Source organism: Heteronotia binoei, chromosome 6, assembly GCF_032191835.1.
Source record: "Heteronotia binoei isolate CCM8104 ecotype False Entrance Well chromosome 6, APGP_CSIRO_Hbin_v1, whole genome shotgun sequence".
NCBI classification, from domain to species: Eukaryota; Metazoa; Chordata; class Lepidosauria; order Squamata; family Gekkonidae; genus Heteronotia; species Heteronotia binoei.
This window is the reverse complement of record NC_083228.1, coordinates 137449028-137509975: the sequence shown is the minus strand read 5'-3', so window position 1 is coordinate 137509975 and position 60948 is coordinate 137449028. Positions and strand designations below refer to the sequence as shown.

Below are 60948 nucleotides of genomic sequence, written 5' to 3'. Positions count from 1 at the left end.
TTCACGGCAGACTTTTTACAGGGTGGTTTGCCATTGCCTTCCCCAGTCATTTACACTTTCCCCCCAGCAAGCTGGATACTCATTTTACCAACCTCGGAAGGATGGAAGGCTGAGTCAACCTCGAGCTTCCGCCATGGATCGAACCCAGGTCATGAGCAGAGTTTAGGACTGCAGTACTGCAGCTTTAACACTGTGCCACGGGGCTCTTGGTATCAATCATGAGCATATGGTAAATTCTTTTTTGCAGATAGACTGTGGCATAAATTGGCCTTTTGCTAGCCTGGGTTTGGATTATACTGTGGGTTTATGTTAAACTCTCTTTCACACCATTTTTTTAATACCATTGTAATAGACAGAAGGCTGTCCAGCCCCTATTGTAATAGATAGAAGGCTGTCCAGCCCCTGGAGGGGAAAACAGCTGCTCAGAAGAGCCAATGGGAGTGCTGCTCCAGCACCTTTCAGAGTGTGGGGGGATGGAATTTTGGAGGGAAGCAAAGCAAAAGGAAATATAGAAAAGTCCCGTATGAAGACCGACGCTGTCCTTGTGCTATGGGAGAGGTGGAGTCGATGACCCATATGTTTTTTCGATGCCCTTTCCACCAAGTACAGAGGGATAGGTTTGTTTCCCCGTTTGTAGTTAAACCAATGGCAGACGCGGATGAGGCATGTTTGGAGAAACTTTTGGTGGATGCAAGTCCAACTATCTCTAGACAGATAGCCAAATTTTGCCATTATCTTGTGAAGTTCCATAGATCATAGAAGATCATAGAATAGATCATAGATCATAGATCATAGAATCCTAGAGTTGGAAGGGACCTCCAGGGTCATCTAGTCCAACCCCCTGCACAATGCAGGAAACTCACAAGCACCTCCCCCTAAAGTCACAGGATCTTCATTGCTGTCAGATGGCCATCTAGCCTCTGTTTATTAACCAAGAAAGGAGAGCCCAATTTCATAGAATCCTAGAGTTGGAAGGGACCACCAGGGTCATCTAGTCCAACCCCCTGCACAATGCAGGAAACTCACAAACACCTCCCCCTAAATTCACAGGATCGTGATACTAAGAAACAAGAAACTGCATGTCTTGTATGACCTCTTGGAATTTTAGTTTATAAATGTTTTTATATACTCTGATTTAAAGGATTTATATAAATTGGAACTGACTTGAATTTTAAAATTGGTTAAATTATATTTTAGTTATCTTGGATTGTATAGGTGGGGAAATGTTCAAGTATTTTATGTTTTTTTAGGAGGGTATTTTATACTATCTTAGGTATTTTAGGAGGGTTTTATATGATGTGTTGTAGTTTTTATATTGGTCTATGACTGTAATAAAGTTCATTCCTTCCTTCCTCCTTCCAAAAGGAAGTTAAGTTCTGCCTCAGGGTGAGCTCTGGTCTGGCTCTGCAAAACTGCAGGCAGTCCGAAGGCTAGCTCTGCCCGGTACTGTTACAGACAACAAAAGACCACAGTGGATCTGGAATCCAAGGGTCTACAAAAACCACCGTGAATAAAATGCGAACAAATTCTACCAACTCTTCAATAACACATCAATAATATCCATAAAATGTAAAGTATGCTATAATCAATAGATTTATACAAAAAGGTATACATTTGGTGTGGAGAGCCAGTTTGGTGTAGCAGTTTGTGAAGACTCTTATCTGGGAGAACCGGGTTTGATTCCCCATTCCTCCACTTGCACCTGCTCGAATGGCCTTGGGTCAGCCAGAGCTCTGGCAGAGGTTGTCCTTGAAAGGGCAGCTGCTGTGAGAGCCCTCTCAGCCCCACCCACCTCACAGGGTTTGATTCCCCACTCCTCCACTCGCACCTGCTGGAATGGCCTTGGGTCAGCCAGAGCTCTGGCAGAGGTTGTCCTTGAAAGGGCAGCTGCTGTGAGAGCCCTCTCAGCCCCACCCACCTCACAGGGTTTGATTCCCCACTCCTCCACTTGCACCTGCTGGAATGGCCTTGGGTCAGTCGTAGCTCTGGCAGAGGTTGTCCTTGAAAGGGCAGCTGCTGTGAGAGCCCTCTCCAGCCCCACCCACCTCACAGGGTGTCTGTTGTAGGGGAGGAAGGGAAAGGAGATTGTGAGCCGCTCTGAGATTCGGAGTCAAGGGCAGGCTATAAATCCAATATCTTCTTCTTCTTCTAAATGATTCAGGCACTATATCATAATCTCGCACACAAGTCAAGAGTGACAAAAGTGGGAAAGCTCTCTCGAAAATAATGACTATCCACCTATGTCACTAATAGCGTTAATGTCCAAGATATTGTATCAATATAGTGCTCCTAAGGGACTTGCCGTCATGATGGTATCAGCTGACTGGCAACCGATATCGGAGCTAGTTTCAGAGTCTTTTTCAACAGCTGATTACAAAGCAAAGCAGTGCCCTCATAACATGAATTCCAAAAATTAGGAGAAATGAATTTATGATGGAACACCCACATTTCTAGTATTCACAGCATCACCTTTTGTCAATTTCACCAGGGTGCAGTGCTGTATATCAGGGGTGGCTAACGGTAGCTCTCCAGATGTTTTTTGCCTACCACTCCTATCAGCCCCAGCCAGCATGGCTGATGGCTGGGGCTGATGGGAGTTGTAAGCAAAAAACATCTGGAGAGCTACCGTTGGCCACCCCTGCTCTATATCGTATGGATATTACTGATGTATTAGTGAAGAGTTGGTAGAATTAGTTCACAATTTATTCACAATTTTTGTAGACGGCCTGGTAGTGTAGCAGAGAGGTCTTCTCTTCCTCTGTAAGAGCACAGAGTGCCCAGTTGTTAGACCTGTCTCTGGTCATGAGCAGAACTGGTACCATTTGATCATACTTTTGGGAAAGGGTAGGCTGGTGTTGGTGGAATCCTGTGTATGTGAGAGGATTCAACTTCTTTTATGTTCTTATGTGACACAGAGTGTTGGACTGGATGGGCCATTGGCCTGATCCAACATGGCTTCTCTTATGTTCTTATGTGACATAGAGTGTTGGACTGGAGGGGCCATTGGCCTGATCCAACATGGCTTCTCTTATGTTCTTATGTGACATAGAGTGTTGGACTGGAGGGGCCATTGGCCTGATCCAACATGGCTTCTCTTATGTTCTTATGTGACACAGAGTGTTGGACTGGGTGGGCCACTGGCCTGATCCAACATGGCTTCTCTTATGTTCTTATGTGACACAGAGTGTTGGACTGGATGGGCCATTGGTCTGATCCAACATGGTTTCTCTTATGTTCTTATGGAAGTAATGTCATCAATGTCCGGGATGTTGAACATAAGAACATAAGAGAAGCCAGATGATTGGCAGTGGGGAGGTGGATCCTGGCAGTGGAGAACCCCTACTTCCATCGGGAGGGGGGGGGCGTGTCTGGCAACCCTATGTGGCTGTTCTTTAAAAGCTGTGTTTGTGCCTAAAAGATTGAAAGAAAAATTCAAACTGCTCTCTGAAGCCATAACTAGCTCAAGTTGATGTGCCTCCGTCAGGTTTCTGCTTTGTCTACCTGGAGACCCATGCTGCTGAAGTGTTCTTGGAAATCGAGCTGCAAATACATACATCTTCTCTATTGTTTTTATACAAATCCCACCTCAGTGATCTCCATATTGTATTTGTGCACCAAAAAACTCACCTGGTGGTAGCGAACCCCTTCCTATACACTTGCTATTTTCAGAACACCTGAGGGGAAGGCTTATAGTTTAAAACAAACTTGGTCCCCCCCCCCCCCCCCACAAATCATAGCAAGCTGTGCTGGTCTCCTCAGCTGGTAGAAAAGGCCTGTCACAACTGCGTATTAGAATGAATGTGTCAATAGCTACATGTGACACCACAATCCATGCCAAGACAATGTTGTGATGGCGTAAGGAGGTTCTACATCACTGTTAATAACTAGGATGTATAAAAGGGTGTTAGCAGGGAGTGGAAAAAAACAAGAGAAGCTGCAACATCCCTGATGAAAGCAAAGAACTACTAGAGAAAAGGCTTCCGATAATACCAGAAAGCTTCAAAAACAGAGCGGAAAAAAGACAGGATAATGTGGATATCGGGAACTTTGATAGCGGTGCTCACGAGTGCTGTGATCCTGCACTTTCTGAAACAACTCTGGTCACACAAGAACTATCCTCCAGGGCCTCTTCGGCTTCCTATCATTGGAAGCGTTTGGCGGATATTGATAAACTTTTCTCTGGATACTTTCATTAAGGTATGTCTTAAAATTCTTGCCGAGTAAGAGGATCGATGGAGGACGTTTTGAATTCTGTTCCTCCTGTGGCAGAAAGGTATTTGAAACAGATGTCTTTCCAGCAGGGCAGACACACATTTGAGTTCTGAATTGCAACAGGTGGACCTCAGGAAAGTTTGAGGGATTCCAGAAAGAAAGAGGCACTATGGTCCCTCCTTTCAAGAGGAGGCCTGGTCACATGCCAAAAGGATGGAAAGCATCGTCCTTCAGCTTCTTCACTGTGTAGATAGATCCAAGCAGCCATGTTGGTCTGAAGCGGTTTGAACAAAGCAGGAGTCAAGTCGCACCTTTAAGACCAACCAAGTTTTATTCAGAACGTAAGCTTTCGTGTGCTAAAAGCACACTTCTTCGGATTGATTGATGTCAAGAAGTAAATTAGGAACTACAACTAGGAAATACATGTCCTTTTGTGACTTACCTACATTTGCAGAAACACCAATTGGCAGGAAACTTTTATTACCTTTTATGGTTATCCAGGCCAAATAGCCTTCTAAATTGCCACAGTTCCACCATGTGATCCCAGCCAATTTGCCCTCTTAATCAAAAAACTGCATGCATTTCAGCCCACTATACCTGATCCCCCTCGTCTGAAGAAGTGTGTTTTTAGCACACGAAAGCTTAAGTTCTGAATAAAACTTGGTTGGTCTTAAAGGTGCAACTTGACTCCTGCTTTCTTCACTGTGTGTTATATATTATATAAGCTTCCAACTTATGGTGACCCTATGAATTAATAGCCTCCAGGGCCTTGCTCTAGTTTTGCAAACTGAAGGTCATAGTTTCCTTTATTGACCCTGTGGAGAAACGCCATCTGAGAGTGTTGGTGCTTCATCCAAAAAGGCAGGGATCAGTAAATCCATTCAGCAGGCTTTGTAGCCTTCCCCTCACTCCCCCCCCCTTCCAGAGCCAAACCAACAACGCTAGGGGGAAGATCCCCTAGAGAGGCAGGAAGTGCTGTTGTTCCTTGCATGTGTTAGGCAGGAAGAGCAGCGAGATTTGAACTGGGGCTCGAGCGAGCATGTGGTGAGCAATGGAGGCTCCTGCCTGTGGGGGAGGCCTGCTCAGGAAAATGAGGCCTCCAGGCAGGCAGACTAAGTAAGTACTTCACAAGACAGGGCAAGTTTAGATCAGGGCCAGCCGGATGCGTTTATAATCAACTTTTCTTTGTTATGCTGTTTGCTGTGCTGTGCTGGGCTGTGCTAATTTTGTAGATGCAACTGTTTTTGTTTTGTTTTTCTTTCCATATCCTTTTCCCTTTTAAATAAATGTTTTTTCTGTTTAAAATGCTGGCAGTCAAACTCTGTACCACATAGATCCCCAGACCGCTTTAGACCACGCTGTTTTTGAGAAGGGGGCCCCGGGAAGGGGGAAGGCATGCAGTTGGATAAGGTGCCAATCCTCCAGGGGTGCCCCAAAGAAGCGCTGAGGTCTCTGTGAAACCCAAGTGCAGGGTGGCAGAGGACCTTGAGGCCTGGCCTCACAGCTGGAGAGGGGGATTGGGAGTCCTGTTCCTCTCAATCTGAACCCCGGGACTGAGCAGGTGGTGGCAGCGCGCCCAAGGGGCAGGAGGAGAAATAGCTCCCTCCAGGAGTTGGCGACTCCATAGGGAGCCGACGGGACCGGGTCTGAAGGCAGAATCGGGCCGGTTCTGCCACACTTGGCGGCAGCGGTGGGATGAGAACAAACAGAGAACTTGATTGGCCAGGCATTTTTGCTTTTTGATACGTGCAAGCACCCAGAGGAAGCAACAGCGGTTTTGTTTTCTTTTCGGGTCAACTGGAGTAGGGAAAGTTTAGCTAGTTAGGATGGAGCGTGCTAAGAAACTGGAAATCCTGAAGATGACAAAGCCACAGCTCCAGGAAGAGTGCGCAAAGCAAGAACTGGAGTGTGACAACCTGACTGTAGTAGATATGCAAGTCCTCCTGTTGGAGCATCTTGAGCATGCAGGGGCCCCTGCAAAAGTGGCCCCCACCCAGTCAGAAGTAATCTTGCAGCTACAGATGGAACTGGAGAGAATGCGTATCAAGGCGGACCAAGTCCGCAGACAGGAGGAACGAGAGAGAGAGGAACGACAAGCAGAGAGGGATGCAGTCCGCAGACAGGAGGAACGAGAGAGAGAGGAACGACAAGCAGAGAGGGATGCAGTCCGCAGACAGGAGGAACGAGAGAGAGAGGAAAGACAAGCAGAGAGGGAGCTGAGACAAGCTGAGCTCCACCGACGGGAGCAGGAAGAGCAACGTCGCCATGAGCTTGAGGTGCTACGTCTGGAAGCTGAACTAAGCAAAGAGATCCAAGTCACCCCCAAGGACTTTGCAGTGTACCAAGAGGGAGAAGACCCCTCCACATACCTCTCCAACTTTGAGAGGGCAGCCAAACAGTGGGGGATTGCAGAGGAAGACTATATGTCTTACCTCTGTAGCATCCTGACTGGAGAACTCTCAGCCATCTATCACAGCATGCCTATGGAAGATGGGGGGATAACTTTTGCGGCCTATAAAGCCACTGTATTTAAAAGGTTTAAACTGGGGCCAGACCACTCCCGAAAGCAGTTCAGGGGTTTGGCTCCACAAGAAGGTAAATCCTATTCTGAATGTGGGGTAATGAAGGAACAAACAGTTCCAGTGTTATTGGGCCGGGATTTGGTGGTTGGCCAGTACTCTATCAAGGCTGTACCCCGCAGCCAAACCCTCAGAGGAAAGTGGGTTGAGGAAGGCAACTTTAAGGAAGCCACCTCACCACCAACCAGGGAGGGGGAAATAACCCAGGTTACTGAGGACGAAGAGAGGGCAGTCACCCAGGAGGGGGAGGACCAGCCTATCTCAAGCCCTGGAGTAGGGTGTTCCCAAGGGGAAGAGGGGTGTAGCTTTCCCCAAGTGCAGCAAGAGGCTGTGGATGTTCCTAGCGAGGAAGGGAACCTGTCTAGCGTAAAGGATGTGCATCCTGAAGAGACCGAGGTGGAGAGTGGAGATTTCACAGGAGGTTCTGAGAGCAGCAAGGCTAATGTGGGCTCAGAGGAGCACATAGCTGAAGGCTTGGGGGGACGGGAGCGGTTCCAGAAGGGGGTCCGGAGCGGCCTTAGGTTGGAACCGGTTCACCAAGTAGCTGTGGATCAGGAAGTGGGATCGTCCGAGACGCTCTCAAAACAGGTCGTCTTGAAGCAGGGCAGACAGGAATCCTGGGAAGCTGTGGGACCTTCCAGGCAGGAAGGGGGCCAGTTTGGTGTAGTGGTTAAGTGTGCTGACTCTTATCTGGGAGAACCGGGTTTGATTCCCCACTCCTCCACTTGCACCTGCTGGCATGGCCTTGGGTCAGCCATAGCTCTGGCAGAGGTTGTCCTTGAAAGGGCAGCTGCTGTGAGAGCTCTCTCCAGCCCCACCCACCTCACAGGGTGTCTGTTGTGGGGGAGGAAGGTAAAGGCGATTGTGAGCCGCTCTGAGACTCTTCGGAGTGGAGGGCGGGATATAAATCCAATATCATCATCATCATCATCATCATCAGTTGGGTAGTGCTGAAAAACCGACCGAGGGGACTGAGAACCCAAGCCAAACCCTCAGGGGAAGGTGGGGGGAGGAAGGCAACGTTAGGGAAGCCACCTCACCACCAACCAGGGAGGGGGAGGACCAGCCTGTCTCAAACCCTGCAGGAGGGTGTGCCCAATGGGAAGAGGGGTGCCAATTTCCACAAGGGCAGCAGGATGCTGTGGAGCGTTCCAGGCAGGAAGGAGCTCAGTTGGCTGACACTGAAAAACCAACTGAGGGGGCGGAGAACCCAGATCAAACGTTGGCTGGGTGTTCTGGAAACAGTGGGACTAGGGGTGGCTTGAAGGAACAGATGATAGGAAGTCTGGGGGAGCCAGAAATGTTCCTGTCTGAGGTTCAAAGTGACCCTAGGCTGGAACCACTGTGTGAGGTGGCAAGGGACCAGAAAGTGGAGTTCTCAGAAGCTGAGACAGGGGATAGGGTGATGGATTTCCTGCCCCTTCATACTGGTGAATGGAAAGTGGAATGGGAGGGACCCCATGTGATTGTGGATGACCTGGGCGATGCTACTTATGTGGTAGCTATGGAGAAAATGGGAAAGGCAGTTCAAGTGGTGCAGGTGGATGCACCACAGCCAGTCTCTGCAAGGTCCATGGTGTTGCATAGAGGTAGGAAGGAAGGAGACACAAAGAAGCTGGGACAGCAATTGTTTGGAGCCCCAGAGGTGGGTTTCTGGGAGGTCAGAGTGGACAGAGGGAACATTCCACCAATGAGGGATAAAGAAGCAACTGTGTGGGAACTGGGCAGTTTCCAACCCCATATGTGGGGCCAGGAATTTCCTCCTTTGATGGACCACTCACCCCAGCAACAGCAGCAACGGAGGGAGAGCACCAAACTCCAGAGGTGGTCCTGGGAGATGGAGGAGTACATCTTAAAGACTGGACATTCCTTCTGCATGCAGCAATGCAACGTTTTGTCCAGAAAGGACATGGGCACCTAGGGTGCTGGACTTTGTGTATTATTGGAGAAATACCTGAATGTTTGTGTAATATTTTGGGTTAATGGGTTTCTCCTTGTTTGTTTGGATTCTGCTACGGGGTCACCTCTGTAGGAGGCAACCCCTCCGGCTCAGAATTTAAGGAGGGGGACGTGTGGAGAAACGCCATCTGAGAGTGTTGGTGCTTCATCCAAAAAGGCAGGGATCAGTAAATCCATTCAGCAGGCTTTGTAGCCTTCCCCTCACTCCCCCCCCCCCTTCCAGAGCCAAACCAACAACGCTAGGGGGAAGATCCCCTAGAGAGGCAGGAAGTGCTGTTGTTCCTTGCATGTGTTAGGCAGGAAGAGCAGCGAGATTTGAACTGGGGCTCGAGCGAGCATGTGGTGAGCAATGGAGGCTCCTGCCTGTGGGGGAGGCCTGCTCAGGAAAATGAGGCCTCCAGGCAGGCAGACTAAGTAAGTACTTCACAAGACAGGGCAAGTTTAGATCAGGGCCAGCCGGATGCGTTTATAATCAACTTTTCTTTGTTATGCTGTTTGCTGTGCTGTGCTGTGCTGTGCTAATTTTGTAGATGCAACTGTTTTTGTTTTGTTTTTCTTTCCATATCCTTTTCCCTTTTAAATAAATGTTTTTTCTGTTTAAAATGCTGGCAGTCAAACTCTGTACCACATAGATCCCCAGACCGCTTTAGACCACGCTGTTTTTGAGTAGGGGGCCCCGGGGAAGGGGGAAGGCATGCAGTTGGATAAGGTGCCAATCCTCCAGGGGTGCCCCAAAGAAGCGCTGAGGTCTCTGTGAAACCCAAGTGCAGGGTGGCAGAGGACCTTGAGGCCTGGCCTCACAGCTGGAGAGGGGGATTGGGAGTCCTGTTCCTCTCAATCTGAACCCCGGGACTGAGCAGGTGGTGGCAGCGCGCCCAAGGGGCAGGAGGAGAAATAGCTCCCTCCAGGAGTTGGCGACTCCATAGGGAGCCGACGGGACCGGGTCTGAAGGCAGAATCGGGCCGGTTCCGCCGCAGACCCAATCCATCTCTTGTTTGGTCTTCCTCTTTTCCTACTCTCTTCAACTTTTCCTAGCATTATTTTCTTTTTTAGTGAGTCTTGTCTTCTCAGTTTCTTCATTACCTAGAGAACCAGTTTGGTGTAGTGATTAAGTGCGCGGACTCTTATCTGGGAGAACCAGGTTTGGTTCACTGCTCCTCCTCTGTGTATACCTGCTGGTGTGACCTTGGGTCAGCCATGACTTTCTCAGAGCTGTTCTGCTCAACACCTCCCTCACACCATGGGGGAAGGGAAAAGAGATTGTAAGCAGCTCTGAGATTCCTTTGGATACTGAAGGACGGGGTATAAATCCCATCTTTTCCTCTTCCTCCTCTAGGCTTGCCAATTCCCAGGTCCAAGCGGGGGTTCTTCCGCTTTCCCAGGCTCCTTCCCACCCCCGGACCGCTGGCTGGTGGGGGGGAAGCCACAGCCCCAGAGGACCATGTGACTTTCCCCCTCCAGAGGCTTCAGTCTCAGATTGGAAATGCTTCCTCTTGGGATGGGGTGTCTGTGTTAATTTGAAGAAGCTGGCAGCAACTTGTGAGTAGAGATGCCAGTCCCTCACTTCAGAGTCACCAGAAATGGGAGTGGGGGGAGGGAAACCTCCACTGAGCACTTCATTATTCCCTATGTGGAGATCAAGTCTCATAGGGTATAATGGGGAATTGATCTGGAGGTTTCAGGGGCTCTGGGGGAGCTGTTGTTTGGGGTAGAGGCACCAAATTTTCAGTATAGTATCTAGTGCCTCTCCCCAAGGTACCCCCAAGTTTCAAAACGATTGGACCAGGGGGTCCCCATTCTATGTGCCCCAAAAGAAGGTGGCCCTATCCTTCATTATTTCCTATGGAAGGAAGACATTTAAAAAGGTGTGCTGTCCCTTTAAATGTGATGGCCAGAACTCCCTTGGAGTTCAATTATGCTTGTCACACCCTTGTTCCTGGCTCTGCCCCTGATGTCTCCTGGCTCCACTCCCAAAGTCTCCTGGCTCCACCCCCAAAGTCCCCAGATATTTCTTGAATTGGACTTGGCAACCCTTTCCTCCTCCTTCTCCTCCTCTTCTTCTTCTCTAGCTTTGTATCAATGCTCAAGTCAAAGAAATCACACTAGAAAAGGTGGGTAGGTGGTGCACAAACAACGTGTAAAATAGTTGTTGCAGGTTTTCCTCCCTTGTAATCTTGGCCATCCATCATGGTGTTTCTGTGAGTGACAGTCCTAATGATACACGCAAATTGCCTTAGGAAACAGAAAGCTGAAGAACTGATGTTCCAAATGCAGCATTAACATTAGCATGTTCATCAGTCACAAAGTACATCGTAAGGACACGTTATATGCCAATCAAGTCGTTGATCTGCATAGGTTTGCAACAGAAATATCCTGAGATGAGGCAGCCATTGGGGCTGTGCACAGTGATGTTATCATTCAGATTTATTTTCCGTTCACTTTTTGTTAGCAATTCTGAACATGTGCTTTAAAATTGTCACGATATGTTTGGATTTATTGTTATTCTGAGGGAGGGAAAGATCACTATTTCTGTGATGAACATTGAATGGTTATTGCTGTAACTGAGTCTGAGAACCCTGAATGATGGGGGATGCAGATGGAATTCTTCAGTCGAGAGTGTCAGTTAGGAGTGACACTTAAGAACTGACAGTTGACTGGAAAGCAAGGCTAACAAACTGAGGGTGTTTTTACACTGACGGTTTGTGACTCTCTATCACCGCATTGGAAACTCACCTTTTACATTACCTAATGCTCTCACAACTGTTTTGCATCATTGCTGCCCGAAGCATCTATATTTGAACATATATGAACATATGAAGCTGCCTTCTACTGAATCAGACCCTCGGTCCATCAAAGTCAGTATTGTCTACTCAGACTAGCAGCGGCTCTCCAGGGTCTCAAGCTGAGGTTTTTCACGACTACTTGCCTGGACCCTTTTGAGTTGGAGATGCCGGGGATTGAACCTGGGACCTCCTGCTCACCAAGCAGATGCTCTACCACTGAGCCACTGTCCCTCCCCATATATAGGAACATATGAAGCTGCCTTATACTGAATCAGACCCTCGGTCCATCAAAGTCAGTATTGTCTACTCAGACTGGCAGCGGCTCTCCAGGGTCTCAAGCTGAGGTTTTTCACACCTATTTGCCTGGACCCTTTTTTGGAGATGCCGGGGATTGAACCTGGGACCTTCTGCTTCCCAAGCAGATGCTCTACCACTGAGCCACCATCCCCCCCCCAATTTGTTTCGGTGAGATGAGTTCCAGTGCTGCTGCTGCAACGTTTTTCTCAAAACTAGTTTTGATCCCGTCATTTGTCTACAGGCTTTTCAAACTTGTATTGTAGAAGTTTTCATGCATTTTAAAAGACTCCTTCAAAAGCCACAAGGTGCAGTAATTTGGATGAGAACTGACAGCACTTGACATTTTTACATATCATTGCTTGCCTCCTCTTGTAATTTAAATGTGTATTGTTTTTGCAGTGTTGACACAATTTCCAAGCAATCGTATACATTTAACTAAGCACTGGTATTCCATCTGCCCTCTGATCAGAGACCCCCCCCCCCCAAATTGAAACGCTTTCAGCAGGAAATATAAAAGTTTGACTACGCAAAATGAGCAGAGCAAATCCACAAGTCAAAGGAAAATAATTAAAGTGGAACGGTGGCAGGCGATTTGAAGACTCTAAAACTCTGGATCAAACTGAATGTAAAAACACCCTGAGAGAGGATCAAGAAGGATCCTGAGTTAGGGAAGTGTGAGGCTTAACTCATCCCTAACAAGTCTGAGGGAAAGAGTTGCTAAAAGATGGGAGTGATCCCTACCTAGCCTGTGGATAAGGAAGGAAATTGGAACTTGTTTGAATGTTCCTGCCTTCACCAACATAGGTGTCTGAGATGCAAAGAAGCTTATGTTTGTGAAGTTAAGCAGGGACTGCCAAGAAGTCTTTCTCCTAAAGTTGTAAAGACCTGTCTGAATAATAGAGACAGTTACTTGTTTGTGACAAATTATCTGGAATTTATTTCTATACAAAGTTAGCTCATTCCTGTTGCCTGTTCATCTCATAAGACCTACACCTGATTCCAACCTGACTCCCCCCCATAAAGGGAAATAAAACTTTGCTATTTTTGAATTACCAACAGTCTCTCGTGTGCCATTATCAAACCAGAACAAAAAGAAGGATTTTACTCTCTCCCTTCAGTTATCTAGACTGGATCATCATCTAACAATATATATCCAAACAACTGGGTGGGGCAATCAGAGAAAAACATACAAGAAAAAGGGAAAAGGGGGCTGCTCAGTCAAAAAGAAGAGAAAGGGAAATCCTGCAAGGGAGGGTGAAATATCAGTAGCCATTTGGAATCATCTCCTTTGCTTGAGGGTAACACATCTCTCTTTTGGTCCCAATGACAGCTAGCAAAGCAATATGGAAACGTTTACACCATATGGGCAGGGAGCTTGCCTGTGGTGGTAATGTCTGGATTCGAAGCAGTAAAAGAAGCTACAATCAACCATTCAGCAGATTTTGATGAGCGACCAGTGTCGCCCTTCTTTGAAGCCTTCGGAAAACAAAAAGGTAATTTCTTGAGAAGAGGTAAAAGTTTTCATTGTTTTCTTCCCAGAGAAATCCCAGAAGAGTGCCATACAAAACAAAAAATAAAACCCAACCTGTAAACAGAAAAGTAAATGTTTGGCAAGCTTGAGATATCCTTTCAGTGACCACTGGAAGTAACACTAGCTCTGAAGAATGTTATGTCATTAGGCACTGAGCCATTTCAATTGTGGGGAGCTCCCTGCTGCTCAACTGTTTCTTGTGAAGAGCCACGAGGCACCATGAATTGCACCAAAATTCGTGGTGGTTCTTCAGTTCATGAACTTCAGTTTGCGAACCGTGAACCAGCTGAAATTTGTAACAAACTGTAGTTCATCAGCCGGTTTGTGCCCATCCCTTATTGGTACTTCTGGAATGCCCAGGAACGCAAAGACATTTCATCTGGACTTTATCGGCTAATAACCTAAAGCTAGGGCTGCTGAGAACCACCATGACCATGATCCAAACCAAATTTCATAACAAAACAAAGCTTTAGGGTTTGTAGAATCCTTCGGGCTCAAGTGCCGTGTTCTACTGGAGAAAATTTTCCTTCCAGACGTTTCGTTCTCAGCTGTGGAGAACATCCTCAGTGGCGTTGCAGCCGGAGCAGGCGCTCTGACTTTCTTGGCTGCTGTGCGTTGAGCAGCCAAGAAGGTCAGAGCACCTGCTCCGGCTGCAACGCCACTGAGGATGTTCTCCGCAGCTGAGAACGAAACGTCTGGAAGGAAAACTTTCTCCAGTAGAACACGACACTTGAGCCCGAAAGATTCTACAAACCCCAATGATGTTACCAGCCGTGAAAACCTGAAATCTTTGAAAACAAAGCTTGCTTGCAGTTGGATAAATCCAGCCTGATACTGGCTCCAGGAGCCCTCCGGTTGAATTGGGCCCCTTGAATTTTGTTCAGTGGCCCTGCCTGAAATGTTTGACATGAATTGTTGTTATAATTGTTCACTGATATCTTCAGGTATTATATTGTCAAATGGCCACACCTGGAGACAACAAAGGAAGTTTGGGCTAGTTACCCTGCGGAAGCTGGGGCTGGGGAAGAAAGGCATAGAGCACCAAATAGAAGAGGAGGCCCATCAGCTTGCTCAGACCTTTGCAGATGCAAAAGGTATGTATTACTTGGACATTACTCCATAATTTGTTCCTATCTGTCTAAGGTGGTGAGGACCTTAGGGGGCAGTGGTCATGCCCTGCTAGGATTCATTTTGCTGTCAGGGACCGGGAAAGTATGTAGCCACACACATATGTTAGATTTCCGTAGGGCAAACTTCAATAGGGCAGACTTCAATAAACTCAGAGGCATGATGAGAATGATGAGAATCATTCCATGGGCAAGAACTCAGAGGCATGATGAGAATCATTCCATGGGCAAGAAGGAAAGTGAGGGGTGGGCTTTCCTAAAACAAGAGTTCTTGCAAGCTCAAGTCATCACTATCCCACCAAAGAAGGAAACATGGTAGGGAATCCTAGAAGCTAGTGTGGATGAACAAAGAACTCTGTCATCAGGCACTGAGCCATTTCAACTGTGGGGAGCTCCCTGCTGCTCAACTCTTTCTTGTGAAGAGCCGCGAGGCACCATGAATCGCACCAAAATTCGCGGTGCTTCTTCAGTTTATGAACTTCAGACGTGATCCGCTAAGGGAGAAAAAGGCAATTTTCAAGAAGTGGAGGCAAGGACATACATCTAAAGAAGAGTATCTCCATGTTTCTCAGCACTTTAGGTCAGCCATCAGAGAGGCCAAAGTTCACAGTGAACTAAAGCTGGCTAGGGAGACTCGGTACAACAAAAAAATCTTCAGATATGCGAAGAGCAATCTTCTTCAGATATGTGAGGGCACTGTGTGTGTGTGCGTGACGAAGGGTGGCACTGCGTTGTGGTGCTGTGGCAGGTGGTGGAGGGCAGCAGGCAGGAAGCCTGCCTGGGGTGCCATGCGCCCTAGAGCCGGTACTACCCCTGGGCAAGATGGTATGCACCCAAGAGTGCTAAGAGAACTTTCTAGAGAGCTTGAAGAGCCTTTTCTAGAGAGCTTGAAGAGCCTCTTGGAAGACAGGAGATGTGCCACAAGACTGGAGCAGGGCAGATGTTATCCCAATTTTTGAAAAAAGGGAGGAGGGATGACCCAGGAAACTACAGGCCAGTCAGTCTGACCTCTGTCCCAGGGAAGATACTGGGGCAGGTTTCAAAGGGATCAGTCTGTGAGCACTTAAAGGACAACTTGTTGACCTGGGGAAGTCAACATGGATTTGTCCTCAACAGGTCCTGCCAGAACAACCTCATTCCCTTCTTTGATCAAGTGACGAGCTTACTGGATCAAGGCAATCCTGTTGTTGTTTAAACCTGGATTTCAGTAAAGCTTTTGACAGGGGTCCCCATGATGTTCTGATGGGTAAACTAGAAGACTGTGGATTGGACTCTAGGGGTGGTTTCACACAGGAGATCTGGTCCGTCCTACCCCTGCTTCCCATTTGGATTAAAAGCATGCGATCACACAAGCACATCTGCCCTCTGAGCCGCACCTGTTCTCACCCCGTCTCCAGACGCCTCGTATCCACATCAAAAAGCTACCTGGAATTTCCCGGTATCATCCCCCTGAACTGGATGTAGGTCACATAATCGGTTGCTGTCTGAGTGCCCCAGCGCAACTCATACGTGGAAGAGCTGTGTGATCACAACAAGCCGTTTCCGGCACAGTTGGTTCCCCCCCCCCCAACCCCTCTCTGAGGTGTGCTTATGCGCTTCTCTGCTTGAGCACACATATGGGGGACTTTAAAAAAAAACAAAACAACACATCCCTTTCTGCAGTGGGTCTGTGGTTGAGCCACACTAGCAGTGTGAATGGGCAACCACTAACTGCCGCTTCAACAGTGGCTGTCTGATAGCCCGGAAATGGATTAGACTGAAGCAGGGGTTTTCCCAATGGGATAATATCACACCAATTTCACAGTGTGAAACCAGCCTAGGATAGTTAGGTGGATAGGGAACTGGTTGGAGAACCATAGCCAAAGGGTAGTTGTCAATGGCATTTCATCTGAATGGTGGAAGGTGTCCAATGGGGTTCCATAGGGCTCGGTTCTGGGCCTGGTATTTTTCAGTCTATCAATGATCTGGATGAGAGTGTGGAGGGGCTACTCATTAAATTTACAGATGACACCAAAACGGGAGGAACAGCAAACACACCAGAAGATAGAGATAGAATCCAGCGAGCTCTGAACACACTGGAGAAGTGGGCAGAAGTGGACAAGATGCAATTTAAACAAGGATAAGTGCCAAGTTCAACATCGGGGTAACAAAAATGAGGAATGGACATATTGGATGGGGGATATGTTTCTGGATAGCAGTGCGTGTGTGAACAAGATCTTGGGGGTGTGGGTGGACTGTAAGTTAAATATGAGTGGCCACACTGAGAAAGGCATTATAAAGGCTTTCCTTTGGAAAGGAGAAAATAATAAACCCATTCTAACTAATCAGTGAGATGCTTCGGCTGGAAGTCAGGTTTGATGGTACCAGTTACTGATGTGTTAAATTAAGTACAGTTATCTTCTCAACTTGTGTTGCACCTAAAGGTTTTAAGGTAAATCATAGAGTTGGAAGGGACCTCCGGGGTCATCTAGTCCAGGGGTAGGGAACCGTGGCTCTCCAGATGTTTTTTGCCTACAACTCCCATCAGCCCCAGCCAGCAAGGCAAAAAAAAATCTGGAGAGCCACTGTTCCCTACCCCTGATGTTGTCCAACTCTCTGCACAATGCAGGAAATTCACAAATACCTTCCCCCACACCCCCAGTGAGCCCTGCTCCATGCCCAGAAGATGGCAACCCCCCCCAAACAAACAAACAAAAAAACCCCTTCCAGTATCCCAGCCCAAACTGGCCTGGAGAAAATTGTTTTCTCCCCCCCCCCCCCAATAGTGAACAGCATTTCCCTGGGCATGTAAGAAAGGGCCACAAGAACGAAGCACTGATGCAACCCCTCCTGCCCTCCTTCTCATGATGTGCCTCAGCTCACAGAATCAGCATTGCTGTCAGGCGGCCATCTAGCCCCTGTTTAAAAATCTCCAAAGAAGCAGAGCCCACCCCCTCCCGAGGAAGCCTGTTCCACTGAGGAAACACTCTAATGGTCAGGAAGCTCTTCCTAAGGTTTAGTCGAAAACTCTTCTGATTTAATTTCAATCTGTTGGTTCTGGCCGCAGAAAACCACTCTGCACCATCTTCTATATGACAGCGCTTCGAGTACTTGAAGATGGGGATCATATCACCTTTCAGTTGTCTCCTCTCTTGGCTAAACACGCCCTGCTCCTTCAGCCTTTCCACGTTGGACTTGGTCTCTCCAGACCCCTCACCAACTTGCTTTCAAATAATAATAATAAAAAAAATAGAGTCCAGTAGCCTCATTTCCCTGAGAAGATATTGGAAGAAGAAGAAGATATTGGATTTATATCCCGCCCTCCACTCCGAAGAGTCTCAGAGCGGCTCACAATCTCCTTTCCCTTCCTCCCCCACAACAGACACCCTGTAAGGTAGATGAAGATATTGGATTTATATCCCACCCTCCACTCCGAAGAGTCTTAGAGTGGCTCACAATCTCTTTTACCTTCCTCCCCCACAACAGACACCCTGTGAGGTGGGTGGGCTGGAGAGGGCTCTCCCAGCAGCTGCCCTTTCAAGGACAACCTCTGCCAGAGCTATGGCTGACCCAAGGCCATTCCAGGAGGTGCAAGTGGAGGAGTGGGGAATCAAACCCGGTTCGCCCAGATAAGAGTCCGCACACTTAACCACTACACCAAACTGAGCTCCACTTGTAACCCTGCTTTTAATATTAACCAAAAAACCCCCCCAGAATCCAGGGCTTTATTTATTTATCCATTTATTTATTTATTTTAAAATCTGGAAAGCAGCTCCGGCTGCCTTGATGTCAGGGGGTGTGGCCTACTTTGCAAATTAGTTCCTGCTTGGGTTTTTCAACAAAAAAGCCCTGTGCGAAACAATGGTAATGTAAGTGGTGTGTGGCGTAATATTCAAATGATTTCTTGCTGGGCTTTATCGACAAAAAAAAAAAGCCCTGTCAGAATCTATATTAATATGAGCGTTACTTATTCTATTTTTCAGGCCAACCAGTTGACGCTATGTTACTCATCACTAATTGTGTTACCAATGTGATCTGTGCTCTCACCTTTGGTCAGCGGTTTTCAGTTGGAGATGAAGAATTCCACAAGTTGAGAGATGCCTTATTTGATCTTGTAAATTTTTCAGGCACCCTTTTCCATGTTGTAAGTTGCCTTCTTTTTTTTTCTCCTACTGCATCGGACATGTCTCGTCTCCCAAAGCCCTCCCCAAAATTCACCCATCGAGTATACCCCTTGACATTAGGAAAGGAAAGGAAAGGTCCCCTGTGCAAGCATCAGTCATTTTTTACTCTGGGGTGATGTTGCATCACAACGTTTTCACGGCAGACTTATTTTTACAGGGTGGTTTGCCATTGCCTTTCCCAGTCATCTACACTTTCCTCCCGGCAAGCTGGGTACTTGACATTAACTCTTAACTAAATCTCTGCTTCTTTATCTGAACAGAACATGAATTTGTACTCCTTTCCAGGGGTGGAATTCTAGCAGGAGCTCCTTTGCATATTAGGCCACACCCCCTGATGTAGCCAATCCTCCAAGAGTTTACAAAAAAAAGAGTCTTGTAAGCTCTTGGAGGATTGGCTACATCAGGGGTGTGTGGCCTAATATGCAAAGGAGCTCCTGCTAGAATTCCACCCCTGCTTCTTTCTGAAAATAGCCCATCCATGGAGTAGGCTTCCCAATCCCCAGGTCCCAGCGGGGGATCCCCCGGTTTTACAGGCTTCCCCCCTCCCCCAGCCAGCTGGCTGGCGGGGGAAGCCCCACCCCCACAGCCATTATGCACCTCCATGAACAATTCCCATAAGGAATGATGGGGAATTGATCCGCGGGTATCGGGGGCTCTGGGGGGGGCTGTTTTTTGAGGTAGAGGTGCCAAATTTTCAGTATAGCATCTAGTGCCTCTTCCTAAAATGCCCCCCAAGTTTCAAAAGTATTGGACCAGGGGTACAATTCTACGAGCCCCAAAAGAAGGTGCCCCTATCCTTCATTATTTTCTATGGAAGGAAGGCATTTTAAAAGGTGTGCTGTCCCTTTAAATGTGATGGCCAGAACTCCCTTGGAGTTCAATTCTGCTTATCACACCCGTGCTCCTGGCTCCACCCCCAAAGTCTCCTGGCTCCACCCCCAAAGTCCCCAGATATTTCTTGAATTGGACTTGGCAACCCTACCATGGAGGCATGTAGAAAAGGGTACTGGGCAGTGCTCCCTTTAAGCTGTGGCATCTTGTGAACAAAAATTCTATATCGTGAGCTACTGGCATTAAAGTTGTGAGCTACTGCATAAATAAGCTTGCTCTGGGGCCATTTCCCCTGAGCTAAGTAAAAAATGGGTGCGCTGGAGGCTAAAAAAACCCTGTGAGCTAGCTCACACTAACTCAGCTTCGAGGGAACACTGCTGGGGGAGGGGGATGGAAGATATTCGCTGAATAGACACCATAAAGTTCTATGGGTATTTATTAGGGCTGCCAACTCTGAGTTGAGAAATAGGTGGAGATTTTGGGGGCGGAGCCTGGAGAGGGAGGGGTTTGAGGAGGGGAGGGACCTCAGCCATGCCGTAGAGTCCACCCTCCAGAGCAGCCATTTTCTCTAGGAGAACTGATCTTGGTCATCTAGAGATCATCCTAAAAAGTGAAATCTCTCCAGGTCCCTCCTGGAAGATAGATAGATAGATAGATAGATAGATAGATAGATAGATAGATAGATAGATAGATAGATAGATAGATAGATAGATAGATGATAGATAGATAGATAGATAGATAGATAGATAGATAGATAGATAGATAGATAGATAGATAGATAGATGATAGATGATAGATGATAGATAGATAGATAGATAGATAGATAGATAGATAGATAGATAGATAGATAGATAGATAGATTGATTTATTGTCATTGTTCTCCACAAAAAGAGAGCAACGAAATGAGGTGCTCTTCCACAAACATACCAACACATCAAACACACATATTCATATTCATACCATTTAAATACATCTAAAACCATTAAAACCATTTAAACCATTTAAATACATCTAAAACAGATAAACTTTCATAAAACCATTTAAACCATTTAAATACATCTAAAACAGATAATCCTTCATAACCCTGCATTTAACCTAACCACAGCACTTGGATAGAAACTGTCCTTAAATCTGTTTGTCCTAGCCTTCAACACTCTATATCGTCTACCGGACGGTAAGATCTCAAATAGCAAATGGCCCAGATGTGAAGGGTCCCTTAGGATCATTTGTATCTTCCTTTTACATCTCATATTATACAGATCCACCAATGAGGGGAGAGGGGAGAGAATGTGTATGTAATTAGGATGTATTTTTGATATTGTGACTTTTTGTGTTATATTTCTTTAAGCACTTGTAATTTCGTTATTAAGTTTTTGCCTTTAAACATTTGCAAGAGAAGTTTCGTTAACTATTTCACAGTTTTTGCTTGGTTCCGGCTACCTGAACCCAGCTTCCGCTGGGATCGAACTCAGCTTGTGAGCAGCTTGGACTGCAATACGGCAGCTTTACCACTCTGCGCCACGGGGCTCTTCCAGAGTTCAGGAAGGGGCACCAAAGGAAAAAAAAAATCTCTTCCCGGAAAGGGACACATCAAGTTTATCAGCTAAAAATCTGTTGAGATACGTTTCTGGCAATGCATGCCGCATAAGCATTCATATGCAGATTTGAATGAATAATATCCCAGTTTCCAAATCTGGTATTTTAGGAAGAATGCATTTCCATGCACAACTGTTATGAATGCCATCTACTTGATTTGATTAAGCACCCGTAAGTGCATTTATTTTATCTGGCTTCAGTTCATTAGCCAGCTATCTGTTATTTTTCGGAAAAACAAAACAAAATTGAGACGTTGTGAAGCGGGAACCAAGGGGATTTGATTTATGGATTGTATCGCAGAACTTCCCGTAGCAGTTACAGGACTGTTCCTTTTTTTCTTGCCCGTAGCTGTACGACCTCTTCCCATGGCTCCTGAAACATCTCCCAGGACCTCACAAGAAGGGTATTGCCGGACGTGATTTTATAGCTTCCTTTGCGAGGAAGGAGATACAAAAGCATAAGGTGCACAAGGCCACGCACGAGCCACAGGATTTCACTGACTACTATCTACTTCAGATAGATAAAGTAAGTATCGCCTTTGTGCCCTCACAGATGAGGAACTTGGGACATTTACTCTCTCCCAGCCTAACCAACATCACATGACTGCTTTGAGAAAAAAAAATGAGTGGGAACCCTGTACATAGTCCTGAGTTACTGGAGACCAAGTCCTATGAAGAAAGGTTGAAGGAGCTGGGGATGTTTAGCATGGAGAGGAGGCGGCTGAGAGGTGATAGGATCACCATCTTCAAGTACTTGAAGGGCTGTCATATAAAGGATGGTGTGGAATTGTTTTCTGTGGCCCCAGAAGGTAAGACCAGAACCAATGGGTTGAAATTAAATCAAAAGAGTTTCCAGCTCAACATTAGGAAGAACTTTCTGACCGTTAGAGTTAGAGTGGTTCCTCAGTGGAACAGGCTTCCTCGGGAGGTGGTGGGCTCTCCTTCCTTGGAGCTTTTTCAACAGAGGCTGGATGGCCATCTGACTGCAATGAAGATCCTGTGAATTTAGGGGGAGGTGTTTGTGAGTTTCCTGCATTGTGTAGGGGGTTGGACTAGATGACCCTGGAGGTCCCTTCCAAATCTATGATTCTATGATACTAAAAATGTAATACTATCATTTATTATCATTACGATGTTGGGATTCATGTTCCTGAAGTATATTGAATGTGTAGGGCTGAGTGTGAAGGACAGGCTCATTTGTGGGCACAGTAGATTCTCATTGTGTTCTAACCCACCCTGTGTTCTAACCCACCATGTTCTAACCCACCCTGAGCCTGCTTGCATGAGAAGGTGGGCTAAACATTTCACAAACAAATACATTTCCTTGTCATGCATTGTGGACTTTTTCAGATTCTCATTTCCCTCACTTGCAAACTCCTGTTTCTTTCTTTCTTTCTTTTTTTTTTGAGGGGGGGTGTTTCTGTTAAATACATGTTTTTCTCCCTCTAGTGGTCAATTCAATATTACACCACTTCCACTATGTCCAGCATAAAAACTTGCAATCTGCAGGGAGATATACCAGGCATACAGCTGCATGCAGGGCTGGCGCTAAGGGATCTGCTGCTAGAGGCAGACCCCTGCGCCATGCCCCCCCTCCAGCTCCCTTATGTCTTTTTTTTGCGCGCACATAGTGCATGCGACTATGACATCACTAAAAGTGACATCATCATAAGGGGGACTAGAGAGCCGCAGGCGGCGCACGAGAGTGCTGCCACGCAGCCACTTCCCCCCTGCACTACACTGCATGGCACATAAAGCCTCCAAAGAGCGTAGTTTTTAAAAGACAACTGGCCACTTTCAGATTGAAAGTGGCCGAGCAGCGTCTTCATGGAAAGGTGCCGCTTGGCCGCTTTCAACCCAAAGGTGGCCAGCCACCTTTAAAACACCATTCTCTTGAGCACCAGGCGCATTGTTTCTGCTTGCTAAGGGGCTGGAAGATTTCTTCAACCCCTCAGCAAGCAGAAATGAGGCAGCACTTTCAGTCCCGGGCTGTTGTTTCTGCTTGCTAAAGGGCTGGAAGTTTTCTCCAACCCCTCAGGAAGCAGAAACAACATGCCCCCAAAGAGCCGGCACCTGAGGCAACTGCTGAATGTTGGCTAATGGACGCACCGGCTCTGGCTGCATGATATAAAATTGACCACTAGTGGGAGCAAAACACATGTGGAACAGGAAACCCCAGCCAAAGAAGCAGGAACTTACAAGTCTAGAAAATAAGAATGCAGAAAAGACCCATGAGTCTATTGTTCTATGTTCAGCTGTTAAGCCCGGTCTATAGCGTGTAGATAGTTAGAGGGGAAATGAAAAGAGCACATCACTTTACCTTTTTACAGGCATTTATTCAGTTACAGGGTGATTAAATGGTAAAGAAAAATGTATGCACTTTCTCAAGTGTACTTATCCAAGCAAACGCTGTCAGGTGGCCAAGCTAATTGGTAACTGGTCATTTAGAGGCTGGAGTTCTGGTAGCTCACGTGCAGCTTCTGATCTTGCCCTGTTGATCTCCATTTAAGTGGGGACTTACCATTACTCTTATGGCATGTTCTTGAATCCCATTGGAAATAATGGGAGCCAGGAATGCCAATTAACTTTCATGAGCTCAGTTGAGCTGCATTACAGCTCAAGAACAGTTGCAAAGAAAACATGGAATGGAGTTTTCATTACAATCTTTGGGTCCAGATACACTACTCTGGGATTGGAATGACAGGCCCCAGAGCAAAATGACAGCCCCTGGAGGTAGCAGGAGAGTTCTGGGATGGGAATAAAAGATTCCAGAGCGGAATGACAGCCTCTAGGACAGGGATGGGGAACCTCCATTCCGCGGGCCATTTATGGCCTGCAAGATCCCTTGGCCTGGCTGGCGGGGATCGCTGGGCCAGGCCACACTGTGGGCCACTTCCCCAAGGCCAGCTGGCTGGCAGGGATCGCTGGGTCAGACTGGCCAGCGGGGATCGCTGGGCCGGGCTGGCCAGCGGGGATCGCTGGGCTGGGCTGTGCTGTGCAACAGCCTCTGCAGGGCCAGCTGGCAAGCGGAAGTCACTGGGCTGTGCTGTGCTGTGTGGCAGCCTCCCCGGGGCTGGCTAGTGGGGGTCATGGGGCCCAACGATGCTGTATAGCAGCCTCCCTAGGGCCTGGTGTGCCAACCAGGATCGCTGCAGGGCATGGAGAATCACTGTGGCATTTCAAGTAAGTTTCCACCTCATTTCTTTATTTCCCTTTCTTTCTATTTCTTCCCCCTTTTTATTTCCCTTTCTTCCCCCCAATTCTTTATTTCCTTTTATTTCCCTCTCTTCCCCCCATTTCTTCCCCTTTCTTCCCCCATTTTCCTTTTTCTCATTTCTTCCCCACATTTCTTTATTTTCTTTTCCCCCTCCCAATTCTTTATTTCCCTTTATTTCCATTTCTTCTCCTTTCTTCCCCATTTCTTTATTTTCTTTCCCCCCATTTCTTCCCCCCATTTCTTTATTTCCCTTTCTTCCCCCTCATTTCTTTATTTCTCTCTCTCTCTGGAGCCTGAGTGGTGGGTGTTGTGAAGGATGGCTGATGGGGTATGTGGGTGCCTTTGGTCTGGTGGGAGCAGCTGCAGTTTCTGCATGAAGGGAGGAAGGGAGGGAGGAGTGGCAGGGGTTGGGGGTGGGAACCAGCTACCACCAGTTCAACTTACACTTGATTATCCCAGATGGTGTGGCCTAATATGCTAATATTAGGGGGTGTGGCCTAATATGCCAACGAGTTCTTGCTGGTCCGCGAATGATGTTATAAATTTCTAAATGGCCCTTGGCAGTAAAAAAAAAAGGTTCCCCACCCCTGCTCGAGGGGTAGCAGGAGTTTTCTGGGATGACAGTCCTCAGAGCGGAATGACAGTCACTACAGATAGCAAGAGTGTTCTGAGACTGGAATGACAGGCCCCAGTGCAGAATGACAGCCCCTGGAAGTAGCAGAAGGGTTCTGGAACTGGAATGACAGGCCCCAGGGTGGAATGACAGTCCCTGGAAGCAGCAAGGCATTAGTGGGCCCTGACAGAAGGCTTGGGTTCTCGCAGCTTCTCCACCTCAGAGCCTGGCAGAAACAGCTGAGAGCTATTGTAGAAGGAGAAGAAGAGCTGATATTTATACTTCACTTTTCTCTACCATAAGGAGTCTCAAGTGACTTAAAATCTTCTTCCCCTCTTCTCCCCACAACAGGTACCTTGTGAAGTAGGCGGGGCTGAGGGCACTGAGAGAACTGGGACTGACAAAAGCAGGGCTTTTTTTGTAGCAGAAACTCCTTTGCATATTAGGCTACACCCCCTCTGATGTCGCCAATCCTCCAAGAGCTCTTCTTAGAGGGCTTAATGTAAGCTCTTGGAGTTCCTGCTACAAAAAATGCCCTGGAATGTACTTCATGTGGAGGAGTGGGGAATCAAACCCAGTTCTTCAGATCAGAGCACACTGCTCTTAACCACTACACCACACTGGCTCGCCCCACAACAGTCACCTTGGGACTGAGAGACTTCTGAAGGAACTGTGACTGGCCCCAGGTTGCCCAGCAAGTGGGAAATCAAACCTGGTTCTCTAGATTAGAGTCTACACCTCTTAATCACTATATCATGCTGACTCTCTACTGTTCAGATTGTTCTGTCTCCAAAAATTTTCAGTCACCATTTACTGAACAGTACTTTGGAAGAACAGCAAAAGGCTTAAAATTCATTATAAACTCTGTTCTACTGTTCCCTCTGACAATAACAGAACAAGAGGGACCCCAATTCTACCTACAATGAAGAGAACTTGGTGCAGTGCATTGTAGACCTGTTCGCTGCAGGCACAGAAACGACGACCACGACACTTAACTGGGCATTGCTCATGATGGCAAATTATCCAGATGTTCAAGGTAAGAAATTGTTGCCACCAACTCCAGGTGAAGTAGTCAAAAGCAAAAGCTACCATGAAGTCCAGCCTCTGTCCAAAATCACAGAAAATTAGTCCAGAATAAAGAAATAATTTGTATATTATTTATACATACATCCGTATAAGCCGATTGTCTTTGATAGTATTCAAAGGGTGTAACTTTGTTTAGCATGGCACTGCTAGGATCCTTCACTCATTTCCTGCAGCTCTGCTGACATTCAGTATTCAGGAAAGGCATTATGAGGAATAATTTTATTTGCAATTAACGGGATTTTCTGCATTCTTATTTTCCTTGCTTGTGAAGTTCTTGTTGCTTTGGGGGGTTTTCCCCTGAATCTGCATGTGTTTTGCTCCCTCTAGTGGCCAATTCAATATTACACAAGTTTATGTTTGGCATAAAAACCTGCAATTTAAATCTGCAAAGAGAGAGATGCTGGACATAAAATGGTATAATATCAAATTGACCTCTAGAGAGAGCAAAACTTATATGGAACAACACCCCCCCCCCCAACAGGAACACATGAGCAAGGAAAATGAGCATCTGGGAAAACCCATTGTTTCTCAAAATTTGCCCAGCAGAGTGTCCCAAATAAAGCTTTGGTTTTATTTCCCTTAGAAAAAGTCCAGAAGGAGATAGATGACATTTTTGGTTCCTCAGCAATGTTTTCCTACCAAGATCGGAAGAAAGTGCCCTACACCAATGCTGTGATTCATGAGATCCAGCGTTTCAAATATATCTTATTGTTTGGAGTCCCCAGACAATGTTCAAAGGATGTGAACCTGTTTGGTTTTTTCATTCCAAAGGTAACGGAAGAGTTTTATTTCCTTATAATTTGCCTTTCTTGATTAGAACAACCAGTGAGCGATGTAATAGGACTAGAATTTAGAGAATTGGAACAATAAACTTTCTAAGGCAAAGTATGCTATAAAGAATACAGATAGTAGATGACCATGTAGTAATAAATGCAGTAAAAACAGATCGTATCTAATCACTGAAGCAGACTATAAAGGTGCCCTCTTGGGCTGTTCTGTTCTGCTACAATAAGAACATGATTACTATAATAAAACTAGAACCTCTAGAACAGAGATACCCAATGCTCACCGAGTGTTTTGAGGAAGTGAGCATGTCCAAGTAGGGCTTTTACTCAGTAAGGCTTCTGACAGGCTGTACAGTTATTTTTGAATGTTATTTGGCCACAGCTGCCACCCCAGCACAAAGATCTTCACTGTGTTACTGAAATTAAGTTCTGGCGATTATTTTGTGGCTAGCTCTGCATCCTGTGGCAGCCATTTTGTGGCTGAGCCTACTATGCTGTGTCAGAATTTCAAATGTGCTTGCAAGCTCAAAATGGTTGAAGGATCATAGAGTTGGAAGGAACATCCAGGGTCCTCAATCCCTGCACAATGCAGAAAATTCACTTCCAAATGTATTTTTTCACTTCCAAACAAAGAAATGGAAGCTGTAAAAGGTAAGAAGGACTCCTGTAAGTGGTGGAAAGCTAGTCCAAGTGAGATTAATAAAAGGGAACACAGGCTGTGGCAAATCAAATACAAGACTGTGATCAGGCAGGCAAAAAGGAATTATGAGGAGCATATTGCAAAAAAACCAAGACCAACAATAAAAATTTCTTCAAATATATTAGAAGCAGGAAACCAGCCAGGGAGGCAGTGGGGCCCTTGGATGACCAAGGGGTAAAAGGATTACTGAAGGAGGATAGGGAAATGGCTGAGAAGCTGAATGCATTTTTTGCCTCCGTCTTCACTATGGAAGATGAGAAATATTTGCCTGCTCCAAAACCACTTATTTTGGAAGGGGTGTTGAAAGACCTGAGTCAGATTGAGGTGACAAGAGAAGAGGTCCTACAACTGATAGACAAATTAAAAACTAATAAGTCACCGGGTCCGGATGGCATACATCAAAGAGTTCTGAAAGAACTCAAAGTTGAACTAGTGGATCTTCTGACAAAAATCTGTAATCTTTCATTGAAATCTGCCTCCGTTCCTGAGGACTGGAAGGTAGCAAATGTCACCCCCATCTTTAAAAAGGGTTCCAGAGGAGATCCGGGAAATTACAGGCCAGTCAGTCTGACTTCAATACCGGGAAAGTTGGTAGAAACCATTATCATTGACAGAATGAGTAGGCACATTGATGAACACAAGTAATTGAGGAAGACTCAGCATGGGTTCTGTAAGGGAAGATCTTGCCTCACTAAACTGTTGCATTTCTTTGAGGAGGTGAACAAACATGTGGACAAAGGAGACCCAATAGATGTTGTTTACCTTGACTTCCAGAAAGCTTTTGATAAACTTCCTCATCAAAGGCTCCTTAGTAAGCTCGAGAGTCATGGAGTAAAAGGACAGGTCCTCTTGTGGATCAAAAACTGGCTAATTAATAGGAAGCAGAAAGTGAGTATAAATGGGCAGTCTTCGCAGTGGAGGACGGTAAACAGTGGGGTGCCGCAGGCTCAGTACTGGGTCCCATGCTCTTTAACTTGTTCATAAATGATTTGGAGTTGGGAGTAAGCAGTGAAGTGGCCAAATTTGCAGATGACACTAAATTGTTCAGGGTGGTGAGAACCAGAGAGGATTGTGAGGAACTCCAAAGGGATCTGTTGAGGCTGGGTGAGTGGGCGTCAGCGTGGCAGATGAGGATCAATGTGGCCAAGTGCAAAGTAATGCACATTGGGGCCAAGAATCCCAGCTACAAATACAAGTTGATGGGGTGTGAACTGGCAGAGACTGACCAAGAGAGAGATCTTGGGGTCGTGGTAGAGAACTCACTGAAAATGTCAAGACAGTGTGCGATTGCAATAAAAAAGGCCAACGCCATTCTGGGAATTATTAGGAAGGGAATTGAAAACAAATCAGCCAGTATCATAATGCCCCTGTATAAATTGATGGTACAGTCTCATGTGGAATACTGTGTACAATTCTGGTCACCGCACCTCAGAAAGGATATTATAGCATTGGAAAAAGTGCAGAATAGAGCAAATAGAATGAGTCAAGGTTTGGAACACTTTCCCTATGAAGAAAGGTTAAAATGCTTGGGGCACTTTAGCTTGGAGAAACATCGACTGCGGGGTGACATGATAGAGGTTTATAAGATTATTCATGGGATGGAGAAAGTAGAGAAAGAAGTACTTTTCTCCCATTCTCACAATACAAGAACTTGTGGGCATTCGATTAAATTGCTGAGCAGTCGGGTTAAAATGGATAAAAGGAAGTACTTCTTCACCCAAAGGGTGATTAACATGTGGAATTCACTGCCACAGGAGGTGGTGGCAGCTACAAGCATAGCCAGCTTCAAGAGGGGGTTAGATAAAAATATGGAGCAGAGGTCCATCAATGGCTATTAGCCACAGTGTGTGTGTGTATATGTAAAAAAAAATTATACAGGGGCATTATGATACTGGCTGATTTGTTATCAATTCCCTTCCTAATAATTCCCAGCATGGCATTGGCATTTTTTATTGCAATCGCACACTGTCTTGACATTTTCAGTGAGTTCTCTACCACGACCCCAAGATCTCTCTCTTGGTCAGTCTCTGCCAGTTCACACCCCATCAACCTACCGTCCTTTACTGTGAAGACTGCCCATTTATACTCACTCTCTGCTTCCTATTAATTAGCCAGTTTTTGATCCACAAGAGGACCTGTCCTTTTACTCCATGACTCTTGAGCTTACTAAGGAGCCTTTGATGAGGAACTTTATCAAAAGCTTTCTGGAAATATGGTCTAAGACAGCATAGGGCACATCAGTTTGCAGTTTCCTCTCAAGTGTTGGGTATTTTTTCAATTTCACTTTTACAAAACAAAGGGTGCAGCCAGACGTACCATTAGTGGCGACACAGCTCTGTCTCGCTGACAGATTAAATGTGTTCGTTCAGATGTCCACATCTGGCAATCGATCGTCATCCGGGGTCATCCAGGCTTGCTACGCCTGAATTGCGCATTAATTTGACACCACAGAAAGTCCGGCCCTTTTTTCAAAACAGTGGCACAAGATCAGCTTTTTGTTGTTTGGACAGCTCACGCGCGATACTGCCTCCCACCTTCTTTTTTTTTTTTTTTAAAGCCCCAGTAGACATGCGCATTGCCAGATCATCTGGGAATCTGAGGTGATGCTTCTGCTTCTCCAATCAACACAGGATCGGAGGGGGGGGGGGAACGTTATCCCACTATTCAGAACAGGAAAAAAAATCTTTTTTTTTCAATGTGGAGGATTTCCAGATATCATTGTCACTGCCAATTTCTAGGAAATTAATTCCTGGCAGTTTTCTGGTTTGAATCCGCAATGATAATTCCGGAAATTTCCCCCCTTCCCCCCCCTGCCTCTGAAGCATTGTTTGATTTCCCACCTCCAAACAGTAGGGTGCATGTTCAATGGAACCCCCCCCCCCTCCCAGAAACCAACATCTGATCACGTATGCTCCAAGAAAAGAGCATGATAGTTTTGGATGTGTGATCACTCAACAACAGAATGAGTCGCATTCTTGGATGCTCGTCTGAACAGCCCTGCATCGAATCAATATTCAGCTGTTGAAATTTGAGCGCTGCACACCCGCTTTTAATGTGAGGTGTGGCCGCACCCAAAGTCATTTATAACTTTTACATTCCACAAAAGTGGCAAATATGGCATTTTTATATGCTAAGTAAGCTATAAAGGAAGTTATAATGTTACTGATGTAACTAACATGAATTTGAGCAGACTTCAGGCGATGGTGGAAGACAGGAGGGCCTGGTGTGACTTTGTTCATGGGGTTGCAAAGAGTTGGGCTCGACTGTGTTACTGAACAACAACAAAAAGGTAATAAAGAATGGACTTGATGTTAAAGCAGTAAATAGGTTTACTTAGGCTACATCGGACAGCAAGTATAATACGTATTTCAGTTTCTCCCCTCCCAATTGTCATCCCCCCCCTCCCCACTGGCTTCAAAATTTCTGCAAATTTTACATCTCTAGTCCCCAGCCAAACTGAGCTGCTGTATACCTGAGAACCAAGTTCCCAGCACAGAAAATGCACCATATGTCTGACCACCAGGAGTCACCCGTAGTGGATATTGGGAAAATATGAAGAAAATATAATATATAGTATTGTGCTTAAAGAAGAGCCCTGTGGCGCAGAGTGGTACAGCGGCAGTCGGAACCCTCTGCTCATGACCTGAGTTCGATCCCAGCAGAAGTTGGTTCAGGTAGCCGGCTCAAGGTTGACTCAGCCTTCCATCCTTCCGAGGTCGGTCAAATGAATCCCCAGCTTGCTGGGGGAAAGTGTAGAGGACCGGGGAAGGCAATGGCAAACCACCCCATCAAAAGTCTGCTGTGAAAACGTTGTGAAAGCAACGGTACCCCAGAGTCGAAAATGACTGGTGCTTGCACAGGGGACTACCTTTACGTTTTTTTTTTTTACAATTTTTTTTTTCTTTATTATGCACCAAAGTGAAAACCACAAAAACATAAACAGCAAAAAATAAAATAAAAATAGAACTAAGAAAAAACACATAAAGGAAAACACATAAACAGACAATACACAATCTTCACATCCAATACATTATCCAAGTGTAATCCAACCTCCCTCCACCATACAGACATACTCCCAATCATCCCGGGAGTGTTCAGAGATTTTCCTTTATGTTTCTATTATTCCAATGTTAGTCCTTTACTTTTTACCCAACAATATACTGGATCCCAAGTCTCTTTACACTTTTGCATATTGCCATCATGTAACCTTGTGGTCATTAAGTCTAACTCTGCAGCTTCTATGAGTTTAACAATAAATTCTTCCCTGGTAGGTATTTTGGGCATCTTCCAGTATTTGGCGTATAGTATTCTCGCAACAGTAACAATATACATTAACACTTTTATTATTTTGGGTGGTAAGTTCTCTCTACAAATGTTTAGAAGATATAATTCTGGTGAGTAGTGTAGATTAATTTTTAGAATTTTTTGGGTCCAGGTGTTAATCAAGGCCCAGTACTTCTTGGCATGCTCACATTGCCACCAAATGTGAAACAATGACCCTTTGGTCTTTTTGCACTTCCAACATTTGTTGGAATAGCTGGGGTAGATTTTAGCTAGACGATCTGGTGTCAGATACCAACGATACATCATTTTGTACAGGTTTTCCTTGAAAATAGCAGACTTAGTTAACTTTAGATTTCGTTTCCATATTTTCTCCCAGTCTTCTAAGTCAATGTTAAAACCGAAATCTCTTAGCCATTTTATCCAAGATTCTTTTACTATTTCCCCTTGCATTTTATCTCGAAGTACCCACTCATAAATTTTTGAGATTAATTTCTGATCTGTCTGGATAATTTGGTCAAGATCATTTAATTTCTTGGGAAAACCTCTTCCTTTATCTCTTTGGTATTGTTATTGGATTTGACATTTTAGCCACCAATCTGATTGGACCATTCCTTCTAATTGCAGATTATTTTGTCTGTCTAACAAATTTTGATAACAAATTGGGTTATTCCAGTCATATAGATTGGGATGGGTATAGGCCTCTACTGGTGACAGCCATAGTGGAGTATAGGAATAAAATTTTCTAATTTTATTTATTTATTTATTTATTGCTTTACATTTATATCCCGCCCTCTCTGCAAGCGAACTCAGGGCGGCTTACAAAATCATAAAAACAATCAATTCCATAAAACATATAAAACCATATTTCACTTATCAATTTAAAACTATTTGCGCTGTCTCAATCCAGTCTGGCGGTATTGGGTTCTGACTATGATCGCCAGCTTCTGTAGGATGTCCGGTGGCAGCCCATTTTCAGTCAACCAGAAAAGCCTGTCTAAACAGTTCGGTCTTACAGGCCCTGCGGAACGCCGACAAATCCCGCAGGGCCCTTATAGCTTCTGGGAGGGTGTTCCAAAGTTCTGGTGCTGCCACCGAGAAAGCCCTGGATCTTGTTGCGCATAGCCTGGCTTCTTTTGGGCCAGGGGCAGACAGCAGATTTTTTGTCCCTGATCGCAGTGCTCTCTGGGGGATATATGGGGAAAGGCGGTCCCGTAGATAGGCAGGTCCCTGACCATCTAAATTCCATCCAAATTCTAAAAAGAGACTTTCTTATCTCATGTCTCCAAAACAAACTATTTTGTGGAGGGTTTTGGTACCAAAGATATCCATGCCATCCTTTCCCCAAACCTGCTCCCTCAATAGCCAATTGTAACAATGTTGACAGGATTAGCTTGCTGTCTCTTTAACTCAGAAGCTAAATCATTGCCCAATAAAAGCATCAGTAAAGAGGGTAAACTCCTTTGAAAACTCTGGAGTTCTCAATACTGGCATCAGTGGTCAGAACCACTTTCAGATGTTCATACGCTTTTTGACACTCTGCATTCCAGATTACTGGATCAGGGTTCTTCTTCTTGGTGCACTCACATAGCGGTGCTGCTATCGTGCTAAACTCAGGTATAAACCTCCTGTAGTATTCTACTACGCCCAAGAACGCTCGAATTTGTTTCTTGGTTTGGGGTCTAGGCCACTCATGTATGGCTTGCACCTTCCCCCAATCTGCTTTGATCTTACCTCCTCCTAGCACATGCCCTAAATACTTAACCTCAGCCATGGCTAGTTGACACTTAGATGCTTTGATGGTGAGACCCGCATCTTTCACTCGCTGTAACACAATGGCCACATGCTGCAAATGTTCCTTCCATGTAGCACTGAAAATAGCAATATCGTCAATATATGCAAGCGCAAATTCTTTCAGTCCTACTAGCATCTTATCAATTACTCTCTGGATTGAGGCTCCAGTCTCTTCGGGGGTGTGGGTTCGAATCCCACCGCTGCCACCAATTATAGCAGCGCCCGCCTCAAGGCCTCACTGGATCTCTATATTTCAGTCTCTTCGGGGTATTTTTACTTGTTTCTTTGATGGGACCACAGCAGCTTTGTTTGCTCTTCCCACAAAATATAGGCTCACGAGAACTTTAACTTAAACCACAGATTTATTGTAACAAAAAGTCTTAACTGGGGATATGGGAGATATTTACACAGGCTTATACGTTTGTTCTGTTGTTTCAGGCTTTTCAATCACTTTTATTTTCTTGAGTCTTTCACAGTTACACGGTTCACAGTTTCCCTTCAACTCACTCTCCACCTCTAGCCAAGGTCTGGCCTCTTGGGATTGATGTGTCTAGTCTCACCCCTCGATTGGAGTCTCTCCTCTCAGCCCTTCTTGGTGTCTCAGACCCACATCCACTCCCTCAACCTCCTCACTAGATCTTTAGAGTAGTTTCCTGGTGTCTGTGACCATTCCGGTCTTAACTGACTCACACACACCCAGCCCTCTTGGCTGGTTTTGTCCAGCTGGCAGTCTCTGGAAGACTTCCCCGTCTCCGTCTCCAGCTTCTTCACAGGATCAGCTGCCCTCTCAGCCCTTCTGGCAGGCTCGAACTGACCCTCTCAGTCTCTGTCAGGCCCCAACACTGACAGACCCCTCTGACAGGCCACAACTCTGTCAAAGATTGACTGACCGAATCCCTGCCTCAGCAGTTTCTCTCCCTCAACTACTTTTTTTTCCCTCCCTGAGAGCTCCGAGCACTTTGCCCCCACCCTCAGGTCACCTGACGCAGCCCTGTGCGTCTTCAGTTTATGCTTAACCCATTGCTTTCCGTCACACCAATATTCTTTTATTTTTCAATGTAAACCATTCTATTAACCATACAATCCGACTAGCCTTATGATACAGATTCCATTCTGGCAGGGCGAGTCCACCTCTAAGTTTACTATCCTGGAGTACTTTAAGTCTGATTCTTGGCTTTTTATTCTGCCAGATAAACGATGAAATTATTTTATTGATCTGTTGGAAGAAGGATTCCGGGAGTATGATAGGAATCATCTGGAAAAGGAATAGTATCCTTGGCAACACATTCATTTTTATAGTTGCAATCCTACCCAAAAGTGAGATATGCAGATCTTTCCATCTGATTAAATCTTCTCGGATTTCTTTTACTAATTTCTCATAGTTATCCCGATACAGATCTTTAAGTTAATTGGTCATTTGAATTCCTAAATATCTTACTTTTTCCCCATATGCAAATCCCGATTTGACTTCGAATTGATTGATTCGTTCTTTATTCATATTTTTTGTGAAGAATTTAGTTTTCTGCACATTAATCTTGAGTCCAGATACTTGTCCATATTGTTTAAATATTTCTTTCAATTGTTCAATAGAAGAATTTGGGTCTTCCAAAATACACAGCAAATCATCTGCAAAAGCTTGAATCTTTAACTCCTCTCCCCTAACTTTAGTACCTTTTATTCTGTCATCGTCTCTTATTCTTTTTGTTAAAAATTCTAATGTTAGTATGAATAGAAGTGGCGATAAGGGGCATCCTTGTCTTGTACCCTGTGCTATTGCAATCGAGTCTGTTTTGGTATTGTTAAAATTGATCCTTGCGCTTTGTTCCGTATAGATGGTTTCTACCAATCTACAAAAATTTTCACCACAGCCCACTGCCTCTAACGATTTCAGAATAAAGCTCCAGTTAACATAAGAACATAAGAGAAGCTATGTTGGATCAGGCCAACGGCCCATCAAGTCCAACACTGTGTCACACAGTGGCAAAAATGTTATATACACACATACACTGTGGCTAATAGCCACTGATGGACCTGTGCTCCATATTTTTATCTAAACCCCTCTTGAAGGTGGCTATACTTGTGGCCGCCACCACCTCCTGTGGCAGTGAATTCCACATGTTAATCACCCTTTGGGTGAAGAAGTACTTCCTTTTATCCGTTTTAACCTGTCTGCTCAGCAATTTCATCGAATGCCCACGAGTTCTTGTATTGTGAGAAAGAGAGAAAAGTACTTCTTTCTCTACTTTCTCCATTCCATGCATTATCTTGTAAACCTCTATCATGTCACCCCGCAGTCGACGTTTCTCCAAGCTAAAGAGTCCCAAGCGTTTCAACCTTTCTTCATAGGGAAAGTGCTCCAGCCCTTTAATCATTCTAGTTGCCCTTCTCTGCACCTTCTCTAATGCTATAATATCCTTTTTGAGGTGCGGCGACCAGAATTAGGAAGGGAATTGAAAACAAATCAGCCAGTATCATAATGCCCCTGTATAAACCGTTGACATTAACTGATGTTATTTGTAGTCCCGTCTTGGTATTCATTTTAAAAGGTCTATACTATCTGGTATTATTCTCTGGTCTTTCTTGATTTGCATCCTTGTCCTTACTCCTCCTTTTCTCGACTTCTGTGTGGTTTCTTCCTCGGATTTATTCAGACAATCTTCTTCTTGTTCTTCCCCCGTTTCAGATTCACGACTACTTGGGTCTACAAATTGGTCCCAAAAATTGGTCCCCCCCCCAAAAAAAAACTTTTCCAGAGAGGTTATATTATGTCTTCTAGTTTGATAGATGAAAAAAATTCCTTCCGGAATTAGCCATCTGAACTGTACTGAATGCTTCATCAACCAAGTTGTCAGTTTACGATATTTAAACCTACGCTGACGCACTTCCCAGGGCATGTCTTTCAATACCTTAATGTTCACTTCCTTCCACTTCAGCTCCTGTTCTTTAACTTTTTTCAAAAAATTTTCACATGTTTGTGAGATGAGTAAATTTGACTTGGACCTCCCTTGCCAGGTTGTGTTTCCTCATATAGCTTGAGGAAACTCTTTTGGCCCATTCAATATCTCTCTTCCCCTCTTCCAACCATTCTTCATCTTCAAAGGTCAGTATATCCAAAATTTTATCTATTAGACTTTCATCCTTTTCCTCTGGTATATTCTGAAAACGTAATATATATGCTGCTTTTTCCATCTCTAACTTTATTACTCTTTCCTCTAGTTTTGCCATACTTGCTTTATTTTCCCGAGCTATATTGGCAGTATCCTTCTCATTTTCCTCTATCTTATCCACCTTGGCGGCTAGGCTGTGGACCTGTTGAGTATTAGCTAACAGTTGTTTTTGAAATTCTTCAACTTGCTTATTGGTTTTTATTATTTGCCCCATCAAGTCTACTTTCATCGTCTCTAAAGCTTCTTGATTTTGCCTGAAGCCTGCCATCACAATATTTTGCAATTTCTCAAAAGCATCTTGATTGGCCATTTCTGGTGTTGCTTTCCCCCCTCCCCCTGGGGGTGGTGGTGGGGTGCCTTGTCCCAATTTTTTAGCTTTGGTTCCCATTCCTATTTCCTGGTAACTTTCTGCACCGCTAAGTCAAATATTGATTTTGTTTTTCCACTTTCTCAGGTATTTTTCTATGCTTCTATTTTTCTATTTATTTTCTATTTTTTCCCCTTATTTCAACCCAAAATCTCTTCACCTTACAATCTATGTTGTTAATTTTACTCAAATATCTGTTCAGTTAATTAGTCTAAACCTTATATAATTAAGAACAATTCAATTCATTACATTAAGTTCAATTCATTAAGTAATACAGTTACTCTATTAAGAATAATTCAATTCATTACATTAAGTTCAATTCATTAAGTAATACAATTACTCTATTACACAATTACACAAATACACAGTTAGTTATTATTTCTATTACCTCAGACATCCACTAGTCCTCTTTCCACTTGTTCAGCATCTATATACACTTGTTAAGTTCTCTGCCATACTGTTAAATTATCGATTCCATAATCCATCATATATTAAGTTCACCCTTTCTAGTTCCTTCTCCCTTCTCTTCTTCCTCTTCTTCCACTATGGAGCACTTTTTTCTTCCTTTCTTCCTGCAGTTCTTCTGATTTTGTAGCACTAGTTATTGTCTTTGGTTACACAAATTATTCCAACGTCTCCAAAACCTCATACACCCATCTTCAGTGAGGAGACAGCCGCAGCGAAGCCGCTGCTCAAAACCATCTCCCCACCCTTTGCCAAGTATACACCTCCCAAGTTCTGTGCTTTTTCTCTCTTCCTCTTAGACAGTACTATACAATCAGTTCTCCACACCGTCTATGCACTTTCCCTCCTTGAAGAAGACGCCATTCCCCTCCTGTCTTGTACTTTCACTTTCAACAACACCCACGCCGCCATTAACCTTCGTTCCACATAGCACTTTCAGTCACTTCTTTTCTTTCCCCTTCTGTTTATTTTTCTTTATATCTCCTTATTTCTTCCTCTCCAATTATTTTGTACTATATTCTCCACTTAAGCCCCCTCTTTCCGTCTCTCTGCCTCCAGTCACTCACCCCGTCCGCTCGTCTGCTCGTTCTCACCGTTCAGTCACTGCCGCCACTGTCCGTCTTTAACTTTCTTTCACATTCGACTCCGCTCCGACTTCCCCGTCTCCATCTTTATTGCTGGATGTTATAATTTCTGCCTTCTTTCAGCTCAAACCTCAGAATGTCTGCCCCTCGCCTCCGCCTTAAACACATCTCAGCCTCTCATCTGCCGCGGTCGCTGCCATTAACACTGCTTGCCGCTCGCCTCGTTCTCCGTTCTCCGCTCTCGGTTCTGACACTCACCCGCCAGTTCAGTCTCAGTCATCGATGGGCACCAGTGAGATCAAGGTTTCAGCTTCCAAATTCTTTTGGTTGTTTCTTTATTGGAAATCAAACGTTGTCTCCGTCCACTCCCTTGTCCGGTGGCCCTGGTTAGTCACCAAGGTGTTGCTGGGCATCGGCTACAGGGACAAGTTGGGGTTGGATGAGGAGCCTCCGCTCCCCCTCCACTCCCAAAAAGCTCCCCAAACTGCGATGTGTCTTCTGACACTTCTTTAGGAGGTACTCCCCCTCCGGGAAGTCCTCCCAAATATATATGTTTCAATTTCATTTTAAGTTCTCTGGCTCTAATCCGCAGGGGTCCTCAAACTTTTTGGGCCTGAGGGCACACGTTTCGATTCTGACAGTGTGGTAGGTGCAGTCACAAAATGTCTTTTTTGAGAAGGTACAACCAGATACAATATGGCAGCTATAGTTACCTTCAGTGAAGATCCTCATTAGGGATGAGCATGAGTCGGGAAAATGCTCATTTGGTTTGCGGCGTGCCAAGTTTGCAAACTACAAACTTTAATTAACTTTTAGAGGTTAAAAGTAACTAGTAGAACAGCCCCCTTGGTGGGCTAGAGAGACCAGACTTGTAGGAGATCTCTAGCTGATTCTCCTTAGGGCCTGCAGCCTTAACCTATTCATTTCTGGAGTAGTACGGCTATGGACCTCCAAGCCTAAGAACAAGAAATGAAACCATTTCAGGAAGGATATCTGAAATACATAGGGTTGCCAAGTCCAATTCAAGAAATACCTGTGGACTTTGGGGGTGGAGCTAGAAGACGTTGGGGGTGAAGCCAGGAGCAAGGGTATGACAAGCCTAATTGAACTCCAAAGGGAGTTCTGGCCATCACATTTAAAGGGACCGCATGCCTTCCTTCTATAGGAAATAATGAGGGATAGGGACACCTTCTTTTGGGGCTCATAGAATTGGACCCCCTGGTCCAAACTTTTTGAAACTTGGAAAGTATTTTGGGGAAAGGCACTGGATGCTATGCCGAAAGTTTGGTGCCTCTACCTAAAAAAAATCCCCCCCCCAGAGCCCCAGATACCCGCGGATCAATTCTCAATGATTTCCTATTGGAATAAGTCTCCATAGGGTGTTCACAGACACTTCCCCTCCCCCCCCCCACTTTCTGATGACCCTGAGGCAGGGGGAGGGCCTCCAAACCGGGGGATCCCCTGCCCCACCTGGGGATTGGCAACCCTAGAAATACGTCTGTATGTGAACTGTTTATCAAGGCTGAGGAGAATTCGTATCTCCTACAATTCACAGGAGTTTCCCTTCTTTCACAGTCCTCCCAGCTCTCCAGATAAACTTAACAGCATCAAAGATAGGGCTGCCAACAACCTGGAGAAAAATATTACATCGTTTTTATAGAGTCTTAGACCGATCTTACTCTCACATTTGTCTTCTCAGCGTGGCTAACTTCCAATTTCCCACTATCTGTGCCGGGACTGCAGCAAGCATCGGTGTTTTCGCGCAGCAAAAGGAAACCACTAAAAAACAGTTTCCGTTTGCTGTGCGAAAACGCCAAACTTTGCTGTAGCCCCAGCTCAGATAATGGGAAATTGGAAGGTAACCGCGCTGAGATGAATGTGAGAGCAGGGTAAGGTGAGTGAGACATCGATCTTAATGTTATTCACCTCTATACCCAGAGAACTTCAACAGTTTCTACGCATGAAATTTCTATTAAAGGGGCAGGACACTTTTCTTCCAGTTTGTTGGCAAACCTAATCAAAGGCTCCAGCTGGCCTGATCCACCGTGCAATAGAATACAATCCGAGAGAGGTCACTATAATGGATAACACAACAAAAAAATGCAAGCTAGTGACCAATTTACTAAGAAGTATATAGAAATCAGTCCAAATGTCCAAAACATGTATATTAAAAAAAAAAGGGATGCAGAATGTCTCCAGCAACAATTTCACATTGGCACAAGAAGCCACATACTGAGCTGTAGCCAATGTGAAATTGTTGCTGGAGACGCTCTACGTCCCTTTAAAAAAAAAAATTGTATAATTTTTATTTATTTATTTCTCTCTCGGCTTGGCTTCGCGAACGAAGATTTAAGAAGGGTGCAATAGTCCACGTTTGCTGCAGGCTCGCTGGTGGCTGACAAGACCAATGTGGGACAGGCAGGTCCGGCCACAGCGGCTGCAGGGAAAAGTCTGATTTAGGTTTGGTCCTGTAGCAGTGCGATTCTTCCTCAATCTCCTTTTGTCCTCAAGACCAGCTATGCGTGTGTTCTCAAAGGAAGAGACAGCCTGGTGGATGGTGTGCCTCCATGCTTTGCGATCTGAGGCTAGGTCAGACCACTGGTGATGGTTGATGTGACAGGTGCTAAGGGATTTCTTCAAGGAGTCCTTGTACCTCTTCTTTGGTGCCCCTCTATTTCGATGGCCGGTGGAGAGTTCGCCATACAGGGCAATCTTGGGAAGGCGGTGGTTTTCCATCCTAGAAATATGCCCTGCCCAGCGCAGCTGCGTCTTCAACAGCAGTGCCTCGATGCTGGTAACCTCTGCCCGCTTGAGGACTTCAGTGTTGGTCACAAAGTCACTCCAGTGGATGTTGAGGATGGTGCGAAGGCAGCGCTGATGAAAGCGCTCAAGGAGTCGCAGGTGATGACAGTATAAAACCCACGATTCGGAGCCATAGATGAGGGTTGTCATCACAACCGCTTTGTAAACATTGATCTTTGTGCCTTTTTTCAGATGCTTGTTGCTCCACACTCTTTTGTGCAGTCGGCCAAATGCACGGTTTGCCTTTGCCAGCCTGTTGTCAATCTCCTTGTCGATCTTGGCATCTGAGGAGATGATGCACCCCAGGTAGCTGAACTGCTGGACTGTCTTCAAAACTGATTCACCCACAGTGATGCAGGGAGGGTGATAATCTTCCTGGGGTGCAGGCTGGTGGAGAACTTCTGTCTTCTTCAGACTAACTTCTAGGCCGAATAGCTTGGCAGCCTCTGCAAAGCAGGACGTCATATGCTGCAGAGCTGATACCGAGTGGGAGACGAGTGCAGCATCGTCAGCAAACAGTAGCTCTCGGATGAGTTTTTCCATTGTCTTGGAGTGTGCCTTTAGTCGCCTCAGGTTGAACAGGCTGCCATCGGTGCGATAGCGGATGTAGACACCATCGTCCTCATCTAGATCTACTGCGGCTTACTTCACATTTATATCCCACCCTCTCCGCAAGCAAACTCAGGGCGGCTTACAACATCATAAAAACAATCAATTCAATAAAACATATAAAACCATAATTTACTTATCAATTTTAAAACCATTCTAGCGCTGTTTCAATCCAATGTAGGCGGTATTGACTTTCCGACTATGACCGCCAGCATTCTGTAGGATGTCCGGTGGCAGCCCTTTTCCAATCAAACCACAAAAGCCTGTCTAAACAGTTCAGTCTTACAGGCCCTGCGGAACGCCAACAAATCCCGCAGGGCCCTTATAGCTTCTGGGAGGGTATTCCAAAGTTCTGGTGCTGCCACCGAAAAAGCCCTGGATCTTGTTATGCATAACCTGGCTTCTTTTGGGCCAGGGGCAGACAACAGATTTTTTGTCCCTGATCGCAGTGCTCTCTGGGGGATATATGGGGAAAGGCGGTCTCGTAGATAGGCAGGTCCCTGACCATAGAGGGCTTTAAAGGTTAGTACCAACACCTTGAAGCGAACTCGGAACACAACAGGTAACCAGTGCAGCTCTCTCAGCACTGGCTGAATGTGCTCCCGTCGTGGCAGCCCCATTAACAGCCGTGCCGCAGCGTTCTGCACTAGTTGTAGTCTCCGGGTTAGCGTCAGGGGTAGCCCCATGTAGAGAGCATTACAGTGATCTATTCTTGAGGTGACCGTAGCATGGATTACCGTCGTTAAGTCGTTGCGCTTCAGGTAAGGGGCCAGCTGCTGCACTTGCCAAAGATGAAAGAAGGCAGATCTAACGGTGGCTGCCACCTGAGCCTCCATTGTAAGGGAGGATTCAAGGAGCACGCCTAAGCTCTTGACCTTAGGGACCGGTATCAGTGGTACCCCGTCAAGGGCCGGCAGCTGGATCTCTCTCCCCGGACCGCCCCGACCCAGGTAGAGAACCTCCGTCTTCGTCGGATTCAATTTCAGCCGACTCAGTCTGAGCCAAGAAGCCACGGCTTGTAACGCCAGGTCTAGATTTTCCAGGGTACAGTCAGACTGGCCACTCATCAATAGGTAGAGCTGGGTGTCATCCGCATATTGATGGCAACCCAGTCCGTACCTCCTGACAATCTGGGCAAGGGGGCGCATATAGATATTAAATAGCATCGGGGATAGGACCAATCCCTGCGGCACCCCACAACTAAGAGAGTGCCTCTGGGATGCTTCCTCCCCTATCACCACCCTTTGGCCCTGATCTTGGAGAAAGGAGGTCAGCCACTGCAAGGCAGATCCCTGAATCCCCACATCGGCAAGGCGGGTAGTCAGTAGCTGATGGTCAACCGTATCAAAAGCAGCTGACAGATCCAATAACAACAGCACTGCAGAGCCGCCCTGATCCAGATGTCGCATAAGATCATCTATGAGGGCGACCAGAACTGTCTCCGTCCCGTGACATGGCCGGAAGCCGGACTGGAATGGATCCAGTGCGGAAGTGTCCTCCAGGAATCCCTGCAGTTGAGTCGCCACCGCCCGCTCTATGACCTTACCCAGAAAGGGAAGGTTTGACACCGGCCGATAGTTCGCCAATGTGGCCGGGTCTGCTGATGGTTTTTTTAAGAGGGGACGGACCACTGCCTCTTTAAGAGGTGTGGGAAAGATCCCTTCAGTCAGGGACCTGTTGATAATGTCCTGTAGTGGTTCACGCAGCCACGTTTGGCTAGCCTTTATAAGCCAAGACGGGCACGGATCTAACCTACAGGTCGTAGGGCGCACAGCTGCAAGGATCTTGTCGACTTCCTCCAGACTGAGTGGACCAAAGGAATCCAAAATTGGACCAGAAGACGTGCTCGGTGCCCCAAGTTCATCTACTGTATTAATTATGGCGGGTAAGTCGTGTCGGAGCGACGAGAACTTATCTGTGAAAAAGCTCGCAAAAGCCTCACAGCCTATTTCCGATTCTCTATTATTTTGTTTGCCCTGCGGCAATTCTGTTAATGACCGAATTATACTAAACAATTGTGCTGGACGCGAGGTCGCAGATGCGATTCTGGATGCAAAGTGATCCTTCTTTGCAGTCCGAATAGCCATCTCATAGGTCCTCATAAATGACCTATATGATGTTCTCGTAGCTTCGTCACGAGCGTGGCGCCATTGTCTCTCTAGTTGTCTTAATCGTCGCTTCATTGATCGCAGCTCTGGGGTATACCACGGAGCGGATCGTGATCGAGGATGAAGAGGACGTCTGGGAGTGATTTCGTCGATGGCCTCGGAGAGCCGGTTATTCTCCACTAGTTCATCCAACGAGGCGCCGGTGGGCCAAGGGTCCCGTATAGCCATCTGAAGCCGCAATGGGTTCATCTGACTACGCGGGCGAGCCAAAATCTGCTCACCGCCTAAACGGGACAGGGGTGGCATATCCACACGGGCCTTCAGGACCTGGTGGTCAGACCATGGCACTGTCTCAGCAGATATCTGACCCACTGCTACTCCCGCCGCAAAGATCAGGTCTAGTGTGTGTCCGGCCTGATGCGTGGGCGCCGTTACATATTGGGAAAGTCCTAGTGCTGCCATGGAAAGCACTAGGTCCGTCGCGCAAGTGGAAGCTGCGTCCTCAGCATGGACATTGAAGTCACCCAGGACTATAAGTCGAGGGTGCTCCAATGCCCAGCCTGTTACAGCCTCCATCAAGGATGGCAGGGCACTGGCTGGTGCGTTAGGTGGACGGTACACCAGCCAGATTGCCAAACTTTCCCCAACGTCCCACTCCAGGCCCACACATTCCACGCCCTTGATCTCTGGTGGCGGAAGTATCCTGAAGGAGCAATCCTCCCGTATGAAAAAGGCCACCCCTCCCCCCCGCCCGCTAGTCCGGGCCTGGTGAAGGACGGAGAACCCAGGTGGGGCTACTTGGGAGAGAGCAACTGTCTCCCCCTCCCGCACCCAGGTCTCCGTCACGCAAGCCAGGTCCATGTCCTGCCTGATGAAAAAATCTTGCAGGACTGAGGTTTTATTATTTATGGACCTGGCGTTGCACATCACCAGGGACGGAGGCGAGTGTCTCCACTTGGCCCTCCCACTTGCTATCCTTGGGATGGGACACAGGCTGGAAGGGGGGCGAGCCCTCGTGTCTCGTACTCCTTCTGTTCACATTCTGCCTGCTCCCACCGCTGTACTTTCCCCTCCCCAGGAGCACTGGAATCCCCTGGCCCGACATCACTTACCAAAGATTTTCCGAAGTCTGGGTCTCTGTCTTGAGTCAGCAACCACACAACGTATTCTGTTCTTTTGCCCACTCTACCTGAAAATTTCTGACCACTATATATCTATATAATTGAATCACTATAAATCTATATAATTGAATCAATATTGGTCCCAGGTCTGATGAAGACTGGAAAGAAACTAGTACTTAATCGATTGGCTTGTCTCCACACTACTTTGGGACTTGAATATACATATTTTGGACATTTGGACTGATTTCTATATACTTCTTAGTAAATTGATCACTAGCTTGCATTTTTTTTTGTGTGTCTGATCCACCATGCGGCATCCATGCGCTCCCAGGCCGGATGGTATGGCTTAATACACAAATGAGCTCCCGATGGACTTTTACTAAAAAAAAAAAAGCACAGGTTACAACTGTGCACTTATTCCTTCATGAGCAAAGTTTATATAAATCATGACATAAACAAATGTTATCGTTTTCCTTTCAGGGGGCCACTGTTATTACAGATCTCCGCTCTGTTCTTCTTGACCCTAAGCATTGGGAGAAACCTCATGAGTTCAACCCAAATCATTTTTTGGACAAGGATGGAAATTTTGTGGAGAGAGAAGCATTCCTTCCATTTGGAGCAGGTAAATGTCGATGTCCAAACTAATTTGTGGCTGATATTCATAGAACTATTTGCCCTATTTAGTGCTGAGCTTTGCAGAAAAATTCATTAGATAAGAGGTTTTCATAAAATATGAGGAGGGACGGTGGCTCAGCTGTAAAGCATCTGCTTGGTAAGCAGAAGGTCCCAGATTCTATCCCTGGCATCTCCAACTAAAAAGGGTCCAGGCAAGTAGGTATGAAAAACCTCAGCTTGCGACCCTGGAGAGCCACTGCCAGTTTGAGTAGACAATATTGACTTTGATGGACCAAGGGTCTGTTTCAGTAGAAGGCAGCTTCAGATGTTAATATGTTCATGAGACCTCCTTCTCAGTCCTGTATTTTTTTGTGGATGAAATATAAAGTCCTATGACTACAAGTTGGAGGTAATAAGAAACTTCCTTATCTTTTGCTAGTGAGTCCTAGTGGCTAGACTAGAGTGTCAGACTAAGATCTGGAGACCCAGGTTTGAATCCCCGCTCTGCCCTGGAAACTTTCTGGGTGACCCTGGGCCAGTCACATACTCTCAGCCTAACCTACTTCATAGTGCTGTTGAGAGGATGGAATGGAGGAAAGGAGAACACTGTAAGCTGCTTCAGAAGGGAGGGTTATAAACGAAGCATATGAAACAATACATTTCATATAACATCACAGAGGTATTATCAGGGGTGGAATTCTAGCAGCAGCTCCTTTGCATATTAGGCCACACACCCCTGATATAGCCAATCCTCCAAGAGCCTACAAGGCTCTTCTTACAGGGTCTGCTGGGAGCTCTTGGAGGATAGGCTACACCAGGGGCATGTGACCTAATATGCAAAGGAGCTCCTGCTAGAATTCCACCCCTGGGTATTATACAGAGGAAGGCCAAATATATTAGTAGTGCTTGTTTTGATCGAGCCCTGAACCTAGATGACCCTGGCTAGCCCAATCTCATCAGATCTCAGAAGCTAAACAGAGTTGGCCCTGGTTAGTGCTTGGATGGGAAACCACCAAGGAAGCCCAGGTTGGCTATGCAGAGGCAGGCAATGGCAAACCACCTCTGAAAGTCTCTTGCCTTGAATACCCTATAGGGTCACCATAAATTGGCTTTCACTCGACAGCGCTTTCTACCACAATCCTGCTGGAAACTCAGCAGTGTTTTTGGCAGAAGTCTTCCACAGCTGCTTGACCTCAGATTCCAAAAGTGGAGATATCAAACGTAGAATGCATGGCCTTCTCCATGAAAAAGCCTCTGCTTTGCCCTGGAGGGAAGACTCCTTCCATGTAGCTCCCTGCTCAAGCAACACGGCATCACCTGTGTCTCACTGAATTGAACTCTCTTCAGTGCTACGGGATCCCTACGGGATCTTAGCCAATTCCGTAGGGTGTGCAAAACCGCCCTCTTCCGGCTAGCCTTCTAAGATGGAATAAACATCACGCCATCATTAATATAACTGAGATAGTAGCACTATTAGATTATATTTTTAGACTGTTTTTAGATTATTTAAATACTTAATTGTTAATTGTATTTAATTGTATTATCTTGTTTTATTGTTTTAACATGGCTTTTGCCATGTCCTGTAAGCCACCCTGAGCCTGCCTCGGCGGGGAGGGTGGGGCATAAATAAAATTTATTTTTATTATATTATTATTATATTATTATTAGTACTAGAGATCAGATCAGCCCCCATGCCCTCTGTATTTTTGTGTGTGTGTCTGCACCGGGAAGTCATGGCGACCTGATCTCTGATGACTGATCCTACTGGGGGCCTGGAGGGTATTTAAAGAGGTGGCTGAATAAAACCTGCCCCTGCCCTCCTGGCTGCTGGTATTCCAAGGAGGTTTCCCATCCAAACAGTAGCCAGGGCTCATGCCTTCCCTATTGTTAGGTTGAATGCTCTGCTTCCTTCCTTTTCATGGCTTGATAATGTTCACTCCCTACCTCTTCAAAACTGTATACAACACAGCAAATAATAATAAAAAGAATCAGTTCTCCAGCCAAATAATCAGGACCTTTTTTTGTAGCAGGAACTCCTTTGCATATTAGACCACCCTCCCTATGTAGCCAATCCTCCAAGAGCTGACAGCGTTTTTCTTATAGGGCCTACTGTAAGCTCTTGGAAGATCGGCTACATCAGGGGTATGTGGTCTAATATGCAAAGGAGTTCCTGCTACAAAAAAGGTCCTGCAAATAAGTGGAGACCCCAAACAACACTGCTCCTGCATCTTCTCTTCCTTTCCCCATCTTTAATTTCTCCTTTCACAGTTTTTGTTATCTGCAGTATTGCTGGACTAAGTAATTCATAGTAGTGTTCATATTGCAATGGTTGCTATTAAAATAGGTAGTACTGGTTGACTTCGTACATACAAAGAAGCTTGGGTGAACTTCCCCTTTCAGTATTCTCCATCCTAATCCCAAACCTACTTTCCCTAAAATGCAATATTATATCATTATGTAGCTAATGAACAGATGATCAGATGCTTAGAGAAGAAAATGGTCTATGCCAAGGGTGGTCAAACATGCTTAATGTAAGAACCACATAGAGTAAACATCAGATAAGAACATAAGAGAAGCCATGTTGGATCAGGCCAATGGCCCATCCAGTCCAACACTCTGTGTCACACAGTGGCAACAATTTTTATATACACACACACACTGTGGCTAATAGCCACTGATGGACCTGTGCTCCATATTTTTATCTAAACCCCTCTTGAAGGTGGCTATGCTTGTGGCCGCCTCCACCTCCTGTGGCAGTGAATTCCACATGTTAATCACCCTTTGGGTGAAGAAGTACTTCCTTTTATCCATTTTAACCTGTCTGCTCAGCAATTCCATGGAATGCCCACGAGTTCTTGTATTGTGAGAAAGGGAGAAAAGTACTTCTTTCTCTACTTTCTCCATCCCATGCATTATCTTGTAAACCTCTATCATGTCACCCCGCAGTCGACGTTTCTCCAAGCTAAAGAGTCCCAAGCGTTTCAACCTTCCTTCATAGGGAAAGTGTTCCAGCCCTTTAGTCATTCTAAAGCCGCAAGACATGAACATCAGAGGTTTGAGAGAGGGAGGCAAATAGATGGGGGAGGAGAGATGGGGGAAAAGCAACTTTAAATGCATTCTCCAAGCCATTGGCTGGCAGGGACTTTGAGAGATACACAATATGTGTGAAAGAGCCACATGTGGCTCCCGAGCTACAGTTTGGCCACTCCTGGATCTATGCATTATATTCCAAACCTCATACAGCTATCAGGACTCCAAACACTTAATATGTGACTGTAGTCATCAGTTAATGGGGGATTCTGACCTAAATCAGCTCCTAGCAAGGTAGGAAGCAAAAGGAGTTATGGTAGGGTTGCCATATTTTTCGCCTGGGTAGATCTTCTGGGGTTACAGCTGATCTCCAGGCAACGGAGATCAGTTCACTTGGAGCAAATGGCCGCTTTTCAGCATTATACCCCATGGAAGTGCCTCCCCTTCCCAAACCTTCCCCTCGCCCCAAAATCTGTAGGTATTTCCCAACTCAAAGTTTGCAACCCTAGGTTATGGAAAGAGCAGTTAGTTGTACTAATGGAAATTGCTGTGGGGCCACTTGAAGGAGAGGGAACTGGCTTCAGTCTATAAGCCCCAGTGCTCCTTTCCAAGTCTCAACTAACTGTTGGTCAGAGACATATATGGTGAAAAGCAGGTACAGCGGATGCAACTCATTTGCTGCTTTTCTGTATTCCCTTTGAAGGGGCCCGTGTGTGTCTGGGGGAGCAGCTGGCAAGGATCGAAATCTTCATCATCTTCACCAGGTTGTTGAGGACGTTCACCTTTCGGCCACCAGAAGGAATGAAAAAAATCAAAGAAGAACCTGTAGTACGATTGACTACCCCTCCCTATCCTTATAAGATCTGCGCCATTCCCCGCAACAGTGGCTCATAAGCCATAAATGTATTTAGAGGAGCATTTTTGTTCCTATCAATTTGATGACAGTTCACTGAAACACCATCTAACATTGTGCTAACTAGGAGTGGGCGTGGGCCTAATTTTGTCATGGACCAGGGGCTGGTTCGTGGTCATGGACCTAATTTTGTCTTGGACCAGGGGCTGGTTCGTGGTCATGGACCTAATTTTGTCTTGGACCAGGGGCTGGTTTGTGGACATGGACGTAATTTTGTCTTGGACCAGGGGCTGGTTCGTGGTCATGGACCTAATTTTCTCGTAGACCAGGGGTTGGTTCGTGGTCATGGACCTAATTTTGTCTTGGACCAGGGGCTGGTTCGTGGTCATGAACCTAATTTTTTCATGGACCAAGGGCTGGTTCGTGGTCATTTGCCCAGTCTGTGTGTTCTCAACAGACTGCCCACAGACAGCAATTTTTTTTAGGTGGTCCATTCAGTCCATTGGAGTGGTCCATGGGCCAGACAACTCAGCATCAAGGCATTAATTGTCAAGATAACCAGGGAGATGTTCTTCTACAGCCTTTCTGCAGCCCTGGAAACACCAATACTGGCTCTCCAAAACTTGACAGGGAGGTCTGGCTGCCAATAAGAGAGGTCCCATTCTGCTCTATGGGAGAAGACTGCTTCTGGAACTGAGCTGTAATCCAAAACCAATCTCCACACAACTTGGATGGTAGATAGAGGGGCATCCCAGGGAGGTCTGCCATGAGTTTGATGCTTCTAGCTTGCAGGGGGGCCACTTGACACACTCCCAACTCACAGCTGGCAACCCTAGGTTATGAATCTTTCCCCCCTTTGCACATTGGACCAGGGATCTTTTCCTCCTTCCCCAAAGCCAGTTTGGTGTAGTGGTTAAGAGCAGTGGACTCTAATCTGGAGAACTGGGTTTGATTCCCTGCTCCTCCTCCATGCAAAGCCAGCTGGGTGACCTTGCGTCAGTCACAATTCTCTCAGAGCTGTTCTCTCAAGAGCAATTCTCTCAGAGCTCTCTCAGCCCCACCTGCCTCACAGGGTGTCTGTTGTGGGGAGAAGAAGGGAAGGAGATTGTAAGTCACTCTGAGACTCTTCGTGAAGGACAGAGTATAAACCTAGTCTCCTCCTCCTCTTCCTCCTCCTCCCCCCCTTGCACATTGGACCCGAGGGATCTTTCCCCCCCTTCCCCAAAGTCAGTCTGCATACAACTTGGAGGGTAGGTAGAGAGGCATCCCAGGCAGATCTGCTGTGAGTTTGATGATTCTAGCTTGCGGGAGGGCTGTTTGACACACTTCTCCCCCTAGGGATTATTCCTCCTTCCCCAAAGCCAATATGCACACAACTTGGAAGGCAGGTAGAGGGGCATCCCAGGGAGGTCTACTGCAAATTTGATGCTTCTAGATTACAGGAGGGCTGTTTGATACACTCCTTCCCCCCTTGGCACATTGGACCCTAGGGACCTTTTCCCCATTTCCAAAAGTCAATATGCACACAACCTCGAGGACAGGAAGAGGTGTATCCTGGGGAGGTATTGTGCAAGACTGATGCCTCTAGCTTGCAAGATGTTCCAGTTAACACACTCCTGAATCTGCAGCTTGATTTTCCCAAAGAGGAGAAGACGACGACTGCAGATTTATACCCCGCCCTTCTCTCTGAATCAGAGACTCAGAGCAGCTCACAGTCTCCTATATCGGGGTGGCCGATGGTAGCTCTCCAGATGTTTTTTGCCTACAACTCCCATCAGCCCCAGCCATTGGCCATGCTGGCTGGGGCTGATGGTAGTTGTAGGCAAAAAAAAAACATTTGGAGAGCTACCGTCGGCCACCCCTGTCCTATATCTTCCTCCCCCACAACAGATGCCCTGTGAGGTGGGTGGGGCTGAGAGGGCTTTCACAGCAGCTGCCCTTTCAGGGACAACTCCAGCGAGAGCTATGGCTGACCCAAGGCCATTCCAGCAGGTGCTAGTGGAGGAGTGGGGAATCAAACCTGGTTCTCTCAGATAAGAGTCTGAGCACTTTCCTGGGAGCACCTGCTTTGGGGAAGGGCTGTAATTTGCACCCCCCAAAAACTGATTCTGACCTAACTTGGTGGACAGGTGGAGGGGAGTGAGTTGGCAACTCTCTGTGAGTTTGGACTCTCTAGCAGAGGGGGAGCCATTCTATCCCATCCTGAAGTCATGAACCACAAACTGATCCATTCAACAAAAAGGTCCGTGAAAATTCATGGTCTGTGAAACCCATGAACCTATACAAACCTCCATTTTTCTGGTCCATACCCATCCCTGGCGCAAACTCTTGCTGAAGCCTGTTCATTCTGTCTTTTGCTTTCTCCATTTGATTATCGCTCTTTAGAGAAGGAATTCTGAGAGATCTGAGATGGTGTTCGTTGCATGCTTATTATCGCTTGATATATGCAGGTGTTCCTTATTTCCTGATTCTGTATAAAACAATTTGTGTTTGAGACCAGAAGTTGGTCACTGTAGCCATGTGACTTTCAAAGACAAAATGGGAGACTTTTTCACAGAATAACATCAGCTTATCTTGTACTGTTGGTTCTCTTCAATGGTATTAATTTGATGGTGAGAAATTACAGTCTGTAATTATGATGCCTGAAGTTACAGAGTGTTGATAGCATTTCTGAAGTCTAGGCATGCCCTTGAAGAAGAACTAATTATATTTCCTTATCTGAATATGTATCTCCTGGCAAGAGGTATACCTCAACAACTTTGTTCATTTGGGGTGTAGTACAAAGGTAGAAATATTACTAGAGACTAGAAATTTAAATCCCTGGAAATTTTGAAGCCATGGGGGGGAAAACATTCCCACTCTTTCCAGAAAAATACAAACAACTTTTGAAAAAAATTGAAATATATGCAACCCTCACTGTTCTATCGAACCAAACTAATTTTGCTGCTTTAACAACATGAAAAGTATCATTTATAATTTACTTAATGTATAAAATTTACTATTTTACATATCTATGGAATTTAAAGTTGAAAATGCCTTAGTTTTGCACAAGCAAATTTACAAATCTATCCAGTACTTCAGGGGTGGCCAATGGTAGTTCTCCAGATGTTTTTTGCCTACAACTTCCACCTGCCCCAGCCAGCATGGCTGATGGCTGGGGCTGATGGGAGTTGAAGGCAAAAAACATCTGGAGAGCTACCACTGGCCACCCCTGCTTGACCTCAGTTCTCAGTGGAATGTTCAATGTTTCCTCTGAGGTTTTAGTACTGTTTTTGCTCCATCTCCTTCAGGTATTTTTTTTCCTCCAGCAAGGTAGGGCAATACGCTACTTACCAAATATGTGGGATATGTGTCACAGTGGTGAGGAAGAGCTGAAAAGGTCACCCACAAGCCAGGTCAAAAGGACAACAGAAGGCATGCAACAGCTGAAAATGAAAACCATGCATTTTCCCCTCATGAAGATTAGATATCCTGGATTTAAGAAGAAGAAGAAGAAGAAGAAGATATTGGATTTATATCCCGCCCTCCACTCCGAAGAGTCTCAGAGCGGCTCACAATCTCCTTTACCTTCCTCCCCCACAACAAACACCCTGTGAGGTGGGTGGGGCTGGAGAGGACTCTCACAGCAGCTGCCCTTTCAAGGACAACCTCTGCCAGAGCTATGGCTGACCCAAGGCCATGCTAGCAGGTGCAAGTGGAGGAGTGGGGAATCAAACCCGGTTCTCCCAGATAAGAGTCCGCACACTTAACCACTACACCAAACTGGCTCTGGATGGATGGATATGTCTACAGCATGCCCAGTGTGTCTTTAAAAACGTTTTACTTATTTTATTTTTTAAAAAGAGAAAATATTTCATAGAAGTTCCCCCCCCCAATACTGCCCCAAATTTCCATTGGAATTGGGGGGGGGGGGAACCAAGCAAACCAAATTTCCCTATATTATTCTGAGCATTCACATCTGTACATCTCTTTAATAAAACATAATTCTTCATGTTTTTACCATAGACTAACTTAAAATAACGTAATAATTCCATCCACTGTTTTTACGTAGGTAATTAAAGGTGAGCTATTACTTGAGCTTATTCATTAAGTCAGGGGGAGGTATTTGTGAGTTTCCTGCATTGTGCAGGGGGTTGGACTAGATGACCCTGGAGGTCTCTTCCAACTCTATGATTATTTCTTGCCAAAAGCAAGCAGGTTACAGAAAAGGAGCCTCCTCAAAAAAGACACTACAGATCGATTTAGTTTCCTCTATTTAAAGGTTTTTCAAAATAATTTATCCAGTTGTCTCACTTTATAAGGCTAGTTAGTTTATAATTTCAAACCCCATTCAAAATTGTCTCCACTAAAATATCTTCTTAAGATCTATAATAGCTATATTAATTTATCCTTGCAACTTTTTGCCATAAGAAAGAATATATAAACAGGGATTACAAGCTTCTCACATATATATCCTGCCTTTCCTATTAGCCTTTGTTTTAATCAAACAAAGACTCCTAGGTATTGAGTTACAAGTACTGAGAAGCCATGCCTCTGGTAGATGTACCCCCCCAGAGGTTAGGGATTTCTTCTACTGGGTCACTAGCAGGGATGGAATTCTAGCAGGAGCTCCTTTGCATGCCACTCACCCCTGGTGTAGCCAATCCTCTAAGAGCTTACAAGGCTCTATTTTGTAAGCCCTTCTAGGATTGGCTACATCAGGGGTGTGTGGCCTAATATGCAAAGGAGCTCCTGCTAGAATTCTACCCCTGGTCACTAGCAATGTATTTTTCTTGGCTTTTTGATCCACTTATTCTCAGAACGAACACGTTAGTCGGTTTTAATGTATTATCTACAGCGATACTTTATGAGGTTTCAAACGATTCCATATGTTCAAAGAGCTTGTGGCTGTGGTAAGAATGAAGCAGAAAGTATTGAGCATGTTTCCCTGCACTATGCCTACTACTCTGACATTTGTGCTATGTGTTTAGATTGGTTATTATTGGATTTAATAGGCCGACCAGATGAGAATAAGTACCCTTTATTTTCTTTCTACTCAGAGTGCTGTAACTATTGAAATGGTGGCGAACGTTTTGTATCTGGCTTCTAAAAGGAGAGAGATGTATTCGGATTCTATTTCTCCTCTTTTGCTTCCCTTAATCTGTTATGCCAATAAAAGCTGTGATGGTGATGATGATGGTAGGCAAGTTTATAGTGTGAAAGATATTCTTGAGTGGAATGGAATTCAGAGTTATTGTCCTCATTTTAGAGGAGTAGGAAAAGGAGGAGGAGGGGGAGGAGGAGAAGGGATTTATACTCCACCCTTTACTACCCAAAAGGAGTCTCATAGTGGTTTACAATCTCCTTACAATGCCTACATAACCCAGAAGAGATATAGGCACATCCGAGGCGACACTCTGGTTTTTAGCCAAAGCTCTATGGTTGAATTATGCCACTATATAAATCGATGGTGTGGCCTCATTTGGAATACTGTGTACAGTTCTGGTCACCGCACCTCAAATATTTAACACCTTAAATATTCTGTGTTAATTTTATACAAATCCTGCCTCAGTGATCTCCATGGGTGGAATTCTAGCAGGAGCTGCTTTACATATTAGGCCACACACCCCTGATGTAGCCAGTCCTCCAAGAGTTTACAAAAAAGAGCCTTGTAAGCTCTTGGAGGATTGGCTACATCAGGGGTGTGTGTGGCCTCATATGCAAAGGAGCTCCTGCTAGAATTCCACCCCTGGTGATCTCCATATTGTACTTGCGTACCGAAAAAAACTCACGTCACAGTAGTGAACCCCTTCTGATATACTTCCTACTTTCAGAACACCTGGTAATTGTTTAAACGAACTTGATTCCCTCAAATCACTGGAGGCTGTGTGGGCCTCTCAGTTGGTAGGAAAGACCTTTTACAACCGTGTATTAGAATGAATTTGCCAACAGCTACATGTGACAGCATAATCCATACCTAAAGGAGTTCATTCCAAGACAATGTAGCGATGGTAAGAAGGTTCTATATCATGGTTAATAATTGGGACATATAAGGGAGCTGAAGAACTGATGTTCCAAATGTAGCACCCTCTCCCGCCTCCACTTAAGGGGGGGGGGGACTGCTCCTAATGCCTAGAAAGCAGAACTAGAGTACATTATAAAGAATGTCCATTGAGCTGCAACTGGGGAGGGACGGCTCAGTGGCAGAGCATCTGCTTGGGAAGCAGAAGGTCCCAGGTTTAATCCCTGGCATCTCCAAAAAAGGGTCCAGGCAAATAGGTGTGAAAAACCTCAGCTTGAGACCCCGGAGAGCCGCTGCCAGTCTGAGAAGACAATACTGACTTTGATGGACCAAGGGTCTGATTCAGTATAAGGCAGCTTCATATGTTCATATGTTCAACTGTTCATAGTTCACTGGCTTTATTGAGTTTATGTGTATTTCTTGTTGTACTTCGCCAGATGAGGCAATTCACAAATTTAAATGATGATGATTATGATGATGACGACGACGACGGCGACAAAATTGGGTGTCAATGAGCAGACATAGAGATATTCCCATGTTTGATCTATAACTTGTATGTGAAAAAGGTAAAGGCAGTCCCCTGTGCAAGCACCAGTCGTTTCCGACTCTGGGGTGACATTGCTTTCACGGCAGACTTTTTATGGGGTGGTTTGCCATGAGCAGGACATAAATCCCATCAGATAACTATATAATAAAATAAATTAACATGAGCACGTTCATCAACTGCACAATGCTTCACAAGGACAGATTATGCGTCAATCAAGTTGTCGATATGCGTACATTTGTAACAGAAACATCCCTAGAGGAAGCAGCCATTAGGGGCGTGCACAGTAATGTTATCATTTGGATTTATTTTCAATTCACTTTTTGTTACTGATTCTGAACATATGATTTAAAATTTTTATGGACAATCTGATATTTATACTAGAGCAACCATTAGACGCAATTGATTTTCTGACAAATAAAATTAATCAATTTGGCCACTGGGCTGGCTTGAAGATAAATGATGCTAAAACTAAATTTTTGGCTAAAAACATGACAATAGAATAAATTAATCTTTTCCGACAAAATCGGGTTTCTCCTATGAGAAAAAAGTGAAATACTTGGGCATACATATCTCAAATAAACGTAGCAACCTAAAGATGGACAATTACGACAAACTTCTTGAAGAAATTAAAAAAGACTTGGAAAAATGGCAAGACTTAAATATATCATTCATGGGAAGGCTAGCCACGATAAAAATGAATATTTTACCAAGACTGCTATTTTTATTTCAAACTATACCGATGCTTTTTAACCAATGTGTTCTTTCAAGAATTGAATAAATCGATATCTGAGTTCACCTGGAGAAAGAAAAAGCCAAGAATCAAATTAAAAGCACTGCAAGATTCTAAATTAAGAGCTGGTCTAGGTCTTCCAGGTTGTCAACTATATTATAGATCAGGGGTCCTCAAACTACGGCCCGCGGGCCAGATGCGGCCCGCTGAGGACGTTTATGCGGCCCGCCGGGTTATGGCAAAATCAGACCGGAAGTGACGTTCGACCTAAACTCGCGTTAGCAACGCACACTTCCGGCGGAGACAGAGTGTGAGGTGATACCGAGGTGAGGTGAGTTCCCAGGCCGGGGTGTGTGGTGTGGGGAAGGGAGAGAGATGCAGAAGACGGAGAACTGACGGCCCGCAGCCTTGTACAGTAACAGCAGTCCGGCCCTCCAACAGTCTGAGGAACAGTGAACTGGCCCCCTATTTAAAAAGTTTGAGGACCCCTGTTATAGAGCTTCAGTGTTGTCATGGGTGAGAGACTGGGGGTGATTCCGCACTCACGTCGGTCTGAGGTGGGCTTCAATTTTGGGGTAGAGCAAGCTGGCGATTTTGCACAAGTTGCTCCGCGCCGGCATTTTGTGCGGGGCAAACCCATGACTTGCCCCACCTCAGTGTAAACCTGAAAAAAATAGGTTTACACTGCGGCGGAGCAAATCACGGGTTTGCCCCGCGCAAAATGGCGGTGCGGAGCAACTGGTGCAAAATTGCCAGCTTGCTCCGCCCCCAAAATGGAAGCCTGCCCTGGACCAATGTGAGTGTGGAATCACCCTGGGTCTTGTTGAATGATAGGAGACAGTTACTACTAGAAGGACATGATCTCACCCTGGGTTGGCATGTGTATCTTTGGTACCTGAAGCTAGAAGGACATTCTTATTTTAAGAACCATTGGTTTCGGAACATAAGAACATAAGAACATAAGAGAAGCCATGTTAGATCAGACCAATGGCCCATCCAGTCCAACATTCTGTGTCACACAGCGGCCAAATATATATATATATATATATATATATATATATATATATATATATATATATACACACACACACACACACTGTGGCTAATAGCCACTGATGGACCTCTGCTCCATATCTTTATCTAACCCCTTCTTGAAGGTGGCTATGCTTGTGGACGCCACCACCTCCTGTGGCAGTGAATTCCACATGTTAATCACCCTTTGGGTGAAGAAGTACTTCCTTTTATCCGTTTTAACCTGTCTGCTCAGCAATTTCATCGAATGCCCACGAGTTCTTGTATTGTGAGAAAGGGAGAAAAGTACTTCTTTCTCTACTTTCTCCATCCCATGCATTATCTTGTAAACTTCTATCATGTCACCCCTCAGTCGACGTTTCTCCAAGCTAAAGAGCCCTAAGCGATTCAACCTTTCTTCATAGGGAAGGTGTTCCAGCCCTTTAATCATTTTAGTTGCCCTTTTCTGAACTTTCTCCAATGCTATAATATCCTTTTTGAGGTGCGGCGACCAGAACTGCACACAGTACTCCAAATGAGACCGCACCATCGATTTATACAGAGGCATTATGATACTGGCTGATTTGTTTTCAATTCCCTTCCTAATAATTCCCAGCATGGCGTTGGCCTTTTTTATTGCAAACGCACACTGTCTTGACATTTTCAGTGAATTATCTACCATGACCCCAAGATCTCTCTCTTGGTCTGTCTCTGCCAGTTCACACCCCATCAACTTGTATTTGTAGCTGGGATTCTTGGCTCCAATGTGCATTACTTTGCACTTGGCCACATTGAACCGCATCTGCCACGTTGACGCCCACTCACCCAGCCTCAACAGATCCCTTTGGAGTTCCTCACAATCCTCTCTGGTTCTCACCACCCTGAACAATTTAGTGTCATCCGCAAATTTGGCCACTTCACTGCTCACTCCCAACTCTAAATCATTTATGAACAAGTTAAAGAGGATGGGACCCAGTACCGAGCCCTGCGGCACCCCACTGCTTACCGTCCTCCACTGCGAAGACTGCCCATTTATACTCACTCTCTGCTTCCTATTACTCAGCCAGTTTTTGATCCACAAGAGGACCTGTCCTTTTACTCCATGACTCTCAAGCTTTCTAAGGAGCCTTTGATGAGGAACTTTATCAAAAGCTTTCTGGAAGTCAATTGATGAGGAACTTTATCAAAAGCTTTCTGGAAGTCAATTGATGAGGAACTTTATCAAAAGCTTTCTGGAAGTCAATTGATGAGGAACTTTATCAAAAGCTTTCTGGAAGTCAATTGATGAGGAACTTTATCAAAAGCTTTCTGGAAGTCAATTGATGAGGAACTTTATCAAAAGCTTTCTGGAAGTCAATTGATGAGGAACTTTATCAAAAGCTTTCTGGAAGTCAATTGATGAGGAACTTTATCAAAAGCTTTCTGGAAGTCAATTGATGAGGAACTTTATCAAAAGCTTTCTGGAAGTCAATTGATGAGGAACTTTATCAAAAGCTTTCTGGAAATCTTTGTACCATACTTGGACTTGGATAAAACCAAGAATTTATCAGCAAATTCCAAAATGGGTATCCCCAGTGGAAGCATTTACACCACCAAACCTTTTAAAACCAAATCAGATTTATAGATATGAGGAACTGTTGAAAAAAGCTGCTCTTGAAGGAACAACTTTGAGAGAACTTGTGACTTACCCAAGGTCACCCAGCTGGCTGCTTGTGGAGGAGTGGGGAATCAAACCTGGTTCTCCAGATTAGAGTCTACAGTTCTTAACCACTACACCTGGGGTGTCAAACATGTAGTGTGAGGGCCGGATCAGGCCCCTGGAGGGCTCCTATCAGGCCCAAGAGCAACTCACTATCATCTGCTTCCTTCCTTCCTTCTCTCTCTCTTATTTCCTTCTGCAACACAGCTTGCTCTGCCAGGCTTGCTCAATTGCACAGGAGCTACAGAACAAAGCCTCTGTTTTCTTCATTGGCTGACCAACACATGAAGCAACTTGCATACAGTGCCCAGCCATGCCATGTTTTCCCTGGGCCTTAGGCTCAAAGCATTGACTATGAGATTTCTGTAATGAATGTCAATAAATCAAAAGTTGCAGCTTAAATTGCAGCTGACACACACATACCTGAACAACACCTGAACATCATATTCAAGATTGCTACAGCACAGACATAATCTCCAGATTTTGATGTAATAATTCAGAACAAGTGGTTTCAGTTATCAGAAACTGTTAAATAAACAAAATATTTCAAAGAGTGCTAATCTTTTAAGCATGTTTTAAGTTTTTTTTAAAAAAATCTTTAGTTGTGCTTGTCTGTGTCCGTCATAAATTTTACATATCCACTACTTGGCATTACATTTTGACACATATGGCCCGGCCTAACAAGGTCTCATTTAAGTCAGTTCCAGCCTTCGTAACAAATGATACCCCTGCACTACACCATAGTGGCCACGGCTGGAATAGCAGGTCGCTGAAGAGAGGGCTGGTGACATCTCCTTCCCAAGTACCTCTCCTGACACTTCGGATAATGGCCACCTAAGAGTATGGCCAAATAAGGAGAATCACCCTCAGAGGCAGAAATTGGTTGAGGGAGATAGATCCAGGTGGGCAGCTGTGTTGGTATGAAGTAGTAGAACAAAGCAGGGGTCAAGAAGCGCCTTCAAGACCAATGGACTTTTATTCATTATGTAAGCTTTCATGTGCATGCACACTTTTTCAGACGAGGAATGAGTAAGCAGAGCTACATATAGCTGGTGGGGTTTAGAACTTTGTACCACTGTGCATTCCAAACCCCACCAGCTATACGTAGCTCTGCTCACTGTGCTTCATTCCTCGTTTGAAGAAGTGGGCACGCACACGGAAGCTTACATTCTGAATAAAAGTCCGTTGGTCTTAAAGGTGCTGCTTGACTCCTGCTTGGTTGAGGGAGAGTAAGGGAATGTGGTGAGATGTATTCTTTTTTGCTATGGGAAGAGAGAAGCTGCTGGAAGGGGATAGTTGTACATGTGATCTCAAATGTGTGTATTTGATGGTGTTCTCACCTGGCTCATTGGAGCCTGCAGGACTGAGCTTGGGGACTCGGGAACAATGGACAGTAGGATCCAAATCCCTGCTGCCCTGCTCCAATCACGGGCCCCCGGTTGGTTTGAATGGTCCAATAGCGCGCTTGCATGGGAACCCTGAGTGTATATAAGTTGGCCCAGTACTCCAGTCTTAGAGTACAGCCCTATACTACGCTGTGCTGAAATAGAGAGCTATGATCACTACCACCTCGCCTCTTCATTGAGTTGAATTCACTATATCAGGGGTGGCCGACGGTAGCTCTCCAGATGCTTTTTGCCTACAACTCCCATCAGCCCCAGCCAGCATGGCTGATGGCTGGGGCTG

At 45.5% G+C, this 60948-nt stretch overlaps 1 protein-coding gene across 1 annotated transcript; it reads left to right on the top strand.

The window, feature by feature from the left end:
- The first annotated feature begins 4029 nt into the window (after positions 1 to 4029).
- Positions 4030 to 49325, top strand: LOC132574456 (cytochrome P450 2J2-like). Its single transcript, XM_060242811.1, has 9 exons — positions 4030 to 4197; positions 13161 to 13323; positions 14306 to 14455; positions 18451 to 18611; positions 21427 to 21603; positions 25802 to 25943; positions 26577 to 26764; positions 45257 to 45398; positions 49125 to 49325. The coding sequence occupies exons 1-9, from the start codon at positions 4030 to 4032 to the stop codon at positions 49313 to 49315; spliced, it is 1482 nt and encodes a 493-aa protein (XP_060098794.1). The 3' UTR covers positions 49316 to 49325.
- Positions 49326 to 60948: the final 11623 nt, after the last annotated feature.

What these genes read in the sequence shown, in the direction of transcription:
- LOC132574456 (XM_060242811.1), top strand. Translation starts at nt 4,030, where the DNA reads ATGTGGATATCGGGAACTTTGATAGCGGTGCTCACGAGTGCTGTGATC. An exon ending in CTCTGGATACTTTCATTAAG is followed by an intron (nt 4,198 to 13,160) that starts GTATGTCTTAAA and finishes TCCCAATGACAG; the next exon opens with CTAGCAAAGCAATATGGAAA. An exon ending in GACCTTTGCAGATGCAAAAG is followed by an intron (nt 14,456 to 18,450) that starts GTATGTATTACT and finishes TCTATTTTTCAG; the next exon opens with GCCAACCAGTTGACGCTATG.